The sequence below is a fragment of the Salmo trutta genome, chromosome 25, assembly GCF_901001165.1.
Source record: "Salmo trutta chromosome 25, fSalTru1.1, whole genome shotgun sequence".
Taxonomy (NCBI): Eukaryota; Metazoa; Chordata; class Actinopteri; order Salmoniformes; family Salmonidae; genus Salmo; species Salmo trutta.
Window position 1 is genome coordinate 17,659,239 of NC_042981.1, and position 72,089 is coordinate 17,731,327.

The 72,089-nt window shown below is 42.3% G+C and overlaps 1 protein-coding gene across 1 annotated transcript; it reads left to right on the plus strand.

The window, feature by feature from the left end:
- The first annotated feature begins 1,381 nt into the window (after positions 1-1,381).
- LOC115162099 (serine/threonine-protein kinase D1-like) lies at positions 1,382-57,065 on the plus strand. Its single transcript, XM_029713066.1, has 19 exons — positions 1,382-1,777; positions 23,323-23,461; positions 30,137-30,268; positions 34,767-34,930; positions 37,339-37,362; positions 37,612-37,816; positions 38,599-38,676; positions 39,106-39,298; positions 40,627-40,750; positions 41,520-41,597; positions 42,031-42,319; positions 42,771-42,823; positions 43,411-43,483; positions 43,769-43,875; positions 44,141-44,302; positions 45,018-45,116; positions 46,762-47,029; positions 48,807-48,892; positions 54,819-57,065. Exons 1-19 carry the CDS (start codon positions 1,571-1,573, stop codon positions 55,062-55,064), a joined length of 2,727 nt encoding a protein of 908 aa, XP_029568926.1. The 5' UTR covers positions 1,382-1,570; the 3' UTR covers positions 55,065-57,065.
- The last annotated feature ends 15,024 nt before the right edge of the window (positions 57,066-72,089 follow it).

Consider the following 72,089-nt stretch of genomic DNA (forward strand, 5'->3'; position numbering starts at 1 on the left):
AAAAGGGGGAGGCTTGCAAGCCGAAGAACACCATCCCAACTGTGAAGCACGGGGGTTGCAGCATCATGTTGTGGGGGTGCTTTGCTGCAGGAGGGACTGGTGCACTTCACAAAATAGATGGCATCACAAGGGAGGAAAATTATGTGGATATATTGAAGCAACATCTCAAGACATCAGTCAGGAAGTTAAAGCTAGGTCGCAAATGGGTCTTCCAAATGGACAGTGACCCCAACCATACTTCCAAAGTTGTGGCAAAATGGCTTAAGGACAACAAAGTCAAGGTATTGGAGTGGCCATCGCAAAGCCCTGACCTCAATCCTATAGAAAATTTGTGGGCAGAAATGAAAAAGCGTGTGCGAGCAAGGAGGCCTACAAACCAGACTCAGTTACACCAGCTCTGTCAGGAGGAATGGGCCAAAATTCAGGCAATGCTACCAAATACTAATTGAGCGTATGTAAACGTCTGACCCACTGGGAATGTGGTGAAAGAAATACAAACTGAAGTAAATTATTCTCTCTACTATTGTTCTGACATTTCAAATTCTTAAAATAAGGTGGTGATCCTAACTGACCTAAGACAGAGATTTTTTACTAGGATTAAATGTCAGGAATTGTGAAAAACTGAGTTTAAATGTATTTGGCTAAGCTGTATGTAAACTTTCGACTTCAACTGTATTATTTGACTGTTTTACTGCAATGCTGTTATGGACCACTAGGAAGTTATCCCTGGGAGCAGGTTTGAGATCAGTTCCCCCTCCAGAATCACTCATAAGGACCAGGTAATAATAACAATAATAATAATCATTTGGTGGGTGCCTATACCTGTCCTATTTCACACATGTACAAGTGTGTAATAATATGCATGTGTGAATTGGAAATGTTATTTTCAATTTTTTTTGCATATCCCAACTACAGGTGTTGAATAGCTCCTCTCATCACTTGTTTTGCCCCTGTACAATATATACTTTATTCAACTTTTAAAATTAGAATTAATTAGCCATAATTAGGCACGTTTTTTGTTGAATTTCTACATATGATTGTCCCATTGCCTTATCCATAAAATGTACTTCTAGATTTGGCTCTTGGCTGTAAGAGAATGGAAGTCTAGTCGGTGGTAATATTTCCATTGAGTCAGCATTTCGGATGTTTGAGAGGACAGCTCTTGTTCAGCCACATTGGTACCCAAACCTATAATTAAACTTTTAAAAAAGAGAGGGTGAGGGGTAGTCTCCCACCCATTTCGCTCCTCGTCACCGCTCAGCTCTTCTTTCCTCTCGCATCACCCTGTCTCACTGATGATGAGATCTATCATCAGTCAGGCAGGAGGCGGGCTCTGATCACATCCGAACATTCAAACATAACTGACATAGGCTATACTTCATCGTCTTTCACCTCTCAAATGATATAAGAGATTTTTCATAATCTCTCTGATTTCTATCATTCGTTTTATTATCCTTATCATCTCGTCATATTTTGCATTCATGACACGGTCGGAGATTTGACATTTTAGTTTGATATTCAAAACAGGCGGTTGTTTAGCGGTTAGACAAGTACGTAGATTTACTCATCTATGTCAAGTCGGTATTGTTTTGACTCCCGGGAGATTCATATGAGCGCTCCGCCAGTGATCCGACCGCCAAGTCCCCTGTCCCCGGGGTCCAATGGCATATCTTTCCAGATCCAGATCGGGCTGAGCCGCGAGCCTGTACTTTTGGACTCTGTCGACTTCAGCCTCGCTCAGGTCCGGGAGATGGCATGCTCCATCGTGGACCAGAAGGTAATATTCTATCACTTCTGCAGCGCCATTCTTATCATGGATTTAGTTGGAAACATGTAATGCACAGATATAGGCTAGGTATTAGTGATCTATTAACTTTTGCCTACATGTTTACATTCAGGTATACAGATTTCAGTCTATTATATGGCGTGACATAATCCATACCTCTGGGCACAGATTTAAATGCAACGTTTATTCCACGTTGGTTCAACATATATTTTATTGCAATTACGTAGAAACTAAGTTAATTCAACCAGTGAATGCCCAGTGGGATCTGACCCAGCCATACAGTAGGTCATGTTTGTCTAAACATGACATTTTTTGTGGTTCCTTTCTGATAGGATGCGATGGAACAACTCAGAAAAGTCCATGGTCATGCTTAGGCAAACAAACTATGAAGGAAATAAGTGGCTACAGTTTACACTTTTTTAGACCCCCCAGTTGAGCAAGAGTAGTGGCAGCAAGGGAAATAAATTGGTGACATGAAGTGGTTTCTGTTAGAATTACAGGGGGGTGGGCAGCATGGAAATATATACTTACAAAGAGGGTTTATCATTAAGAGAGAGGAAAAGTTCAACATAAGAAAGGAAACGTTAAACAAGCTAAGGACATTAAGAATCCAGATGTTTAATAAAGTTGTAATTGATCACTGATTAACAACATGGTAACTACAGGTGTAGAATCTTAAATTGAGCCTGTTTGCTTCAGCAGGAAACTAATCCTGCAGCAACAGGAAATGCCAATTATTATGTGGATTATAATTATTGGACATTTTTGTAAGAGGTTGATACATTTTTTGTAAGGGAAAATCAAGTCTGAAATGTCAAAGTGGAAATGACAAACTTCAGAAGCCTTTCAAAATCTCAAATACTCTACAAGTTTTACATTTCCTGCATTTCAGGAATGTTATCCTGTAACACAGTGATCAAATTAAGATCCCACATCTGTAAGTGTCTCTTAATAGCTGTATGTTCACACTTTATTAGAGACTATTTTACAGCTCTTTGCTGTACTGCTGGCATGCCAACACCACCCCAGTGCAGACTCTCAGTAGGCCTACACTACTGGCTCTGCTTGAGTCTAGTCTATAGTGTGCTCATTAATAATGACAGGCTCAGAGGGGGAGGATTTTAAGTTTTGACTGTGAAGGTTTATATTATAATGTTCTGTACTGTACTGTAGCCTATGGATGTGTCGCAAATGGCACCCTTTTCCCAATATAGTGTACTTCTTTTGACCTGGGCCCATAGGGAATAGGGTGCCATTTGGGATGCGAACTATGTGTGTTGTGAGCATGGTGAGGAGTTATAGTACATTCCATGCACAGAGATCATTGACATTGTAGAACAGTTTTGAATAACAAGATAATTATCTACCATTCGAGCATGTGGTGATCACCTCCTTCCTCCATAATCATCAGGCCTGTTGTAGCCTACATGGTGTATGTATGACCATCTATTACTCCAAGATCTGAGGTCGTATAAACCCCTTTCATATCTAGAAGAAAAACACCTAGTCTTTATCATAGCATCTTCTTTATAGGCTGCCGTATTTTGTTTATATCTGAAAAGGGTATGGGCTAAAAAACACAGTTTGTTAAAACCCACCTGAAAACTATCTCTCAAAGACAATTTTATGTAGGCCTACATATGTTGTAACTTGATAGTTTCATTTGGTGATGACGTCTTTACACACTGGGCACAGACGTCAATTCAACGTCTATTCTACCTTGGTTCAACGTCATTTAATTGAAATGACGTGGCAGCAACGTTGATTCATCTATTGTGTGCCCAGTGGGTATAGTCTCCCTTCATTAGTTTATTTCCATTCCAACATGATAACGTTTCCACAGGCCCAAGTTATTGTAATTGATCATATGAGAAGTTATCTGTAACATATATAAAGTTCCTGGGTTGCACCTCTGTCATCCTCTGAAGCATGGGTATTAAAATGTAGGCTTTTGTTGTTGTCTAAGGGTTACAGTGGTAATACTGACATGACACTAGAAAGCAGAAACACCTTCTGTCCCAGGGTTATTCGTGTGTGTGGGCAAATGACACTAAATTCTTAATGAAGTAAGGCACAAAATATATATGAACTACAGGAGGTTGTACCTCAACACCTTGTTGTAGACACATTGTATCACAGAGAGAGGTTCCCTCTCGTGTATAGATGCTCAGAAACACTTAACACTAATTTAAATACCGTAATTTCCGGACTATTAAGCGCACCTGAATATAAGCCGCACCCACTGAATGTAAAAAATATATATTATTTTGAACATAAATAAGCCGCACATGTCTATAAGCCGCAGGTGCCTACCGGTACATTGAAACATGTAACGATCGTCGTGCATGAAGGAAGAAGTGGACCAAGGCGCAGCTGGGAGCGAACACATGTTTATTCTTTTACACCGAAATAAACACGTACACAAAATCAAGAAAATACCGATACGTTAGCTGCTCAAAATCAAAGAGACAACAACCCACAAACATCGTGGGGGGAAAAGGAACTTAAATATGATTCCCCAATCAGAGGCAACTAGCGACAGCTGTCTCTGATTGGGAATCGACAGAACCCAACATAGAAATACGCACCAAAGCAAGGCTATACCAAAACATAGAAAATAAACTATAGAAATGCCACACCCTGACCAAAATAGAAGAGTTCACCTGGTCAGGGCGTGACAAAACAAATGAACTTTACACAGGCTTTAACGAAACACGGCTTGTAACAAAAATAAATAGGCATTTACGAAACACGGCTTGTAACAAAAATAAATAGGCTTTAACGAAACACGGCTTGTAACAAAAAAATAATAATTAGCAGTAAGCTTTAGTTGTCTTTTTGCACTGAGTCAATTCCTCACGCTGCTGTTTCCAACATCTTATCATCGACTCATTAAGACCAAGCTCCCGTGCAGCAGCTCTATTTCCTTTTCCAACAGCCAGATCAATCGCCTTCAACTTGAAAGCTGCATCATATGTATTTCTCCGTGTCTTTTCCATGATGAGGGTGACAAAATGACTACCGTAATCAGAATGATGGGAAGTTTGAGAGTGCTCGATTTAATCTAAACAGCAAACAAAAAAGTTGTTTGACCTTAACCCGTTCGGCAATTTCATTGGTCTAATGAAAGCTTCATGCCGCCCAAAAACTGAGCACGTCACAGAATGTTTTTTTTTTAGAAAAAAAAATGAAAGCGGGAAAAATCCATATATTAGCCGCGTCATTGTTTAAGCCGCGAGGTTCAAAGCCTGGGAAAAAAGTTGCGGCTTATAGTTCGGAATTTACGGTAGTACGAAGTGAGGTGAGATCTTAAATATGTGTGTGTGTGTGTGTGTGTCTGTGTGTGTGTGTGTGTGTGTGGTGTATAAAGGGACAAAGCTAACAGTATGCAACAGGGCCTAGACAGTGTGGATTATGAGAAAGTACATTTGATTTCACATTAGCATGTCTTGGGATGGATCAAGTTGACTTTATAGAAGTTAAGATTTGGCCCTAAATGCCTAGAATTAGTAATCTAATTGCAACTTTACTAAAAGCTAGTTTGGCACGATGATTGGTCTTTCCAGGATAAATGATCTCCTTGGGAATGGTTGCATCGAATGTTTGACAGCTTCAAGGTCCAATCAAAGTTTACAGCACTACTCTGGCAGCTCTCTGGGTCTTCTTTGCCAACTTAAAGAAGTCTGGTGTGCCGATTAGAATGTCTATTTATAGACCAAAGTATAGAGATAATCTTACTGTGGCAAAGAGAGAGTTAGATCATTTAAGGGCAATGATAACATTGATAGTCATGTCCAAAGAGAAGTTCCTTGAAAGGGTCTTGTTATAGCTTAGATGGACATGTCAATAACCTTCAATGACTGTCTGACTGTCTGATACTGATACTGAGTCACACACTGAGTGCAGTTACATGCACAGAATATTATGATTATTGTGTAGAGTCAGATTCATTTAATAGTTAATTAAAACGATTGCATGCTTTGCAAGAAGAACGATTTCCCTAATAATCCTGTTTACATGGACACATTGGAAAACAGGCTACCTGATGATACTGCCAATCAAAATAAACATTCTACCACAGTGATCATGTTATTTTTGTGAAGCATATTTGATTCTGAGTTCAGACATATAAAGTTTATATTTGATTCTGAGTTCAGACATATAAAGTTTATATTTGATTCTGAGTTCAGACATAAAGAGGGAGGCTCACTTGGCTGGTGCTAGCACATGTGCAGATCAAATACACCGCTGGAATGATGATTAAGGTGTTTACATGTCTTAATAATTGAAAAGATTGCTCAGAAAATTAGATGTTTTAATCGGCGTATGCTTACTTCGATTTTGACCTTATGCCAATTAAGATAAGCAGAGTAAGGTGTTTATAAGACTATTGTATAATCTGCCTACTGCCATAATGAGTTTAATTTTGAATTATTAGTGTGCATGTAAACATTCTCACTGTAAAGCTCTGCCTTTCAATTATGTTGTGTGTTTTTTTTGGAGGAATGGAACTGTACATGTGGAATGAAGATTTACAGTAGTAATCTGTAGTTAAACAAACAGAGATACAGATGTAGAATCTTAATTTGAGCCAGTTTCTTACAGCAGGAAAATAATCCCGCAGCAAAAGGAAATGTTCATTATTATTATAATTAATGGACATTTTTGTAGGGGTGATATATTTTTCCTAAGGGAAAATCAAGTCTGAAATTTCAAAGTGGAAATTACAAACTTCAGAAGCCTTTTTAACCAGGAAGGTTATCCTGCAACAGGTTGATCAAATTAAGATCTAGTATAGTATGCAGATGTAGGTGCCCATGATGAATATCGGATTGTCGTGTCATCCTCCACCTAACATGCAAGTCCTGATCCAAATAAGATCTTGCAACCATGAACCAGCATAACCATAACTATTGACATTACATGTATGAGTGTTGAACAGTCCTTTAATAAATTCACCTGCTGTTGGACAGAGAAACGAGGACGGGCAGTCACCTCCTGACCTCTTCATTACTTCTTCAACCAGGGTCCTGGTTCCCATCAAAAGGCTGTCTAATAGACCTAATAGACTGTTAACAGGCCATCCCATTGGATGTCCTTATTAATCAGTTGGCACCATGTTAGTTCCTGACAGGAAGTGCTAACTTCCTTGTTCAGTCTGTGTCAGTCCATAAGTAGAGCTGTGATGGGAGCAGTGATGACCACATAGACTAAGCATCCATCCCACAAGTCTGTCAACCAACCTCAACCTTCCATCACAATTCTTCTACTTCTTCTTCACACCAAGCTTTCTTTATTTCTTCACCCACTATAATAACCACTCATATTCAACACTGGGATGCTTTCATAAATTCATAATGCCGTAAATATGGTTTCAGAAACAGAAGTAATGTATGTTATGTATTTGGAGATAAAGATGGTGATTTTTATATCATGATGATAGCCAGTTCTATTTCCCTTTTTCACTACGACTGTATGATACACATCTGGTAGTTTTGAACTTTCATCCCTGGTATTATACAAATGAGAAACATTAAACAAACATTATCAAGTTATAGTTTACTGTACGTGTCCCCAAGATGAAATTAATTAGCAAAATTATTACATTCTGTGGTCAGCTCCCCAAGGTTTGTCTCCTAGTTAGAGAATGGTCCCCCAGTTGCTTGGCAACTGATTTTGATTGCCTGTGAAGTATCCATATGAGTGCCATTATCCTGATGAGAGCCATGTGCAGTAGGGTCACGTACTAGCAGACACATGCACACGCACACGCACACACGCACGCACGCACACACACACACACACACACACACACACACACACACACACACACACACACACACACACACACACACACACCTTGGGAAGAACAGAACCGAAGATGAAGGTTGTGCGATGTGCATAGGCCATTGTGGAGCAGCTGTTTTGGAAAGCATTCTAAGCACCATGCATCTTCATTAGCATAAAAGAGATGCTGTAGAGGGTCACCATTCCCTTTGAGGATCATGGCCCTTTTCTGCCCCAGCACTCTCACGAGTGCTCTCCCCTTAGAGTCGGCACCATAAAAGCCTTCTTTGGTCTCATCTGCTAATTAACTAGGATGTACAGTAAAAATCTGTAGTGTCGACTTTGTGTTATCTAGTGTGTTCTTACAGACTAATATTCATCCGCTCTGGTTGCACCCTTTAAAGCTGCAGTCCATAACTTAAACAACAACAAAACACTTGTAAACAACTGAGGGATGGGGCTGGAGGAATGGAACTGTACTAAAATTACATAGATGCTGCTATGGATGCAAGGACTGACCATCCATGAGATGCAATAACGTGTGTGTTTACACTTGCAAACAATGGAGTAAAATTATATTATCTTTTGGGTTCTGATGGGGTGTCATGACATATGAATAAGATTAATAGCTATATAACATACATTTAAAAGTAAAAATAAATAATTTATACCAATTCTGGATTGCCCCTTTAAAATATATATGCTAGTGATGCTAGAGACCCCCTCATTAACGAGCATTGTACTGATCCTCACCACTGAGAACAGGTAGAGAAAGCCAACAAAATGATATACCTCTGCCTGACTGATAATTACTTTAGTAATTAAGTAAACACTGCACTCTCAATAATAGAAATTACAAAAAATAAGCTGTGGTTTCTGTCAGTGTTGGGAAAAATAAAAATCGATACTACGACCTCATAGCACTCACATCTGTAGCCATGAAGTGCTTTGAAAGGTTGGTCATGGCTCACATTAACACCACCATCCCGGAAACACTAGACCCACTCCAATTCGCATACCACCCCAACAGATCCACAGATGACGCAATCTCAATTGCACTCCACACTACCCTTTACCACCTGGACAAAAGGAACGCCTATGTGAGAATGCTGTTCATTGACTACAGCTCAGCGTTTAACACCATAGTGCCCACAAAGCTCATCACTAAGCTAAGGACTCTGGGACTAAACACCTCCCTCTGCAACTGGATCCTGGACTTCCTGATGGTCCACCCCCAGGTGGTAAGGGTAGGCAACAACACATCTGCCATGCTGATCCTAAACAAACCCTCAGGGGTGTGTGCTTAGTCCCCTCCTCTACTCCCTGTTCACCCACGACTGCATCGCCAATCACGACTCCAACACCATCATTAAGTTTGCTGACGACACAACGGTGATCACCGACCATGATGAGACAGCCTATAGGGAGGAGGTCAGAGACCTGGCAGTGTGGTGCCAGGACAACAACCTCTTCCTCAATGTGAGCAAGACAAAGGAGCTGATCGTGGACTACCGGAGAAGGAGGGCTGACATGTCCCCATTCACATCGATGGGGATGTAGGAGAGCGGTTCGAGAGCTTCAAGTTCCTTGGTGTCCACATCACCAACAAATTATCATGGTCCAAACACACCAATACAGTTGTGAAGAGGGCACGACAACGCCTATTATCCCCGAAGAGACTGAAAAGATTTGCATGGGTCTCCAGATCCTCCAAAATTTCTACAGCTGCACCATCGAGAGCATCCTGACCGGTTGCATCACCGCCTGGTATGGCAACTGTTCGGCCTCCGACCGTAAGGTGCTACAGAGGGTAGTGGCCCAGTACATCACTGGGGCCAAGCTTCCTGACATCCAGGACCTCTATACCAGGCGGTGTCAGAGGAAGGCCCAAACATTTTTCAAAGACTCCAGCCACCCAAGTTATAGACTATTCTTTCTGCTACCACATGGCAAGCGGTACCGGAGCACCAAGTCTAGGTCCAAAAGGCTCCTTAACAGCTTCTACCCTGAAGCCATAAGATGGCTGTACCCCCCTCTGAGCCTGCCATTATTAATGAGTACACTATAGACTAGACTCTAGCAGAGCCAGTACAGTGGAGACCTACTAAGAGAATGCACTGGGGTGGTTTGGCATGCCAGCAGCGCAGCAGAGCTGTAAAATAGTCTCTAATAAAGTGTGAACATACAGCTTTTAAGGTCAGATACTTACAGATGTAGGATCTTAATTTGATCACCGTGGTGCAGTAGAACATTCCTGAAATGCAGAAATGTACAACTTTTTGGAGGTTTTAAAAGGCTTCTGAAGTTTGTAATTTCCACTTTGAAATTTCAGATGTGATTTTCCCTTTCGAAAAATGTGTTAACCTCTACAAAAATATCCATGAATTATCCACATAATAATTCACATTTTCTGTTGCTGCAGGCTTATTTTCCTGCTGTAGCAAACTGGATTAACGAATATTTTTAAAGCTGTACTTCTTGTTGACGTAATTCATGCTAATGTTGGGTTTTTGAGCTAATGCTCAATTGACTCCCATTCACTCCTTGCGGAGTGCACTCCTTGTCCCAGAATCAACCAGCATGCAACGCGCGGCCCGTTGATGACGTGTGGCCAACATACACAATGGCTGTTAATACGATTCCAATGGAGTTTCCCATCTCCTAAAAAGTATCTCTGTTATGGTGACAATGAGAAACCGTCTTAAAAGAGAACTATGATTAAATATGGTGTCAAATTATTAACCAAGAACGTATTCTCTTTGTCGACTATAGTTGTGTCTGGGAGAAAGAGAGTAAGAGATTAGTAGAGGGTACAGTACATTAGAATAGTCCATGTCAGATTCAGGTGTTACATATCTCAAGTGTTTGTTAATTAGTACAGCGCATACAGCATAAGATCAGTTTCATATGTATACAGCATACATACAATATACATACAGTGTACATACAGTATACATACTGTGTATATACAGTATGCGTACTTATTTAACTAAGTGAGTGAGCACTCCAGACCCTTGGTTATTCACTGTAAAATGAAAAGTACAGTATAATAACAAGTAGGAATTTCATTTACAGTGAGACACGTTAATTGATTTTGTTCCGGTAATTAGTCTTTATAATAAACAATGATTTTAGTTTTCTCTACTGGTTATTGACGCCCACCCATCATACCCCATGGTACCAGTTATTTCTCAGGTCTTTAGTAGCTATCTCTCTAGCTTTCATATCAGACATTCTCTCTTAATGCATGCGTTCAATACTAGGGTTATAAAATATTAACTTTGCCCAAATTAATACCGGTAAAAGGGTTCCAGATTTCCTGTTTATTCCCTTCTGATTCCGGGAATTTTCCAACCAATATTTCTAAAAAACCTAGGAATTTGGAGAGAGTTACAGGAATTTTGCAACTCTATTCAAATACACTAGTATCCTGGAAGAGTTACATAAACCACATTAAAAAAATAAAGAAACTGTGGCAGGGTTAGTCTAGACTAGAGAGTTTGCCTTCGAATTGCAGTTGTATGTGTTGTGAGCATTTATGTGTACTGTACCGCGTATCACTCTGAGGACTAAAATAATAGCAATAGCTGCAGCAACAGCTCTTCTATGGCCGCCAGTCATGGGGTGTGGTGTGGTGTGTGTGTGTGTGTGTGTGTGTGTGTGTGTGTGTGTGTGTGTGTGTGTGTGTGTGTGTGTGTGTGTGTGTGTGTGTGTGTGTGTGTGTGTGTGTGTGTGTGTGTGTGTGTGTGTGTGTGTGTGTGTGTACAGAGGGAGGCAGAGAAACAAAAGCCCAGAAGTGTAACAGTATTGACCAGTGGTTGTCACACCACAGCCAGCAGAACTCACAGTGAGAAACATGAGAAACCTCTGCTCATACCACACAGGGATAATAACCTGGCTGGACATGTTTACATTTTAGTAGACACTCTTATCCAGAGGGACTTACAGTAGTGAGTGCATACATTGTCATACTTTCCACCCCCATACTGGTCTCCCATGAGAATCAAACCCACAACCCCAGCATTGCAAGTGCCATGCTCTACCAACTGAGCCACACGGGACCAGGACAGAAATGAACAATGGTGGTTTTAACAAGAACACATTTATTGCATATGTTTTGGTTGAGTCTTTTCTCCTTTCTATTCAATGAGTATCAGTGAATGAATGTGAGAGAATATGAACATGTGAGGAACCTGGATGAAGTACAGTTTGAGATTCACTGATATTGCGTGAGTTACAGTACTTAACCTCAAATGCCTTTCATGTGTTTGTATATTGGAGCAAGCCTATGACTGTGAGGGTCAGATATGGGCCTAGAACAGAGGAGGTGTGGACATGGGCTGCATGGAGGTTGTCAGCTAATTCATTTTGTAACATTTGTTTTGAGTGTTCATGCCAAGTGGTGGCTAGGGGTTTGCTGTGACAACATGTGATGATGGCTGCACTGTAGAAGGGATGTAAGGATCAGCATGGTTTAGCTTTCAGTTTGTTCAAATATACATTTCAGCACACACAATTTGGTGTTAAAAGCATGAATAATCCAGATTAATAAAAGCAGAACTTGTGTATCTTCTTCTTCTCCTCCTCCTCCTTGTTCTTCTCAGCAGCTCCATAACAAAGTTTATTATGTATTTACTCATAGAGCATCATTTTTTTAAATCAAGATGAAGCTTGGATTTCCTCTACAAACTATTATTTTAATATCAATGTGACCTTATGCCAGGCACATTACACATCCCCTCACTATATTTCTGTACAGTGCTGTACTGGCCGCACATTTACTGAACCTGAACATCACTTCAAAGTTGACCTTTGAAAACATAACTAACGATTCAGTCTAATTGTTTTTTGTGTGGAAACGATGTTTCAGATTCTATGTGAAGAAGCACAATAACATTTTCCTGTGAATGCGTGGTTAGTCTTGGAAAGATGTGTCTAATACACTTAGAAAGAAATGTGTTAAGTAGAACCATATACTGTAGGGTTCCTTGGTTTGTCCCCATAGGGTAACCCTTTTTGGTATACAACCCTCTATGTAGGGTTCTTCATAGAACCCCCTGTAAATGGTTCAACCTAGAGCCCTCTATGAATGGTTCTGCCTTGCAACCTCTATAAAGGGTTCTACCAATAACATCTAAAGGTTCTTCCTAGAACCATCGATGAACAGTTCTACTAATAACCCTTTTATCTTTGAAGGGTTCTTCTAAGAACCCTATATGAATGGTTTCACCAACCTTATTTGCCTATAAAATAAAAAATGACAATACATGACATATTGTATACTGTATCATAAAAACTTTCTTTGAGGACCTAGTTATAACACCTAGTTATAAATTCCTGGTTTACAGGCCACATCAGCCCTGCAAGTCACTTTATGCTCGCTTGCAAAGTGATGTGTAATTCCTATTGGAATCCAGCCAGAGTGAGGATATCCAACAATTGGAACTTTTAATCAACATCAACCTGCATTCAGAATGACTGCCAGGGTAGAGCAGATTGATTAACCAAGTCATCTAAACTGGAACAACCATCTCAGTAACGGGTCCCAATATTCTACTACTTTCTGCTCAATAAAATCATCTAAGTGCTACATTGAAAGACAGAAATCATGCCAAAGATATCAACTACTGTACGTCAGTACTGTATATGTAAAAGGATGAAGGGAATAATATATACATGTACAAATATTCCCATGTAGGTACAGTTGAAAACATTCTCACACCTATTTTTAAATGTATCATATTACTCCAACTCCTGATGTTAAAGTTTAAACACTGAGGTAAACGCTAATGCTCTGGCACTATTTAAAAGAAAGAAAAAAAAATCCAATAAAAAAGCTTATTCAAATTCAGAAGGGTTAAAAATAATAATCAACGAACCCTTTCTTCCAAAACGGTTCTTAGGTTGTTTAAGGTAGAACCCTTTGACTTACAAATAGCCCTCGTCTTCTAAAAAGGGTTCTTCAGATGAAAACGGCATAACCCTATCCCTCTGCACAGAACCCTTTTGGAATCCTTTTGAAATGTAATGCTTTGTACAGTCGAGTTTGACAATATCTCACCTTCGGTGGTGACAAGAGCTTGGACAAGTCAGACAATCTTGAGGCGTCTCTAGCTGTATATGCTGTACTGTGTGTGCTATTTAGTATCACCCAAGCCACATCCACACCTCTGTCTCTTGATAGGGAGTTCCTTTCCATTTACACAACTCAGTCAGGACTCTGGACCAAAGACCACACTATGTCTGGGGTAAAGGTGTCAGTTAGTAAACACAAGGAAAGGTGTATAACTTTTTACGTAATGCACTGTATTTTGGGAGTACATGCCATTTCTCATGACAGGAAGGTGATCCTATAAGATTGTCAGGATTTGTAAGTTGCTATTCGATTGAAATGGTGTCCATTCTATGTGATGCAAGGCTTATATTTACAGTAACTCCATTATTAAAACGAGATAGTCAGCGATATACGCCCACAGTACAGTCGTGGGGTACAGGCACTGGAAACTGATCCATAACATGAAACAAAAATACATTAACAAAAAGAAGAGGCAATTGATATCAAAGCAATGAGGATGTTATGTGGGTCGTTCCACCAATTTGGTGCCTTTTGAGAAGTGTACTGTAACTTTGAGGGGAAAAAAACATTTGCTTTTACCTCATTTTAACATTCTGTCGTAAAGAGCACATGATCAACTTCATAAAAAACAAGTTTTTCCATATCAAGAGGTTAAATAAAAAAAATACTATATAGTATTATAGTATACCTATAAAGTTCCCAAAAAAGTTACAGGGTTGACCGTAACAGGGTTTACCATTTTTTATCTTAAATCAGCCATCCCCTTGTGACAGGGGGAATGGAAGCTTGTTGTGTGCAACCAGGAGGGGCAAAACATGTATTGTTAAAACATTTCTAGCCTGTCTATCTATGGGTAGCAGGGTTGACGTGTTACGCTCGACCCACTCAGTCTTCCACCACAAAACACCAAACAATGCCCAAAAAGAGTAGAACCAGCTTACCTGCTTTTACGCTATGATTTGACCATCAGATGATCAATGTTTCTTTTTTAAAAAAAAGGAATAGTTTCACAATATTAAAACGAGAGTTCAGATCACATGTAAGGGTTAACCTTAAAATGAGGGACAGTAAAAATGTTTTCCTTCAAATGAATCACTAATCACATTAAATAAATAATAATCTTCAGAAATAACTTTTTCAAAGCAACATAATAACTAGGGCTTGATGGTGAAAACTTGGAGACATTTTGGGGTTAAGTAGGTTAAACTCTTCTTGGAAGTCCACAGATGGTGCACAGAGGGACATGTGAAAATGTAGAATTTTTTGCACTTTATTCATATAAAAATTCTTATTGAATTGTGAATGTGATTGATTCTCCATGTGGTCTATATTTAATTATTATTATTATTATTATTTATGGTCACATATACTGGATAGATGCAAAAGGGCACTTTTTTATTAAAGGACACTTCGTTGAAAATGTAATGTTGGTGCACAACTTCAACTTAAAATATCAAAGGCACTCATTTCGTGGAACGACCCATGTTCATGTTGAGAGTGCTTGTGTTATTCTTAGTCTTTTTTTCCCACTCAATTCTGCTTGGTCACTCATTTCCACAAAACTGTGAAAATTGGATTTGTTTTGATTTGAAATAGGTTGTGTATTCATTGTGTACTTCCTTTGTCAGAGCAGTATAGCATTTGGTTTTGCTATTCTTGGGCGTTAATTTAGAAACGTTATGACCACGGTGCATTTAGACACTTCTATGCACTGAGATGTATACAGTACTGCTGCAACAGACTGCTCTCCCACCACTTAGACACGTTTTGTTCAATTGCAGCTGATGTGCATATTACATTTTTAAATCAGATCATTTCGCCATGATTATACTTGGACTTGGAACTCGACTTAAGCCTTGTTTATACCTGCCGCTAACATGCGTCCTTTGTCCTGATCATATCCGGATTTTGATTGTGCACACATTTTCAGAAATATGTCTACACAATGTATTAAAATGTGTCTCATATCTGTCCACCGTGCCCACATTGTGACCAGATTTCCTGGGCCTATTCTTTCAAAAAATAATATGTATTTATTTATTTTAAGACATAATGATTAAATGGTTTCACTGTCCATATCTGTCTACACTTGTAAGATATCCAGACACAACGCACGCCTGACTACCTCCAGAGCTGGTCATGAATATCTGATCACAATCAGATCAGAATGCATCTTTTAATCATCTACACCTGTCTGAAAATGTGGGCACAATCAGAATGAGGACAAGATCAAGACAAAGGATGCATGTTAGAACCAGGTATAAACGGGGCTTGAGACACTTATAGCACAGGTTCACTCAGTCATGAATCAATGACATTGTTGAGCTTCACAGTTTGTGTACTATATTGCATTTTTTCAAAGCTTTTTTGAATTCATCATGCATTCACCACTATATTTAGTTGATGTATTCATGAAAACAAAAAAAACACATCCCCACTAACAACAGACTATTCCTCTCTCAATCCACCTTTTGAAAGAATGATGTTGTTTGACTTTGAAAAGTGACCTTAGGCCCAAATATCTTGTTTGAAAACCTCAACAAGATTTAAACCTTTGCACAGTGGAGTTTGCTACCAAGGTGTAAGGTGAAAGAAAAGCATAGGTTGATGTTCTCGGAAGGAAGGGCAACTCAATAAGACTAGTCTATGGTGTAGGTGTGAGAGCAGAGCGGCAGTTAGAGCTGCATTGGTGATTCACACAGGCTGAATAGCTTTCAGAGGCTATTTTCCCCTCAGCCGACGGACTGAGCCACAGCTGCTTCTAACAGTGTTAAAAACAGAACTTCAGCTAGCTACGGCACTGACTGCGTCTATTGTTTGAGGGAGAAGACGGCCTCCAAATTGATGTTCTTTGTACATCACACTTATCCATAAAAAACATAAAGCAGGAAAATAACAGTGTTGAAAGGCCATCTTGGAAGTGCCACATCAGTCTCCCCAGAGAGGCAATATAGCTAGTACCTTTGCCTGTGAATTTCCTGTGCTTTTAAAAGAAGCATTTCTCCCTCATAGGGGGGTAAATGATAAGGTTCAGTCTCTCTCTGCTTTTCTTTTGATGGTTCAGACATTCAGCAGATATATGTGAATCCGTTGTGTCAAATAAATGAATATAATTTCAATCAGGAATCGAGCCTTGGGTTACGCTGCCATGACAACCCTACTGTTACAGTGGGGTTTCTCTCATGGTGACCTCAGTACCACGCTTACCTCTCTATATTTTTGTACAGACCTCATTAGAAGCTGACAGGAGAGATATCTACTGCCATTAACTAGGTAGAGAAAATTGAGATATAGCTTTGCATTTTCCACACTCATAGAAATAAGGTTATGGTTAGGGTACAGTACAAGTCTAAATAATAAAAAATAAAAAAACAATCACATAATGTATCTTCAAAGGTACAGATATAATCTTACATGGTAGGCCTACTGTTCGGTACCTTTTAGGGTACATGTGTGGACAATCTACTATAATGGTATATTTTTGTACCCAATATTTTGAATATAAAGGGACAATCATCACACACTCTCAAAAACCACGCCCATCATTATCATATTTCCCAGCATACTCTATTGCAGGTCGATTTTTGTTTGTTTGTTTCAATATGTGTTTTTGCATGCACATTGATTGATTGATCTTATGCTACACAAAGATAAATATCATACATTTTTCTAAACTAATCCAATCTGTTAGTATTTGGAATGATTGCACCCATTACTGAGATGGTTGTTCCCGTTTAGATGGTTTACGTAGTCTCATTTATAATTTTTCCCTACCTTGGCAGTCATTATAAATGCAGAATGCAGGTGATTAAAAGTTAACATTCATAGATATTCTAACTTTACCTGGATTCAAATAGGAAATACATATCACTTTGCAAGCCAGCATAATGTGACTTGCCTAATGTGGCCTGCAAATCAGGAGTGACCACTGTGTTGCGGTAAAACTAGGCTGTCAAATTATCGCCTTATGATATATGTAATGTATTGTCATAAAGAGTTTAATTTCAATGATAAAATGTTAATTTAGGCACTCTACAGGACTGAAAGCCATTGAATGCTACAACCATATCTCTATCACTAGCACACAGTCATATGGGTGGGACTGGTAACTCAAAAATGTGTGTGAAAGGCACCCTGGGAAATATGCAAATAAGGCTTTACACCCTACAGTGTTAAAGCAACACCCAAAAACCTTTTTCGAGGTAATTTTTTTGCTACTTAAAAGGAACACACATGTTCGTCACAGTGGTGGCACCCTAAAAAGTCAAATTTGTACCTTTTCTGAAGGTAAGCTTTTCTACCTGTACTATCTTGTCCCCTAATGTACACTATTGTCTCTATTAAGGTGCAAACTGCCAGGGTACAATTATGTACCTATAACTAAAGGTGCAAGGGACGTAACTTGCAGGGTACCACTACAGTGACAAGTGTTTGTGCCCCTTTAGGATCTAAACCTTTATTTCTGAGTGCAGGAGCTGTTTGAATTTCAACCAGACAAACAAGTTAGGGCTTTTTCACATATAGTCCTCCTTAAATGAAGCGATCTCAGTCCTCTTTAAAGTGAACTCTGGGGTAAAAAAAGAGTAATTCACACTGCCCTTGCCTTTGAGTGAGGACTCAACTCTTTTGCTAGTTCACCTCACCAATTTTGTGGTCTGAGTTATCTTTGCATTCACATTGCTATGAAAGGAATCAAGATATTTTACCAACATTCACTCAATGCACTCTGGGTTTTTACGAAGTGCAGGAAAAGACATTCCATCAGAATGTGTTATCAGACAGCTAGATATACCTACAGTTGAAGTCGGAAGTTTACATACACTTAGGTTGGAGTCATTTAAACTCGTTTTTCAACCACTCTACACATTTCTTTTTAACAAACTATAGTTTTGGCAAGTCGGTTAGGACATCTACTTTGTGCATGACACAAGTGAATTCTCCAACAATTGTTACAGACAGATTATTTCACTTATAATTCACTGTATCACAAATCCAGTGGGTCAGAAGTTTACATACACTAAGCTGACTGTGCCTTTAAACAGCTTCGAAAATTCCAGAAAATTATGCCATGGCTTTAGAAGCTTCTGATAGGCTAATTGACATCATTTGAGTCAATTGGAGGTGTACCTGTGGATGTATTTCAAGGCCTACCTTCAAACTCAGTGCCTCTTTGCTTGACATCATGGGAAAATCAAAAGAAATCAGCCAAGATCTCGGAAAGAAATGGTACACCTCCACAAGTCTGGTTCATCCTTTGGAGCAATTTCCAAATGCCTGAAGGTACCACGTTCATCTGTACAAACAATAGTACGCAAGTATAAACACCATGGGACCAGGCGGCCGTCATACTGCTCAGGAAGGAGACGCGTTCTGTCTGCTAGAGATGAACGTACTTTGGTGCGAAAAGTGCAAATCAATCCCAGAACAACAGCAAAGGACCTTGTGAAGATGCTGGAGGAAACAGTAACAAAAGTATCAGTATCCACAGTAAAACGAGTCCTATATCGACATAACCTGAAAGGCCGCTCAGCAAGGAAGAAGCCACTGCTCCAAAACTGCCATAAAAAATCCAGACTACGGTATGCAGCTGCACATGGGGACAAAGATCGCACTTTTTGGAGAAATGTCCTCTGGTCTGATGAAACAGAAATAGAACTGTTTGGCCATAATGACCATAGGTATGTTTGGAGGAAAGAGGGGGAGGCTTGCAAGCCGAAGAACACCATCCCAACCGTGAACCACAGGAGTGGCAGCAACATATTGTGGGGGTGCTTTGCTGCAGGAGGGACTGGTGCGCTTCACAAAATAGATGGCATCATGAGGAAGGGAAGTTATGTGGATATATTGAAGCAACATCTCAAGACATCAGTCAGGAAGTTAAAGCTTGGTCACAAATGGGTCTTCCAAATGTACAATGACTCCAAGCATACTTCCAAAGTTGTGGCAAAATGGCTTAAAGACAACAAAGTCAAGGTATTGGAGTGGCCATCACAAAGTCCTGACCTTAATCCTACAGAAAATTTGTGGGCAGAACTGAAAAAGAGTATGCGAGCAAGGAAGCCTACAAACCTGACTCAGTTACACCAGCTCTGTCAGGAGTAATGGGCCAAAATTCACCCAACTTATTGTGGGGAGCTTGTGGAAGGCTACCCGAAATATTTGACCGAAGTTAAACAATTTTAAGGCAATGCTACCAAATACTAATTGAGTGTATGTAAACTTCTGACCCACTGGGAATGTGATGAAAGAAAAGAAGCTGAAATAAATCATTCTCTCTACTATTATTCTGACATTTCACATTCTTGAAATAAAGTGGTGATTCTAACTGACCTAAGACGGGGAATTTTTACCAGGATTAAATGTCAGGAATTGTGATAACGAAGGTGTATGTAAATTTCCGACTTCAACTGTACTTACAATTTGGATGCTAATAGTGTCACGTCCTGACCAGTAAAAGGGGTTATTTGTTATTGTAGTTTGGTCAGGGCGTGGCAGGGGTGTTTGTTTTGTGTGTTTCGGTGTTTTTGGTTTATGTTCTATATTTTCTATTTCTGTGTATATCTAGTTTTCTATTTCTATGTTGGGTTTTTGGCAATGACCCTCAATTAGAGGCAGCTGGATGTCGTTGTCTCTAATTGGAGGCCATATTTAGTTTGGTTTGTTTTCACTTGTGTTTTGTGGGTGGTTGTTTCCAGTATAGTCTGTGCACCTTACTGGACTGTTTTCGTCGTCAGTTTATTTTGTTTAAGTGTTTTCTTTAATAAAGAAAGAAGATGAGCACTTTACCCGCTGCGTTTTGGTCCAATCCTTACGACGCTTATGACAAATAGATTGCATTTAGTTCAAAGACAATACATACGAATTATAATCAGAAGATAATTTGAACATGTACATATGCTTGGTAACAGAAAAATAAATAATAATTGCAGATTAAACAATGCTGTACTTGAACATTTTACACCCAATGTAGGCTACTGCCCCTTTAAGAGCTAGCGTTGATTTTGTACCCTATTTTGTGTTGATCACCAAATATTGTTGTCTTCTCACGCTATTCAAACCCCACAATCAAATAAACAGCATATAAAGTACTCTTAGCCTATAGATCACATATTGCAAACAAATAATCAGAAACATCTTGTCAGTACAAAACGCTACACATACGTTTTTTCCGCGAATCTGACTGATCATCTTCTCACTTTTGCAGAACCAATGTGAGGTGTTATGGCAGGGGAAACGGTGTTGCATAATGTCAAGCCAACCTGGAGAACTTTGTGTTCATATTACCTTAAAAAAGTGAGCCGGACCTTGGAATTAAAGCAAACCGAACTCAGACCACCTCTTGAGATGGTCTCAGTTCGGTTCGCTTCGGGGGCTCTTTTAAGTGGTCTGAGTTCCTTTTGGAGTGTTCACACTGCACAACAAATTTGGGTTTACAAAAAGTGTGAAAAAAAAAAAAAAAGTGTGAAAACACCCTAAAATGTGTGATATTGCTACTAAGATACATTATTCACAATAGGATTAGCTAACATATTAGACTCATAGTACAATTGTGAGATGGTTAACTTTCATGATAGAGATATGTTCATTTCCATGCCACTTGAAGTCTTCTTTCTTTTTGTCTTAGACAATATTTGCAATATATTATCATTGTTCGTTCACATTGATTTAAAAAGAAATCTACTTGGTCTCCTTCCCTCTAGCTGTTTCTGTTGCATCGTTATTCTCAGTTGCTCCCTTTGCAAAACGTATCATTTTCTCTCAGAGTTATTACAATAATAATATTGCAACAGTCCATTGTCGGTGTTACTAACAAGTTGTAATTGGATTAGTCTAAGGGTAACAGTTGATTAAATGACAGTGTGTGTGTGTGTGTGTGTGTGTGTGTGTGTGTGTGTGTGTGTGTGTGTGTGTGTGTGTGTGTGTGTGTGTGTGTGTGTGTGTGTGTGTGTGTGTGTGTGTGTGTGTGTGTGTGTGTGTGTGTGTGTGTGTGTGTGTGTCTGTGTGTGTGTGTGTGTGTGTGTGTATGTGTGTGTGTGTGATGTGAGCTTGGCTAGATGGTGAAATAGTGGAATTGGCTACATGCTGTAACCTAGCTCATCAGAGTAGATCAATAGCGGGTTATGCACAGCAGTGGTTCCCTCACCACACTACACAGGTCAGTCAATATGTTGCTCTTTTCTTTGACATTGGATTGATTGGCAGGCTGTTATTCCTAAAACTGTTTTGTAACTAACCACAGAAATAGTGTTTAAACACAGTGCAAGTAGTTTGACTTTGGATAGATTAGTGAAAACTGACCTTGAGAAATCCAGTGTTCTACTACAGAACATGGTGAAACAGACCAGTCTCCTTTTACTATGTTTCTAAATACCAAGGGTCGGTTCAGCTGGGTGCAACGTTACAGCATGTGCAGCTCTATCAAATGCGTTTCTCTCTGCAATATTCTGAACGTTTCACCTAATTGAATACACCCCAGGTTTGTTTAGTGTCCTTGCTGTGGGCTGTTTTCTAGTATCCTGGGTATTTATTTGTATTAAGCACAGGTAATTTTCTAACTCCATTAAAATATAGTAAGGCCTCGGTTAATTAATGTGGGCTCCTTGGCAACAGACTGTTTGGTTGAACACCTACCCTACATTTACCAAAGGAGGACAATTGCCATGTCTGTTTGTTGGCTATAGGCTTCTGCCACTTGGTAAAGACTGTATATAACATATTATAAGCTGCATAATAAGACATCATAAGGGCTCGTAACATGCTTATAACAGTCTGCATCATTATGGGGCTCCATAATCAGCAGAGTTAAACCAATTTGAAGAGGCATATTACTTAGCTGTGACTTGCATTACTACTGAATGGAGGCTGTGATGAACAGCTTTGTAAATATCCCTGAAGGACCATTGGAGCTACTCAGTAATGCGCTAGTATATTTATTACATCAATTGTCAGTTTGGTATCAGACAGTACAGTATCATCAATTGTGAAAATTTGAACTATGGGCTTTCTAAATTGAATTTAGAGACAACATCACTGGTCCTCTAAATGTTATAAGGTTAATCTAATCAAAATCAAATCAAAGTTTATTGGTCACGTACACAGATTTGCAGGTGTTGTAGCAGGTGCAGTGAAATGCTTATGTTACTAGTTCCAACAGTTCAGTCGAATGTCTAGCAAATACAATACTAATACACAAATAAAATAAAACAATGAATCAAGAAATGTCAGAACAAGTCCAATTAACACTCCATGTAGATATATTAGAGTGAGCAGTGTCAGAATCCAGAATATAAATATAAATACATGATGTGTATAGACAGTATATAACTTGGAAAGAAAATGGTATGTACAGTAGCATGTATATTAGGGTGAGCTATGTGGAGAATACCATACACTCTGTCCTAGTCTGCTGTGTGAGATGCCTCCAGAAGGGCCTCTATTGAGACTGGTGTCTTCTTGGGTTGCATACAAACAAAGCAGAAAAGGGCCTCTTTAATTTGACAATTTAACATAATGTTTTATAATAGTTTGAAAGGAAATGATTGTACATTTCACTCCACTAAGTCAACAAGCAATATAACAACAAATCGGGTTTGAACAGAACTCTAGTCAACCAAACAAGAAACCTATCAAATGTTAACCAATGCCAGCTACTCTTTTTGTCTCTCCCACACAGTTACCAGAGTGTGGCTTCTATGGGATGTATGACAAAATCCTGCTGTTCCGCCACGACCCAGGCTCAGAGAACATCCTCCAGCTGGTGAAATGTGCTACAGACATCACAGAGGGAGACCTGGTGGAGGTGGTCCTGTCAGGTAAGACCAGTGCTCACTACACAATACACACTACCTGGTTGAGGTGGTCCTGTCAGATAAGACTACAGTACACGCTAGAATAGGGCTGTGTCCGTTAGCCCAAAACGGAAGAAAATAAACTGAAAGAGGGAGGAACTACCCAAACTTGACCAATAGCAAACATTTGTTTTGGTTTTCTGATGCAAAATGTTTAAAAACATTTTGTTACGGTTTCCCTAATGAAAATGATCCCTCCTTAGAAGGTCACGCATGGCACAACCTTATCTTCATCATTTAAAGTGGAACTTCTCAACAAGCAGACAGTGTTCCTCTGGATTTGAGTATGCAGCATGCTTCTGTTTGAGGGTGAGTTCTGTTCACCTGTGTTGTTTTTGCATATAGGTTACATTCATTTAACCTTTGTCCACAGTATATTAACGCATATCATTAATGCAGATCATATCACCGCCACCTTACCGGCCACTCTAGATAAACTTCAGTTTTCATACCGCCCCAACAGGTCCACAGATGACGCAATCGCCATCACACTGCACACTGCCCTATCCCATCTGGACAAAAAGAATACATATGTAAGAATGCTGTTCATTGACTACAGCTCAGCACCATAGTACCCTCCAAGCTCATCATCAAGCTGGAGGCCCTGGGTCTCAACCCCTCCCTGTGCAACTGGGTCCTGGACTTTCTGACGGGCCGCACCCAGGTGGTGAAGGTAGGAAACAACATCTCCACTTTGCTGACCCTCAACACTGGGGCCCCACAAGGGTGTCTGCTCAGCCCTCTCCTGTACTTCCTGTTCACCCACGACTGGACGGCCATGCATGCCTTCAACTCAATCATCAACTTTTCAGACAACACAACAGTAGTGGTCTTGATCTCCAACAACGACGAGACAGCCTACAGGGAGGAGGTGAGGGCACTCGGAGTGTGGTGTCAGGAAAACAACCTCTCACTCAACGTCAACAAAACAAAGGAGATGATCGTGGACTTCAGGAAACTGCAGAGGGAGCACCCCCCTATCCACATTAATGGGACAGCAGTGGAGAAGGTAGAAAGTTTAAGTTCCTGGGTGTACACATCACAGACAAACTGAAATTGTCCACCCACACAGACAGTGTGGTGAAGAAGGCGCAACAGCGCCTCTTCAACCTCAGGAGGCTGAATAAATTTAGCTTGTCACCCAAAACCCTGACAAACTTTTACAGATGCACAATCGAGAGCATCCTGTCGGGCTGTATCACAGCCTGGTACGGCAACTGCACCGCCCTCCACTTCAAGGCTCTCCAGAGGGTGGTGCGTTCTGCACAACGCATCACCGGGGGCAAACTACCTGCCCTCCATGACACCTACAGCACCCGATGTCACAGGAAAGCCAAAAAGATAATCAAGGACAACAACAACCCGAGGCAGTGCCTATTCACACCGCTATCATCCAGAAGGCGAGGTCAGTACAGGTGCATCAATGCTGGGACCGAGAGATTGAGAAACAGCTTCTATCTCAAGGCCATCAGACTGTTAAACAGCCATCACTAACTCAGAGAGGCTGCTGCCTATGTTGAGACCCAATCACTGGACACTTTAATAAATTGATCACTAGTCACTTTAAACAATGCCACTTTCATAATGTTTACATATCTTACATTACTCATATCGTATGTATATACTCTATTTTATGCCATCTACCTCAACTTGCCTATGCCACTTGGCCATCGCTCATCCATATATTTATATGTACATATTCTCATTCACCCCTTTAGATTTGTGTGTAGTAGGTAGTTGTTGGGGAATTGTTAGATTACTTGTTAGATATTACTGCACTGTTGGAACTAGAAGCACAAGCATTTCACTACACTCACATTAACATCTAACCATGTGTATGTGACCAATAAAATTGGATTTGATCTGATTTGATTTGCAATTGAACATAGGCCTATTGCATTCACTGGTTCTATTCAGCTCTCTTTTCTGTCAGTTATGTAGCCTCTGGAATAGACCATTTGACATAGGGAAGAGAGGTGAACTCTCCTTTGAACCCTTGAGGTTGAATAACAGCAGAAATTGGTAGGTTCCTTTTGTTGTGTTCAAAATGCAGAACATGTTCAAGCTTCATACAGATTGTGAACAGAGTACAAAGCATCTCCATAATAGCAGCTTGAAAAGGAGGAGAGCGATACAATGTTACCCAGCGTAATGGACTAATCAGAAGACAGAATGATAATAGTGAGGACATAATGTTACAATGAAATGAATTTACATGACATAAGCTTGTGTGTATTCAGTGTGCTTGGCTAATAGCCAGGGTAGGGTTTGGCCAGGGTAGGTCGCCATTGTAAGTAAGAATTTGTTCTTAACTGACTTGCCTAGTTAAATAAATAATAATCAAAACCCTAGAAGGTTAGCTGCCAATCAGAACAAGTCAAGGTCTAGACATTTAGAGCTATCCCAATATGAAAATTTACCAAAGACAGTAAGCTCTATCTCAGATGCCCCTCTCTTTTGAAATAATAAAGCGTTTATGGAAATAACAAAACAGTAAGTTGTCACACAAATTGTTGCTCATCTATGTGTGTCCAGTGATGTCCCTCTCCAATGGGCACAGACATCTATTCCACGTTGGTTCAATTGAATTGAAATGACGTGGAAACAACATTGATTCAACCAGTGTGTGATCAGTGGGTTTGCTTTGTTTTGGCAGTGTTCTGCCCCTCTCCACCTGCTCCCCTTGTTGTGGAAAGTTTAAATGCCTCACCCGGTGAGAAATCAGGGGTGGGTTTATCTTAGCTCAGGAGTAGGAAGTGATCCAAGTATCAATCTTGACACTGGTAAAGTGTTTTTCTAAACACTTGGCAGGCTTTCTCTTCCCCCTCTGTGTGTTACAGTATGGCAGGTCATTTAGTTGTGTCTGTGGTACAGCGACAGGGGAGACATGGGGTAGAATGACACCTCTGTTACCCTGGCTACACCCCTCACTGGGAAGGAGACGGCTCAGGTGATTTACACGCCCAGATGCACAGATTCTCATAGACATGCTCCCCGACATCTGTCATGACACTTTTTAATGACACACTCAACAGCTGAGAGATCAGTGAGCACACGCGGTAAAAGAAACACAGGGAAAACCTTACAACTGTCAGAAAGAAGAAGTGAAGACGAGACAGTCTGTGGTTATTAATTGTGATCATTTCCACCAAGGTGGCTGATCTGAACAAAATGTGTCCTCTGTTGACTGGTGTGTTGACATGTGTTTCTGTGTCTGTTTCAGCATCAGCCAGGCAGCGCAAAGTGAATCACAACAGAGAACTGCATTGATTCTAATGTATAGCTATTGTGTTATGTTAGGATCACGTGTTGTAAAGGTTCCCATTGGTATGTCTTACTGCACAGGTATTTATTTTTGTACTACTGTCTTTATTCAGATAATGCTCGCACTCACATTTGAGATAAAAGATCAAAACAAGTTATAACCTTCTTATGTTCCTTAATCTTGATAAGTCTTAGAAGGTATATGAGGGAAGACAGTGTGAGTATGATCATGCTAAAATAGAGCAGCTGCTATAAACGCTTCCCAACTTGACAGAGCCAGTACACTTGAGCTCCATTGAACTCATCAATAATATCATTAATTCCCTTCACAGATGATCACTTGGGTTAAATCTCCTACGTACAAGGAGAAATACAAATGCTTATGGTTGGTAAATTAACATTACGGTATGTTACAGTGCATCCCAGAGAGTTGTTTTCACCAGTCAGTCTTACTGTCTGTAAGGGTGTTTAACTGGCGGCGTACAAGTCAGACGCAGGAGAAAAATAACTGTGTTTCCAACGGTGCAGTTTATTACATAAAAAAACCCACCGGAAAACATACGTACACATACACATACACTTACAATAAACAATCTCCGACAAAGACATGAGGGGAAACAGAGGGTTAAATACACAACATGTAATTGATGGGATTGGAACCAGGTGTGAAGGAAGACAGGACAAAACCAATGGAAAATGAAAAATGGATCAGTGATGGCTAGAAGGTCGGTGACGTCGACAGCCGAACACCGCCCGAACAAGGAGAGGGACCGACTTCGGCGGAAGGCATGGTGATCTCCCTAATCAACCCTGACCCTAATGGTCGACTATCTAAGGCGTGAACGGGGAAGGGAACATCCACGGGCACAATGGGGGTCCCTAAACTATGAGCTAACGCTCTATCAATGAAATTCCGAGCCGCGCCTGAATCTACGAGCGCCTTATGCTGGGAATGCGGGGAAAACTCAGGAAAAGTGACAGACACAAACATATGTGCAACAGAGGGCTCTGGGTGAGAATGGTGCCGGCTCACCTGGGGTGACGCCAGAGCAACCTGCCTGCTGCCTCGATCCCCAGAGGAACCAACCCGGCACCGACCGGCAGTGTGACCTCTGCGGCCACAGATGGTGCACGAGCGGGAACCCCCTCCGGTCTCCCTGCGCACTGCCCCTCCCAGATCCATGGGTATCGAAGAGGGGGTGCGGGAGGATGGAACCACCAGACCCCAATCTGGACGTCCGCAAGTAGCCAGCAGGTTGTCCAGCTGGATGGACAGGTCCACCAGCTGGTTGAACATGAGGGTGGTGTCTCTGCAGGCCAGCTCCCGACCGACGTCCTTGCGCAGACTGCAGTGGTAATGGTCGATCAGGGCCCTGTTGTTCCTTCCCGCGCCGGCAGCCAGGGTCCTAAACTCCAGGGCGAACTCCTGGATGCTCCTCGTCTCCTGCCTCAGATGGTAGAGGCGTTCACCCACCGCTCTGCCCTCGGGTGGGTGGTCGAAGACTGCCCGGAAACGGCGGGTGAACTCCTCAAACTGGTCCAACGCCGCATTGCCCTCTCTCCACACTGTGTTGGCCCACTCCAGGGCTTTCCCGTTGAGGCACGAGACGAGGGCGGACACCCTCTCACGACCCGATGGAGCTGGGTGGGCGGTGGCCAGGTAGAGGTCTAATTGTAACAGGAACCCCTGGCAGTTCGCAGCCCTCCCGCCGTACTCCTGGGGCAAGGAGAGATGAATCCCACTGGGTTCAGGCGGGAAAGGGGCGCTCAGGGGAGACCCCGGCTGTGCTGGTGGAGGTGCTGGAAGAACTCCTTGTCTCTCCCAGCGGTCCATTGTCTGGACAACGTGGTCCATGGTGGTGCCAAGATGGTGTAGTATTGCTGCATGCTCCTGGACGCACTCCTCCACTCCTATGACCGGGGCACCATTTCCTGCTGACTCCATAGTACGGTCGGAGATTCTGTAAGGGGTGTTTAACTGGCGGCAGAGAAGTCAGACGCAGGAGAGAAATAACTGTGTTTCCAACAGCGCAGTTTATTACAAAAAACCCCACTGGAAAACATAATAATAAAAATCAATGGGTGACATAACCCGACGCACACCAGTACAGACGTACACATACACTTACAATAAACAATCTCCGACAAGGACATGAGGGGAAACAGAGGGTTAAATACATAACATGTAATTGATGGGATTGGAACCAGGTGTGAAGGAAGACAAGACAAAACCAATGGAAAATGAAAAATGGATCAGTGATGGCTAGAAGGTCGGTGACGTCGACCGCCGAACACCGCCCGAACAAGGAGAGGGACCGACTTCGGCGGAAGTCGTGACACTGTCAAAGATCTGACAATTTGTGTTTCCTCATTTGATCTTTTCAACTTCTAGAGCAACTTAATTAGTGTGAAGGTGGATAGGATGCTAAAAACCCTTTTTGTGTCATCAGCATGAGGGTGTGAACAGAGTACATTTGTTACGTTGGCGCAGGATGCTACTGGATGCAAGCAGGGGTGTGTACACCATACTGTAAACATAAATATGGAAGAGAGGAAGAACTCAACTTGAACTCTGTCCTATGAAAATGCTTTCTGCCCTGTTTGTACATTGAAATGTGACACACTGTAACACTTTTTGCCATTGTGGAAGAGTCAAATGATCAATACTGTACCATACTGGAATGTAGATACACTGTGTATCATGTGAGCTGTCTTTACCACCGCAGTAAAGTTTGTTTTCTTGTAGTATGCTGTACTAAGCAAGCCACTAGAACTACTCATTTGACATAGGAACACATTTGAAAATGCAAATAAACATATTTAGATTAAGTCTACCTAGACTCCACATTCACATACACACAATTATTTTCTGAAGCATGTAATGACAGTTTACATGTTGTTAAACTTCGAAACATATATTGGCTTTTAAACAAAAGGCAAAACAATAATTTGAATAAATTGAAGCAGTTTACCCAGCAGAATGGCTAATCAGAATGTATTCTACTTGAGCGTGCTGAGACAAGCATGTTGGTGGGGAGATATGTGTGTTTGATGAGGCAATCTACTCTCATGCTGTGCTCTCCACTCTATCCCATTGGCCCAATGCAGCCTAACTGCACCAGCCAATCAGAAAATCACAACTCCATATGCAGCAAAAGGCCTTGGATACCTCAACATATACAAATACTGTACCAGGGAACGGCCATTCATTTTTAATTGTACATCCATTGAAAACACGGTCCCACTACACGACTACTATATCACTATTCACAGAATACAACTCAGTTCTTGAGTACTGTTTAAATCTAGGAGTGTTAGGAAAATGTTGGAATTGAACCATTGACTATTGTTGTTGTTGTCGTTGTCCTGTTCTAGCCTCTGCCACAGTGGAGGACTTCCAGATCCGTCCCCATGGCTTGTTTGTCCACTCCTACCGGTCCCCTACCTTCTGTGACCACTGTGGAGAGATGCTGTGGGGCCTGGTGAGACAGGGTCTCAAGTGTGAAGGTAGGTACTGTATAGAAGGAGCTCTGGACTGCGTCTCAAGTGGCACCCTATTCCCCATATAGTGCACTACTTTTGACCAGAGCTCTGGTCAGAAGTAGTGCACTTTGTAGGGAATAGGGTACAATTTTGGACACAACCTTGGGCCTATTTCAACAAATGTAATTAGGTTCCAGCCACTCTGACACCATTACGTAACTTTCTAAGAGAGGATATTATCAGGGTACATTGGATACAGGCCACTCAGGTGTACTCTAGTCTGAAGAGGTCTCTTCAGGGTCCACGATGAGCAGCAAAGTCCCTGCTTGAAGAGTGTTGGGAAGAAGAAAACAATTTGTCATCTGTCAGGCTGAAGAGGCAGTTGGAAAAGGGTTGGAAAGGTAGTGCATAGAGGGGATGAAGGTATACAGAATAGCCTAACATGTATAAAAGTATTACATCATGTGGTGTCTGACTGAAATGGTGGCAAGCTCATGAAGGAAAGTTTCCCAAAGACAAAGTTTCAACAATCCATGAATGACTTGTTCCATTAGATTATTCCTACTTATACTGAACAAAAATATATTACAGTTCATATAAGGAAATCAATCAATTGATATTGTCACGTTCGTCGTAATGATTGGACCAAGGCGCAGCGTGAGTAGCGTTCCACATCTTTATTATAACGTGAAACTTCAGCAAAATACAAAAACAATAAATGATCAAACGAAACGTGAAGACAGTGAAGTGCAAACAGGCACCTACACAAAAACAAGACCTCACAAAACACAGTGGGGAAATGGCTGCCTAAATATGATCCCCAATCAGAGACAATGCTAAACAGCTGCCTCTGATTGGGAACCATACCAAGCACACCAACATAGAAATAAACAACATAGAACACCCCCAGTCACGCCCTGACCTACTATACCATAGAGAACCAAGGGCTTTCTATGGTCAGGGCGTGACAGTACCCCCCCCCCCAAAGGTGCGGACTCCGGCCGCAAAACCTGAAACCAAATAGGGAGGGTGGGGGGGTGATTAGTGTCGGTGGCGGCTCTGGTGCGGGCCGAAGAAACCGCTCATCCCGCGGATCCAGCCATGGACCCAGGCTGAACACTGTGCCTGGACTGGATCTCGATGCTGAGGAAGGGACTGGACACCGGCCCTGGCGTGGACATCGGTGCAGTGGAAGACTCCTGCCATGGAGCGGGACTGGACGCCGTGTCTGGACATTGGCGCCGAGGAGGGCTCCTGCCATGGAGCTGGACGCCGTGTTTGGAAGCTCCGGACCGTTGACCCTCGCTGAGGGTTCCGGACCGTTGACCGTCGCTGCAGGTTCCGGGTTGTGGACCGTCTCAGGAGTTTCCGGGCTGCGGACCGTCTCAGGAGTTTCCGGGCTGTGGACCGTCTCAGGAGTTTCCGGGCTGTGGACCGTCTCAGGAGTTTCCGGGTTGTGGACCGTCTCAGGAGTTTCCGGGCTGTGGACCGTCTCAGGAGTTTCTGGGCTGTGGACCGTCTCAGGAGTTTCCGGGCTGTGGACCGTCTCAGGAGGTTCCGGGCTGTGGACCGTCTCAGGAGGTTCCGGACTGTGGACCGTCTTAGGAGGTTCCGGACTGGGAACCGTTGCCGGAAGCTCTGGACTGGAAACCGTTGCCGGAAGCTCTGGACTGGGGACCATTGCCGGAAGCTCTGGACTGGGGACGGTCACCGGAAGCTCTGGACTGGGGACCGTCGCCGGAAGCTCTGGACTGGGAAGGCGCGTTGGAGGCCTGATGCGTGGGGCCGGCACAGGATGTACCGGACTGGGGAGGCGCACTAGAGGCCTGGTGCGTGGAGCTGGCACAGGACGTACTGAGCTGTGGAGACGTACTGGAGACCTGGTGCGTAGAACCGGCATCAATGGTACCGGTTCGATGACACACGAGCTGGCACAGGACGTACTGGGCTGTGGAGGCGCACTGGAGACCTGGTGCGTAGAACCGGCCTCAATGGTACCGGTTCAATGACACACCTCGCATGGCAAGTGCGAGGGGCTGGCACAGGACGTACTGGGCTGTGGAGGCGCACTGGAGACCTGGTGCATAGAACCGGCACACATGGCACTGGACAAATGACACGCTCCTCAAGGCAAGTGTGGAGAGCTAGCACAGGACGTACAGGGAAGGCGTACTGGAGACCTGGTGCATGGAGCCGGCACAACTTTCACCAGACTGATAGCACACTCCTCAGGACGAGTACGGGGAGCTGACTCAGGTGGCATTAAACCGATAACACGCTCCTTAGGGCAAATGTCGTACATCCTCCACCAATTCAATAACTCTCTCATTTCTCTCTCCTCCAAATTCTCCCTCAACTCACTGACGGTCTCTGATTCTCTCCGTTCACTCTCCTACAGTTTCTCCCTCTTCTCCCAAACTGGCTCTGGTTCACTCCTCGGCTCTGCCAACCACCCCTTGTGCCCCCCCACCCCCCAAAAATATTTTGGGGCTGTTTTTTGTGCTTTCTATGTGGCCGCGAAACCCGGCGTCGTCGCTGTCCTCCCTTTGCTCCTTGCGTCTGCTTCCACGGCAGGCTTTCGTGTCTTGCCAAGATTTCCTCCCAAGTCCAGGATATTCTCTCCTCGATCTCCTCGTAAGTCCAGGATGCCATCTCCTCCTGGGCACGCTGCTTGGTCCTGTTGTGGTGGGATCTTCTGTCACGTTCGTCATAATGATTGGACCAAGGCGCAGCGTGAGTAGCGTTCCACATCTTTATTATAACGTGAAACTTCAGCAAAATACAAAAACAATAAATGATCAAACGAAAGGTAAAGACAGTGAAGTGCAAACAGGCACCTACACAAAAACAAGATCCCACAAAACACAGTGGGGAAATGGCTGCCTAAATATGATCCCCAATCAGAGACAACGCTAAACAGCTGCCTCTGATTGGGAACCATACCAAGCACACCAACGTAGAAATAGACAACATAGAACACCCCCAGTCACGCCTTGACCTACTATTCCATAGAGAACCAAGGGCTCTCTATGGTCAGGGCGTGACAGAAATAAATTCATTAAGCCCAAATCTATGGATTTCACTGTTGGTCACAGATACCTTAAAAAAAAGTAGTGGCATGGATCAGAAAACCAGTCAGTTTCTGGTGTGACCACCATTTGCCACATGCAGCGCGACACCTCTCTTCCACATAAAGTTGATCAGGCTGTTGATTGTGGCCTGAGGAATGTTGTTCCACTCATCTTCAATGGCTGTGCGAAGTTTCTGGATATTGGTGGGAACAAGCTGTCATACACGTCATTCCAGAGCATACCCAAACATGTTCAATGTGTGACATGTCTGGTGAGTATGCAGGCCGTGGAAGAACTGGGACATTTTCAGCTTACAGGAATTGTGTACAGATCCTTGTGACATGGGGCCATGCATTATCATGCTGAAACATGAGGTGTTGGTGGTGGATGAATGGCACGACAATGGGCCTCAGGATCTCGTCAGGGTATCTCTATGCATTCAAATTGCCATTGATAAAATGCATTGTGTTTGTTGTCTATAGTTTATGTTCGTTGTCCGTAGCATAACCCCACCGCCACCATGGGGCCCTCTGTTCACAACGTTGACATCAGCAAACCGCTCGCCCACATGACGCCATGTCTGCCATCTGCTCGGTACAGTTGAAACCGGGATTCATCCATGAAGAGCACACTTCTCCAGCGTACCAGTGGCCATTGAAGGTGAGCATTTGCCCACTGAAGTCGGTTATGACGTCAAACTGCAGTCAGGTCAAGACCCTAAGGACGACGAGAATGCAGATGAGATACCCTGAGACTGTTTCTGACAGTTTATGCAGAAATTCTTTGGTGGTGCAAACCCACAGATTCACCAGCTGTCTGGGTGGTTGGTCTCAGATGATCCCGCAGGTGAAGAAGCCGGATGTGTGGGTCCTGGGCTGGTGTGGTTACACGTGGTCTGCAGTTTTGAGGCCGGTTGAATGTACTGCCAAATTCTCTAAAACATTGTTGGAGCTGGCTAATAGAAGATAAATGAACATTCAATTCTCTGGCAACAGCTCTGGTGGGCATTCCAGCAGTCAGCATGCCAATTGCACTCTCCCTCAAAACCTGAGACATCTATGGCAATGTGTTTTGTGAGTGGCCTTTTATTGTCCCCAACACAAGGTGCACCTGTGTAATGATCATGCTGTTTAATCAGCTTCTTGATATGCCACACCTGTCAGATGGATGGATTACCTTGGCAAAGGAGAAATGCTCACTAACAGGAATGTAAACAAATTTGTGCACCACATTTTAGAGAAATAAGCTTTCTGTGTGTATGGAACATTTATGGGATCTTTTATTTCAGTTCATGAAACATGGGACCAACAGTTTACATGTTCCATTTATATTTTTCTTCAGTGTAGTTCCATAAAGACAGTCTCTCACCAGTTTGATGCAAGTATAGAAATGACCACGTTACACGTGAACTCACCTTTGCTCTGAAACCGTCTCTTTCTCTCCTCCTGAAGGTTGCGGTCTGAACTATCACAAGCGCTGTGCCTTTAAAATCCCAAATAACTGCAGTGGTATCCGCAAGCGGAGGTTGTCCAATGTCTCTCTGACCGGCTTGACCACACTGACCACCACACGGTCCAATGAGCCTTCGCCTTTCACCTCCGACGAGGCCTTACTGGTGAGTTTACCCTGGTTACTGGTGAGTTTACCCCTGGTTACTGGTGAGTTTACCCTGGTTACTGGTGAGTTTACCCCTGGTTACTGGTGAGTCTACCCAGGTTACTGGTGAGTTTACCCCTGGTTACTGGTGAGTTTACCCCTGGTTACTGGTGAGTTTACCCTGGTTACTGGTGAGTTTACCCCTGGTTACTGGTGAGTTTACCCTGGTTACTGGTGAGTTTACCCTGGTTACTGGTGAGTTTACCCCTGGTTACTGGTGAGTTTACCCCTGGTTACTGGTGAGTCTACCCAGGTTACTGGTGAGTTTACCCCTGGTTACTGGTGGGTTTACCCTGGTTACTGGTGAGTTTACCCCTAGTTACAGGTGAGTTTACCCTGGTTACTGGTGAGTCTACCCAGGTTACTGGTGAGTTTACCCCTGGTTACTGGTGAGTTTACCCCTGGTTACTGGTGAGTTTACCCTGGTTACTGGTGAGTTTACCCTGGTTACAGGTGAGTTTACCCCTGGTTACTGGTGAGTCTACCCAGGTTACTGGTGAGTTTACCCCTGGTTACTGGTGAGTTTACCCTGGTTACTGGTGAGTTTACCCCTGGTTACTGGTGAGTTTACCCCTGGTTACTGGTGAGTTTACCCCTGGTTACTGGTGAGTTTACCCTGGTTACTGGTGAGTTTACCCTGGTTACTGGTGAGTTTACCCCTTGTTACTGGTGAGTTTACCCCTGGTTACAGGTGAGTTTACCCCTGGTTACTGGTGAGTTTACCCTGGTTACAGGTGAGTTTACCCTGGTTACTGGTGAGTTTACCCCTGGTTACTGGTGAGTTTACCCCTGGTTACTGGTGAGTTTACCCTGGTTACTGGTGAGTTTACCCCTGGTTACTGGTGAGTTTACCCCTGGTTACAGGTGAGTTTACCCCTGGTTACAGGTGAGTTCACCCCTGGTTACTGGTGAGTTTACCCTGGTTACTGGTGAGTTTACCCCTGGTTACTGGTGAGTTTACCCTGGTTACTGGTGAGTTTACCCCTGGTTACTGGTGAGTTTACCCCTTGTTACTGGTAAGTTTACCCCTGGTTACTGGTGAGTTTACCCCTGGTTACTGGTGAGTTTACCCTGGTTACTGGTGAGTTTACCCCTGGTTACTGGTGAGTTTACCCCTGGTTACTGGTGAGTTTACCCCTGGTTACAGGTGAGTTTACCCTGGTTACTGGTGAGTTTACCCCTGGTTACTGGTGAGTTTACCCCTAGTTACTGGTGAGTTTACCCCTGGTTCATGGTGAGTTTACCCCTGGTTACAGGTGAGTTTACCCCTGGTTACAGGTGAGTTTACCCCTGGTTACTGGTGAGTTTACCCCTGGTTACTGGTGAGTTTACCCCTGGTTACTGGTGAGTTTACCCTGGTTACTGGTGAGTTTACCCCTGGTTACTGGTGAGTTTACCCCTGGTTACTGGTGAGTTTACCCTGGTTACTGGTGAGTTTACCCCTGGTTACTGGTGAGTTTACCCCTGGTTACTGGTGAGTTTACCCCTGGTTACTGGTGAGTTTACCCCTGGTTCATGGTGAGTTTACCCCTGGTTACAGGTGAGTTTACCCCTGGTTACTGGTGAGTTTACCCCTGGTTACTGGTGAGTTTACCCCTGGTTACTGGTGAGTTTACCCCAGGTTACAGGTGAGTTTACCCCTGGTTACTGGTGAGTTTACCCCTGGTTACTGGTGAGTTTACCCTGGTTACTGGTGAGTTTACCCCTGGTTACTGGTGAGTTTACCCTGGTTACAGGTGAGTTTACCCCTGGTTACAGGTGAGTTTACCCCTGGTTACTGGTGAGTTTACCCTGGTTACTGGTGAGTTTACCCCTGGTTACTGGTGAGTTTACCCCTGGTTACAGGTGAGTTTACCCTGGTTACTGGTGAGTTTACCCCTGGTTACTGGTGAGTTTACCCCTGGTTACAGGTGAGTTTACCCTGGTTACTGGTGAGTTTACCCCTGGTTACTGGTGAGTTTACCCCTGGTTACAGGTGAGTTTACCCTGGTTACTGTGGGTCATCATGAAGAGCTACACACACACATGTGCATGCTCACACAGGCATGGACGCACGCACGGACCCAGGCACACACACACGCACAGACACAGGCACACACACACACACACACATCATAGATTACTACAGTACATGCCCTACACATTCCCAACCTCTCTAATGACAAATTGTTGAATTATGATGAGAAGCATGTTCCTAATATAAACCAGCCTTTGTGGCTGGTTGTGTTCATGATGAATTCTGTTGGAGCAGGTCTTTACTCCAGCAGCAGTCAGTCATGTGTGTGAATATTGTTATGGTTTAACTCTGATCTCTCTCTTCACCTCCTCCCTGTGTGTGTCCCTGTTCTCTCCTCGCTGCATGCTCAGTCTCCTGTCAGTCCCGGCATGGAGGTAGGTACCCCAATACCCTGCCCTCACGTATTGCACTATCAATATGCTTATTATCACCAGAAGCACTCGCTCTTTCCCTGTTTCTTTGTGTCATATGCCAAAATAAGACAAATAAGAAAAAGAAAGGAGATGGAATAATATAATTTTAGCTTTGGTTGTTGTTGCTTGTCATCTGTTACCTACCATGTGCCTTACTCTGAGTGGGGTATCAGGGCAACACTGAGTAGTCTACCCTGCTACCCTCCACAGCAGAAGTCACAGACAGACTTCTTTTCTGGCAGAGAGAGAAGGTCCTCTTCCTACATCGGCCGGCCTATAGAGTTAGACAAAATCCTCCTGTCCAAAGTTAAGGTGCCTCACACCCTCGTCATCCACTCCTACACACGCCCCACCGTCTGCCAGCACTGCAAGAAGCTACTCAAGGGCCTGTTCCGTCAAGGCCTGCAATGCAAAGGTACCATAGGGGTTCAGAGGATCTTGAGATAATGAGGGAGGTTGCCAGTGGTTGGCGGAGGGGGTGGGGATGATAGTGAGTCACACAGTACATACTGCAATAATGTGTGACTCACCTGTGGGCTTTCGCCAGCTCAATATTTTCAGGTGGTATTATTTTTGGAAATCTCAAGACTTTGTTGTCACAGAGTTGGCAAAGCTAACAGATGGCAGTTGTTTCTACCTCAAGCTTTCTTTGTGACATCTTAAACAACTATTGTGGCCTGATTAATAGATAGCCCTGTAACTTTATAATTACATGGTTAATTGCAAATGCAGAAACAGTGTTGTGACTACCATAGACATCATATAATTCACAGATGTACTGTAACTCTATGGTTACTACAGTGTACACAAGAATATGTCAATCATTATTTGAATATGTTGGTAACCCATTGTATACAAGTGATAACGCCCTCAACGCTTGTGTTTGGAGGATACATTGGAACGGTTAACAACACCCGTTCCAATAGTATATCCTCCAAACACCGGCTTCTCGGGCATTATCACTTTAATAGAGTTGTACTTTATATATTCAGCAGAACAGAGTGTGATAGTATCGTGTGTGAGACAGTTCATTTCGTACTCTAGCAGACAGATAAGGGTCTGTTTGTAGTCACAGTGCTATTAGACAGGTTTCATATGGATAGGCCATCTTTCTCTCTCTCTCTATCTCCTTTCTCTATCTTTCTCCCTCCCATCTTACACACTCTCTCTCACTCTGTTTCTCTCTCACGGTTACAGATTGCAAATTCAACTGTCATAAACGATGTGCGCCCAAAGTGCCAAACAACTGCCTTGGAGAAGTGTCTAAAAATGAAGGCAAGTTTCACTTTAGATAGTCATTTGCTTTAAGTGTGGCAGATTTTTCCTAGTAAGTGGTGGTCCATCTCATATAGTTTCCAAGAAATGGATGGGATTGAGATATTTTTCTTTCAGTTCTGCAACATTTACTTCAGTTATGAGAGACTGTAGAACGAGAATCATATATAGGACACCAGCTGAATTCTTGGAAGTACCAGAATATTCCTTGAAATATAAACAGAATTATGAATGTGAAATGATGTCACTGTTTTATTTTAAAATCTCTCCCACACTACCGCTCTGATATTCTTTGTATTTTCCGCTTTTCGTTCCTTCTTTCTTCTTTAAAAAAACAGGGTTTCTCTGGCATACTTAATTTTCTACTATTCTCTTTGCCTACACCTTGTGTGTTTCCACCTGTTGCTCCTCCTCCTCCTCCTCCTCCAGATCTGCTGAGCTCAGGGGCGGAGTCTGATGTGGGGATGGGGGAGGGTTGTGACGACCACGACAGTGACATGAACAGTGGTCTGCGGGATGACATGGAGGAGGCCATAGTGCCTGACTCAGGCCTGCTGGAGGCTGGCCATGGGGAAATGGGAGACCTCCATGACCCAGAGGATGACTGCAACAGGGCTATAAGGTGATTGACTGGGCCTGGGACTAGGACAGGGGGACCCCCAATGGCTACGGCTGTGGATATGTACAGTAGTCATAGGTCCTGTTAAAATATCTATTCTAGCATACTGCTTAGAATGAAGCAATGTACCCTGGCTCAACCCTTTCCCTACCCATAACCCTAGCCCTAGCTTCATGTCCACATTCCAGTTCAACCCTTAGCCTTAACCACAACCCTAACCCTAGCTTCATGTCCACATTCCGGTTCAACCCTTAGCCTTAACCACAACCCTAACCCTAGCTTCATGTCCACATTCCAGTTCAACCCTAACCTTAGCCTCAACCACAACCCTAACCCTAGCTTCATGTCCACATTCCAGTTCAACCCTTAGCCTTAACCACAACCCTAACCCTAGCTTCATGTCCACATTCCAGTTCAACCCTTAGCCTCAACCACAACCCTAACCCTAGCTTCATGTCCACATTCCAGTTCAACCCTTAGCCTTAACCACAACCCTAACCCTAGCTTCATGTCCACATTCCAGTTCAACCCTTAGCCTCAACCACAACCCTAACCCTAGCTTCATGTCCACATTCCAGTTCAACCCTTAGCCTTAACCACAACCCTAACCCTAGCTTCATGTCCACATTCCAGTTCAACCCTTAGCCTCAACCACAACCCTAACCCTAGCTTCATGTCCACATTCCAGTTCAACCCTTAGCCTTAACCACAACCCTAACCCTAGCTTCATGTCCACATTCCAGTTCAACCCTTAGCCTCAACCACAACCCTAACCCTAGCTTCATGTCCACATTCCGGTTCAACCCTTAGCCTTAACCACAACCCTAACCCTAGCTTCATGTCCACATTCCGGTTCAACCCTTAGCCTTAACCACAACCCTAACCCTAGCTTCATGTCCACATTCCAGTTCAACCCTTAGCCTTAACCACAACCCTAACCCTAGCTTCATGTCCACATTCCGGTTCAACCCTTAGCCTCAACCACAACCCTAACCCTAGCTTCATGTCCACATTCCGGTTCAACCCTTAGCCTTAACCACAACCCTAACCCTAGCTTCATGTCCACATTCCAGTTCAACCCTAACCTTAGCCTCAACCCCGACCTTAGCTTCATGTCCACATTCCAGTTCAACCCTAACCTTAGCCTCAACCCCAACCCTAACCCTAATCATAGTTTCATATCCACATCCCCGTTCTAACCTAACCCTAACTTCATGTCCACACCTCAGCTCAACCCTGACCCAATCCATAACCCTAACTGAGTCCTGAAGTTGAGAAGAAAAGCATTCACACTGCCAGAGTTTTTATGTTTGACTCCCTTTATTCCAAAGCCCATCTACTAGCAACAACATCCCGCTGATGCGAGTGGTCCAGTCAGTCAAAAACACCAAGAGGAAAAGTAGCAATATCATGAAGGAAGGTTGGCTAGTGCACTTCAGCAGCAAAGACACTCTGGTAAGTCTGATTATATTAATGTATTTTTATCACACCAACTAATCAATCTGCTGTAGAATGGCAAAATTACATGATTTCTGGAAAACCTGCACATTTTGGAAAACGTACTGAAAATTTGCAACACTGATGTTCTGCCATTTTATAGACTTCATCATCTTTTCTGTGTTTTTTTGTAATGTTTTGTGTGTTTTGTGTAAGTTATTTTGTGAATGCATGTCTTTTAATGTTAAATGTTGTTTTTATTTAGTCAAATCTTGTAAGGGCTATCTGAAGAGAGAGTGGAGCGGAGTTAGTGTTCATCATTTAATAGAACAACGTGAACACTATACAAAAACAAGAAAAGAGAAAACCGACAGCCAACAGTCCTGTCAGGTGCAAACACTAACAGAAACAATTACCCACAAAACCCAAAGGAAAAACATGCTCCTTATGTGTGACTCCCAATCAGCAACAACGAGCTTCAGCTGTGCCTGATTGGGAGCCACACACACACACACACACACACGGCCCAAAACAAAAAAATACAAAAACATAGAAAAAGGAACATAGAACGCCTACCCAATGTAACACCCTGGCCTAACCAAAATAAAGAACAAAAAACCCCTCTCTATGGCCAGGGCGTTACAAATCTGCTATGGGCACTGACCTATGGCATAATAGATGCTTTATGAGTAGATGGAAACCCCCATTGCCAAGAGGTGGAACGCACCAGGAAAATATGTTATGTTGTCCCAGTGTGTGCAAGGCTCTCTATCTGTTTCCACTTCAGAGGAAAAGACACTACTGGAGGCTGGACAGTAAATGCATCACGCTTTTCCAGAATGACACAGGCAGCAAATACTACAAGGTAAGAAATCAATTGAGATGTTATATAGATTATTATGGGTGAGTGGTGAATGAAATCTAGGAACTGAAGTTAATGCAAACTAATTTACTGTAATTTAGAGTTTGAATAAGACGAGGTAAACATGCAGTTTTACACTGTACTCCGTATAGATAAGCAGGCTGCAATCACTTTTTCATATAAAGACTTAGTAAGATATCATGTAATTTGTAGCAAGAAATAAGCAGCCTGGACCAAGACATTGATCAGATTGAAATATCATGTTTATATTAAAATGCAAGTGCTCTAACCACTGTAAAACGACTGCTACTACAACAATCAATCAAATGTATTTCATAAAGCACTTTGTACAACAGCTGTTGTCACAAAGCACTTGACAGTAACCTGGCCTAGTCCCCAAACAGCAAAGAGTAATACTACTTCTGCTATGTGGCAGGAAATTCCATTGTCAGAGGTGTTGTCTCTGGACCCAGCCAAGACCTTCAACCTGCTGTCTGAGGGCTCCAACGCCCACTGCTTTGAGATCGCCACGGGCAGCTTGGTCTACTATGTTGGGGAGAACCTTGCGAGGCCGGAGGGCCCGGGGAGCATGTCGGCCCACAGCAGTATGCTGGTCAGCGGGGTCGGGCCAGATGTGGCCAGGATGTGGGAGATGGCCATCCAGCATGCCCTCATGCCCGCCATCTCTAAAGGACTGTCACACGGGTCACGTCACAGTGGCCACAGTAAGTATAGGCAGAGTTAATTGGATAGATGGTGGGATAGATTGACTCTTATAGAAATGAATGTAATTGAATTGAAGCAACCTTGTTTTACTCAGCACTAGGGTTGCAAAATTCTGGTAACGTTCCCAAAATTCCCAGGTTTTCCAGAAATCCTGCTTGGAAGATTCCTGGAATCAGGAGGGGAATAGGCAGGAAATCCTAAAGCCTCCAACCAGGATTTCTGGGAATTTGGGGAAAGTTACCAGAATTTTGTAACCCTACTCAGCACTAGGAAGGAACACTCTCAAGGTTATAGTATGGAAGACTATTAACTCTTATGGAATACTCTTAACTCTTATGGAATACTCTTAACTCTTATGGAATACTCTTAACTCTTATGGAATACTCTTAACTCTTATGGAATACTCTTAACTCTTATGGAATACTCTTAACATTTCCCTTACACCAACAGAGGATGTTTCCATCAGTATTTCAGTGTCCAACTGCCAGATTCAAGAGAACGTGGTAAGTAGGATTTGGTCTCACGTTATTTTAATGACTTTGGGTATATTTTTATTTTCAGATTTAGTGACTACAATATTGGTCATAATATATCTATATTATATATAATAATGCGGTAACAATATATTGCGGGTCATGTCTGCTCCTCTTGCATGGTTAGATTATTTTTTAGATTTTGTAGGATTTCAAAAAAATAATAGACAAAAGACAGTCGACAACTTAACATTCCACAGACATAGATCCACTAAACTAGACATGACAGTGGCTGGGACTGTCCAAACTTCAACATAAAGAAAAAAGCTGAATGCGTGGTTAGATTTCTGAGGTAACATCATCTTCTAAGTAGCTCAAATGGAGATTATTTTGATTACCCACTCAGCCGAGCAGTTGCCATAGCTACTCTCGATAATTAGTCACAGTACCACTGGTTATAATTATATTTCTGGGCAACTCTTCCAGTCGTGTTTGAGATTAGTGGGTATTAAGTTGTCATGTGAGAAGAGATAAAAATGGTTGTAGACAAATCAAAAACTAAATATTTGTGACAGTATACACATTTAAACCCATTGACTGGATTTTCACACCTACAGGATATCAGCTCAGTGTATCAGATATTCCCGGATGAAGTCCTTGGATCGGGCCAATTTGGGATTGTTTATGGAGGTGATGCATTTGTACCTCCTTGTCACACTGATAACCTGGCAAAAAAAGTGTTAACTTGATTGCACGAGGGACACAGCCTTTTATAATAATTCTCTCCTGATCTCATGCCAGGAGGTGTTTATTATATTGTGAAATAATGCAGTACATTGTTAAAAGGGGGTCATCAGATCAATTTTAATCTTTTGGAAAAGTATTTGAGATAATCATTAATTCTGAGAAGTAAAACCTGTATAAACCTGTAACCTGCCTTTAATTTCTCCATAATATAATGTCTCCATACTACAGGAAAGCACCGAAAAACTGGCCGGGATGTAGCAATTAAGATCATCGACAAGTTACGCTTCCCCACCAAGCAGGAGAGCCAGCTACGCAATGAGGTCGCCATCCTTCAGGTAAACACACCAGCATGCGTGGTCCTGTGTGCTCCTATGAAACACACACACTATTAGAACCTTTTTCTCAGATGTTGCCAGACGCACGTTATGATGAACACATGAGAGGAAAAACAACAGATGTAAAGACAAAAATAGAGATATTGTCTCGGTAGGTAAATAATGAAGTTATTATCATGACAACACAGTGGGTGTTTGGAGAGCCTGTCGAGCTCTCTGCCTGCTTCCTTTAAAAGGCTTCTGTGTTTCTGTTTTTACTTCCTAGAACCTGCACCACCCTGGGGTAGTGAACCTGGAGTGCATGTTTGAGACGCCGGAGCGCGTCTTCGTTGTCATGGAGAAGCTCCACGGAGACATGCTGGAGATGATCCTGTCCAGTGAGAAGGGGAGGCTGCCTGAACGCATCACCAAGTTCTTCGTCTCACAGGTAACCCTGGCTGACAAGCGTTGTCGCTCAAAGACAATGGATGGATGTGCTGTAGCAGTGCCACACACCTGCTTTTACTGTGACACTCACATACTGTATACTGTATAGAAACACAGTCAGTGAAGTAAGTGGCTTACAGGTATGTATTTTTTTAATGTATTTTTCTGATAATAATATCATAATATTAGTTTAATCATGTGTTGTTGCACTTTTCACTATGATATGCAATGTATTTATTTACTTCAAGTAGCTCTTTGCTGTAGTCAAATGACCTAGTGGTCTCATGGCTGGAATGTTATTCATGTCTTTCATCATTTCATAATTAATAAACATGATTTCTTTTTAAATGCAGAAAATCCGGTGTTTCTATGTCAAACAAACATTGTTGTTATATTTCAGTCTTCTGTGATGTATATAAAGTGTAATACTGGGATGCAAACTCTCAATGTAATACATTTCAACTCTATATCTGACATGATACAGGTGTCTTCCTTTTTTAAGACCATAACCATGTGTGTGAGGTGTATACTTTTGTTTCAAAGTAGATTTGTTTAAGACTACCAAGAAACAGTCAGTGTGAACCTGATTTAGCTCATTGCAGTAATGTTTGACAGTATATAAATGCAAATGACCAGATTATATTAAATGTTTTAGTCATTCCTAATTAAAGTAATCATTCACCGTGGACAAATCATTAATTTCACATATTTTTCAGATTCTTCAGGCTCTTCGTCATCTCCACTTCAAGAATATCGTCCACTGTGACCTCAAACCAGAGAACGTCTTACTGGCGTCTGCAGATGCTTTTCCACAAGTAAGCAAACATCCAGCTCAGCCTCCAAACAAGCCAAAACAGAAACATCAATTTCACAGACATAAACAGACATTCATCTATCAGTCTACTCTAAGATAATGTGGATGATTATGGAAACTGCATGCTCAGTGTCTCTACAATGTTCTATGTCTCTTGATTTTAATGATACACTCCCAATTATGCTGCCCTTCTCTCCATAGCCATAGCCCTGTACTGCTCTGTACTGTACTATGAGTCACTGTTTTAGGCATGGCCAGGCATCAGATGGGTGTTAAACAAATTGCATTTGTGTTATTTACAACAAATATTTTCTGAAAGGGAAGAAGGAGAGTCCGTTCTTATATATCTGTATTTCATTTCCCCAAATATGCTCTGGCAACATCACTGGCATCATTATAGTGCTGAGTACTGACATCCTCTGGCAACATCACTGGCATCATTATAGTGCTGAGTACTGACATCCTCTGGCAACATCACTGGCATCATTATAGTGCTGAGTACTGACATCCTCTGGCAACATCACTGGCATCATTATAGTGCTGAGTACTGACATCCTCTGGCAACATCACTGGCGTCATTATAGTGCTGAGTACTGACATCCTCTGGCAACATCACTGGCGTCATTATAGTGCTGAGTACTGACATCCTCTGGCAACATCACTGGCGTCATTATAGTGCTGAGTACTGACATCCTCTGGCAACATCACTGGCGTCATTATAGTGCTGAGTACTGACATCCTCTGGCAACATCACTGGCGTCATTATAGTGCTGAGAACTGACATCCTCTGGCAACATCACTGGCGTCATTATAGTGCTGAGAACTGACATCCTCTGGCAACATCACTGGCGTCATTATAGTGCTGAGAACTGACATCCTCTGGCAACATCACTGGCATCATTATAGTGCTGAGAACTGACATCCTCTGGCAACATGACTGGCGTCATTATAGTGCTGAGAACTGACATCCTCTGGCAACATCACTGGCATCATTATAGTGCTGAGAACTGACATCCTCTGGCAACATCACTGGCATCATTATAGTGCTGAGAACTGACCACTCTGCAGTCTTGCCAAAGTCTATTTTGGTAGAATTCTGTAGCTACAATAAATCGTCTGTAGACTATATCATGTCCATGTCGAACAGACAGTGTGATAACGTTAACTGGCCTTCTGGGTCATCCTTGCCAGCTGATTATTATTATGTCTGTGGAACCAACTGTTTGGATGGCGAACATACAGGATGTTATGTATTAGAGCGTTGGACTAGTAACCGAAAGGTTGCAAGTTCGAATGCCAGAGCTGACAAGGTACAAATCTGTCGTTCTGTCCCTGAACAGGCAGTTAACCCACTGTTCCTAGGCCGTCATTGAAAATAAGAATTTGTTCTTAACTGACTTGCCTAGTTAAATAAAGGTAAAATAAAAAAATAAAAATGAGCCTTCTCTAACAAGTCTTAGTCCAGTTACTCTAGTATGAAACCCTTGATTACCACCGCACTTTCTCATGTTCAAGTGAATACGAGACTTGGAACTGTGGCAGTGCAATATTCACTACCACACATGACCGTGTCTCAAACGTCACTGATATTCCCAACATACTGGGGAATCTAGTGTAATTTGAGACACACCCTATCTGTGTCTCAGGTGAAGCTGTGCGACTTTGGCTTTGCCCGCATCATTGGAGAGAAGTCTTTCCGTCGGTCAGTGGTGGGCACTCCGGCCTACCTGGCCCCTGAGGTCCTGAGGAATAAAGGCTACAACCGCTCCCTGGACATGTGGTCTGTAGGGGTCATCATCTACGTCAGCCTCAGCGGCACCTTCCCCTTCAACGAGGACGAGGACATTCATGACCAGATCCAGAATGCTGCCTTCATGTACCCACCCAACCCCTGGAAGAAGGTGTCCCAGGAAGGTGGGTGTCTGTCGAGCAGCAATGACTCATGCATTACTGTGATAACTGCATTACTGTAAAATAACATTTGATATAGTTGTGTTGGAATGATACATCATTACTCTGAAAATCAGACTAGAATAGCCTCTTCCTGAGTCTCTGTTCGATTTTGTAATCATATAGTGAATGTTTGCTACACGGTCAGAATGCCTTTTATGATCATCTGATTTAGTAGCGGTGTGTGGGTAAAATCACTGGAGAACCCAAGCCAGAAAGAAAAGCCATATTACAACCTATGTGTTGTCATAATTGCGTTGTTTGCTCTAGTTACCATTAGCCTTCAACATCTAGCTACATATTGAACTTCCGTCCTCTCAGTCCAGGGGCACAATGTATGAATTTATGTTTGGATTAGAATCGGCATTATAATCATTGGCCAGTACGGAGAATTAAGTAAAACCACAAGCCCAAATCCCTATCTCCATCCATGGCTAATTTAGGAAAGGGACAATTTTAGCTAGCTAGCTAGCCACCGGAGGACACCAACACAGCTAGATGCAACAATTTAAGTTGTTTCTGTCAATTACATATTTATTTTTATGCGATGTGATAGGAGTGAAGCAAAATCCAAACTGGCTTCCCTTGACACTTTATTTTGGTGTGCCAGGACCATTCACTATTGTGCTTGCTCAGTTTAGCTCAAAGCTGATTGGCTATTATTTTATACTTTTTTGTCAATGGAGGCCAAATGCTCGCTGGCTTCCCTTGCATTGAATGGTACGGGCGGCAACAATGTCATACTCTTTATAACCAGACAGAATCAGACAGATGTCATACACATACAGAAACAGAGGGGCGCTGTTTCGCTCACTCAGATGCTTTCTCCGGTGAGATACATTCAGCCTCTTGCAAATTGAAGAAAAATTATGAAACACAGAGACGAATGATAAATAAAAATAAAAAATTTTCCCATGAATACACGCCATACATTTACGAAGTCAGTGAGTCAGTTTTATGTTTATCTGAGGGAGTCTGCAGATTTTATATAATTGATTCGTCTTAGGGCCTGTCTAGCATAGGAACCTCTCTTATCACAATTGTTCTCACCTTTAGTGCTCCATGGCTCACAAAACGACTATGAAAGCCTACAACACAAATCCTGGCCCCAACAACTATGCTGCTATTGAATTGAGCGGATGGCATGCGTCATTGTCCGAGAGATGGAAAAGGAAGGAAAGAAAGTCTGTGTGTGTTTGTGTGTGTGTGAGAGAGAGAGAGAGAGAGAGAAAGGGAAGAGAAAGCAACAGAAGGAGTGTATGTGTGTGTGTGTGTGTGTGTGTGTGTGTGTGTGTGTGTGTGTGTGTGTGTGTGTGTGTGTGTGTGTGGTGTGTGTGTGTGTGTGTGTGTGTGTGTGTGTGTGTGTGTGTGTGCGTGTGCGTGTGTGTGCGAGAGAGAGACAGAGGGAAGAGAAAGCAACAGAGGGAGAGTGTGTGTGTGTGCTTGAGAGAGAGGGAGGAATAGACAGAGGGGGGGAGAGAGAGAGTGTGAGAGAGAGAGAACCAATTCTTGTTGCAGCCTATTCATGTGCATAATGCCAAGCGATCCCTGGTACTATAGAGGAGTGGCCTAAAGGTCAAGAATCCCAACTGGGACTCAGAGAACCATGACCCTTGAAATAATCTTAACATGATGTTGGCTTTGCTCATTAGCCCTTGCATGGCTCTGAAAGGGGCCAGCACCAAATCCTCTAGGTTTCCCACCATGAGTTATCCTCTGACGGCCTGCTTTGTTGTTCCAGCAATTGACCTCATTAATAACTTGCTGCAAGTCAAGATGAGGAAGCGCTACAGCGTGGACAAGTCGCTCAGCCATGCCTGGCTACAGGTAAGCCTTACTCTGGACTAAACTAGATATTTGACATAAATCATTACAGATATAGAAACAAGTCTCTCAGCCATCCTGGCTACAGATAAGCTCTCCCTACTGCATACTCTCCATACTGCATATATCACAAATTAGTTTAAAAAATAATGACATTTTCGGGCCGTCTTTCAGCCATCCCTGGCTACAGATAAGCTACCCTTCCATAGCTGCAGAAAGTATGGGTGCTGCAGCACCCCCTGAAAAATTACAATTTTAAAAATATTAATAAAAATATATATTTATATAAAAATGTAAAAAAGTCGTGCACTGGGCCTTTAGTAGTATTATCGGACTGATATAGACCACAGGAGGTTGGTGGACCTTAATTGGGGAGGACAGGATCGTGGCAATGGCTGAAGTGGAATGAGTGGAATGGTATCAAATACATCAAACTTATAGTTTCCATGTGTTTGATGCCATTCCATTTCCTCCGTTTCAGCCATTATTATGAGCCGTCCTCCCCTCAGCAGCCTCCCCTGATATAGACGTCTGTAGTGCGTGCAAAACAAAAAAATCTGCATCTCCACTTAGTTGTATAATTAAGAACAGTATCTTGCAGGATTCAATAGGTGATATTGTAAGAGTAGTTGCCATGCCCCTTTCTCTCCTATTGTCACTCTAATGGAATCCAGAAAGAACTAAACCCTTTCCTCAAAGATTTACATCAAAAGGTGCAAAGTTATGACAGAAAACATCCACATCAAATTAAATTGTTTTCTTGATCAAATAACATCACTTTTTGTGCAATATTAAATTACCATCCTTACAAACCACTTAATGTAAAGGTACGTTACTGTATTGTGCATAGGCTGGTTATCTAGGTTTGTACCTGCAGACTTTCTATCACCACGATGAAAAACAATGCACAATGCAGTAATTGAGGACATTGAGACATAAGTGATTTATGATGATGTAATGTGGGAATGTGGCTCAGTTGGTATGGTGTGCCACTTGCAATGCTAGGGTTGTGGGTTCGATACCCATGGGGGACCAGTATGAAAATGTATCCACTCACTACTGAAAAGGAATGAAAATAACTTTTCAGTTTTCACATAGAAAGAAGTTGCATTTGCGAAGTATTTCAAGAAACTGGATAACATGCAGTACCAGTCAAAAGTTTGGACACAACTACTCATTCAAGGGTTTTTCTTTATTTTTACTATTTTCTACGTTATAGAATAATAGTGAAGACATCAAAATTATGAAATAACACATATGGAATCATGTAGTAACCAAAAAAGTGTTTTACAAATAAAAATATATTGTATATTTGAGATTCTTCAAATAGCCACCCTTTGCCGTGATGACATCTTTGCACACTCTTGGCATTCTCTCAACCAGCCTCACCTGGAATGCTTTTAGAACTGTCTTGAAGGAGTTCCCACATTTGCTGAGCACTTGTTGGCTGCTTTTCCTTCAGTCTGTGGACCAACTCATCCCAAACCATCTCAATTAGGTTGAGATTGAGTGATTGTGGAGGCCAGGTCATCTGATGCAGCACTCCATCACTCTCCTTCTTGGTCAAATAGCCCTTACACAGCCAGAATGTTGTGGTAGCCATGCTAGTTAAGTATGCCTTGAATTCTAAATGAATCACTGACAGTGTCACCAGCAAAGCACCCCCAAACCATCACACCTCCTCCTCCATGCTTCATGGTGAAACCACACATGCGGAGATCATCTGTCTCACAAAGACATGACGGTTGGAACCAAAAATCTCAAATTTGGACTCATCAGACCAATGGACAGATTTCCACCGGTCTAATGTCCATTGCTCATGTTTCTTTGCCCAAACAAGTCTCTTCTTCTTATTGGTGTCCTTTAGTAGTGGTTTCTTTGCAGAAATTCAACCACGAAGGCTTTATTCACACATTCTCCTCTGAACAGTTGAAGTTGAGATGTGTCTGTTACTTGAACTCTGTGAAGCACTTATTTGGGCTGCAATCTGAGGTGCAGTTAACTCTAATGAACTTATCCTCTGCAGCAGAGGTAACTCTGGGTCTTCCTTTCCTGTGGCGGTCCTCATGAGAGCCAGTTTCATAATAGCGCTTGATGGTTTTTGTGACTGCACTGGAAAGAAACTTTCCAACTCAATTTTTCTCATTTACTGACTTTCATGTCTTAAAGTAATGATGGACTGTCATTTCTCTTTGCTTATTTGAGCTGTTCTTGCCATAATATAAACTTGGTCTTTTACCAAATAGGGCTATCGTCTGTATTCCAACCCTACCTTGTCACAACACAACTGACTGGCTCAAAGGCATTAAGAAGGAAAGAAATTCCACAAACTTTTAACTTTTAACAAGACACACCTGTTAATTGAAATGCATTCCAGGTGACAACCTCATGAAGCTGGTTGAGAGATTGCCAAGAGTGTCATCAAGCTGTCATCAAGGCAAAGGGTGGCTACTTTGAAGAATCTCAAATATTAAATATGTTTTCATTTGTTAAACACTTTTTTGGTTACTACATGATTCCGTATGGGTTATTTCATACTTTTGATGTATTCACTATTATTCTACAATGTAGAAAATAATACAAATAAAGGAAAATCCTTGAATGAGTAGGTGTGTCCAAACTTTTGACTGGTATTGAATATCAAGCAAGTATTTTTATATTCCACAAGTATTATCAGATTATCTGTTTTGTTCAGATAATCATCAGACTCAAGTTAGAAATGATGGTAAACAGTAATACATATAGTTTTTAAAAAATCACAAAAGCAGTGCACTGGGCCTTTAATAGTACAGTATGTCTACAACGTGGGGGGGGGGAAACTTCTTTAAATTAGAGATTTAACAGACAATGTAACAGATAAAAAGAGGTACTGTACATATCACAAAGGAGTAAGAAGACTTATTGTATTTGGATAAGTCTGTCAGCCATCCAGTAAGTATTTTATATTATTTTTTCATTTTTATTTTTTTATCCCGTTTTTCTCCTAAATTTCATGGGATCCAATTGGTAGTTACAGTCTTGTCTCCTCACTGCAATAAGCCGCACTGCTTCTTGACACAATGCCCACTTAACCCAGAACCACCAATGTGTCGGAGGAAACACCGTGCTCCTGGCGATCGTGTCAGCGTGCACTGCGCCCGGCCCGCTACAGGAGTCGCTAGTGTACGATGGGACGAGGACATCCCTGCCGGTCAAACCCTCCCCTAACCCGGATGACGCTGGGCCAATTGTGCGCCGTCCCATGGGTCTCCCGGTCGCGGCCGGCTACGACAAAGCCTGGACTCAAACCCAGAATCTCTAGTGGCACAGCTAGCACTGCGATGCAGTGCCTTAGACCACTGCGCCACTCGGGAGGCCGGCCACACTAAGTCTGTCAGACCCCCCTGGCTACACTAAGTCTGTCAGACCCCCCTGGCTACACTAAGTCTATCAGACCCCCATGGCTACACTAAGTCTGTCAGACCCCCATGGCTACACTAAGTCTATCAGACCCTCCTGGCTACACTAAGTCTATCAGACCCCCCTGGCTACACTAAGTCTGTCAGACCCCCCTGGCTACACTAAGTCTGTCAGACCCCCCTGGCTACACTAAGTCTATCAGACCCCCATGGCTACACTAAGTCTGTCAGACCCCCATGGCTACACTAAGTCTATCAGACCCTCCTGGCTACACTAAGTCTATCAGACCCCCCTGGCTACACTAAGTCTGTCAGACCCCCCTGGCTACACTAAGTCTGTCAGACCCCCCTGGCTACACTAAGTCTGTCAGACCCCCTGGCTACACTAAGTCTATCAGACCCCCATGGCTACACTAAGTCTGTCAGACCCCCATGGCTACACTAAGTCTGTCAGACCCCCCTGGCTACACTAAGTCTATCAGACCCCCATGGCTACACTAAGTCTATCAGACCCTCCTGGCTACACTAAGTCTGTCAGACCCCCATGGCTACACTAAGTCTGTCAGACACTCCTGGCTACACTAAGTCTATCAGACCCCCATGGCTACACTAAGTCTATCAGACCCTCCTGGCTACACTAAGTCTGTCAGACCCCCATGGCTACACTAAGTCTGTCAGACCCTCCTGGCTACACTAAGTCTCTCAGACACTCCTGGCTACACTAAGTCTATCAGACCCTCCTGGCTACACTAAGTCTATCAGACCCTCCTGGCTACACTAAGTCTCTCAGACACTCCTGGCTACACTAAGTCTCTCAGACACTCCTGGCTACACTAAGTCTATCAGACACTCCTGGCTACACTAAGTCTCTCAGACACTCCTGGCTACACTAAGTCTCTCAGACACTCCTGGCTACACTAAGTCTGTCAGACCCTCCTGGATACACTAAGTCTCTCAGACACTCCTGGCTACACTAAGTCTATCAGACACTCCTGGCTACACTAAGTCTATCAGACCCTCCTGGCTACACTAAGTCTATCAGACACTCCTGGCTACACTAAGTCTATCAGACACTCCTGGCTACACTAAGTCTATCAGACACTCCTGGCTACACTAAGTCTGTCAGACCCTCCTGGCTACACTAAGTCTGTCAGACACTCCTGGCTACACTAAGTCTGTCAGACCCCCCTGGCTACACTAAGTCTATCAGACACTCCTGGCTACACTAAGTCTCTCAGACACTCCTGGCTACACTAAGTCTGTCAGACCCTCCTGGCTACACTAAGTCTATCAGACACTCCTGGATACACTAAGTCTGTCAGACACTCCTGGATACACTAAGTCTGTCAGACACTCCTGGCTACACTAAGTCTGTCAGACCCCCTGGCTACACTAAGTCTCTCAGACACTCCTGGCTACACTAAGTCTATCAGACCCTCCTGGCTACACTAAGTCTCTCAGACACTCCTGGATACACTAAGTCTGTCAGACACTCCTGGATACACTAAGTCTGTCAGACACTCCTGGCTACACTAAGTCTGTCAGACACTCCTGGATACACTAAGTCTGTCAGACACTCCTGGCTACACTAAGTCTATCAGACACTCCTGGATACACTAAGTCTATCAGACACTCCTGGCTACACTAAGTCTCTCAGACACTCCTGGCTACACTAAGTCTATCAGACACTCCTGGCTACACTAAGTCTGTCAGACACTCCTGGCTACACTAAGTCTCTCAGACACTCCTGGCTACACTAAGTCTATCAGACACTCCTGGATACACTAAGTCTATCAGACACTCCTGGCTACACTAAGTCTGTCAGACACTCCTGGCTACACTAAGTCTGTCAGACCCCCCTGGCTACACTAAGTCTATCAGACCCTCCTGGCTACACTAAGTCTATCAGACACTCCTGGCTACACTAAGTCTGTCAGACACTCCTGGCTACACTAAGTCTCTCAGACACTCCTGGCTACACTAAGTCTGTCAGACACTCCTGGATACACTAAGTCTGTCAGACACTCCTGGCTACACTAAGTCTGTCAGACACTCCTGGATACACTAAGTCTATCAGACCCTCCTGGCTACACTAAGTCTGTCAGACACTCCTGGCTACACTAAGTCTATCAGACCCTCCTGGCTACACTAAGTCTGTCAGACACTCCTGGCTACACTAAGTCTCTCAGACACTCCTGGCTACACTAAGTCTGTCAGACCCTCCTGGCTACACTAAGTCTATCAGACACTCCTGGCTACACTAAGTCTATCAGACACTCCTGGCTACACTAAGTCTATCAGACCCTCCTGGCTACACTAAGTCTCTCAGACACTCCTGGATACACTAAGTCTCTCAGACACTCCTGGATACAGGTAAGCCCTACAGCAAGAGAGATGAGAGACATGAGTTTGTCATCCAACAGCCGCATAAAATCCTGCTAAATGATTTTTTGTGACACAATCAAAAGAAAACAATTGAAACTGTAGGCTAATGCTAACTACTGTGTCCCTGCTAATGATGTCCTTCTCAGGACTACCAAATGTGGCTGGACCTACGTGGCCTAGAATGGAAGATGCATGAGCGCTACGTCACGCATGAGAGCGATGACTCCCGCTGGGAACGCCACGCTGAGCAGCACGGCCTGACGTACCCCGCCCACCTGGTCAACCCACACGCCGATGTCAGCGAGGGGGTGGAGCCTGACCCCGAGTCGGAGGAGGTGGACACCATGGCGGCCACGATGGCGGCCCTCAGCGACAGAGTCAGCGTGATGTGAATACTGTAAATGCAGGGCTACTGCCCCCTTTAGAGTCAACGTGCTGTAGTACTGAACACTGCTGCCTCTGCCCCCTTTAGAGTCAACGTGCTGTAGTACTGAACACTGCTGCCTCTGCCCCCTTTAGAGTCAACGTGCTGTAGTACTGAACACTGCTGCCTCTGCCCCCTTTAGAGTCAACGTGCTGTAGTACTGAACACTGCTGCCTCTGCCCCCTTTAGAGTCAACGTGCTGTAGTACTGAACACTGCTGCCTCTGCCCCCTTTAGAGTCAACGTGCTGTAGTACTGAACACTGCTGCCTCTGCCCCCTTTAGAGTCAACGTGCTGTAGTACTGAACACTGCTGCCTCTGCCCCCTTAAGAGTCAACGTGCTGTAGTACTGAACACTGCTGCCTCTGCCCCCTTTAGAGTCAACGTGCTGTAGTACTGAACACTGCTGCCTCTGCCCCCTTTAGAGTCAACGTGCTGTAGTACTGAACACTGCTGCCTCTGCCCCCTTTAGAGTCAACGTGCTGTAGTACTGAACACTGCTGCCTCTGCCCCCTTAAGAGTCAACGTGCTGTAGTACTGAACACTGCTGCCTCTGCCCCCTTTAGAGTCAACGTGCTGTAGTACTGAACACTGCTGCCTCTGCCCCCTTTAGAGTCAACGTGCTGTAGTACTGAACACTGCTGCCTCTGCCCCCTTTAGAGTCAACGTGCTGTAGTACTGAACACTGCTGCCTCTGCCCCCTTTAGAGTCAACGTGCTGTAGTACTGAACACTGCTGCCTCTGCCCCCTTAAGAGTCAACGTGCTGTAGTACTGAACACTGCTGCCTCTGCCCCCTTTAGAGTCAACGTGCTGTAGTACTGAACACTGCTGCCTCTGCCCCCTTTAGAGTCAACGTGCTGTAGTACTGAACACTGCTGCCTCTGCCCCCTTTAGAGTCAACGTGCTGTAGTACTGAACACTGCTGCCTCTGCCCCCTTTAGAGTCAACGTGCTGTAGTACTGAACACTGCTGCCTCTGCCCCCTTTAGAGTCAACGTGCTGTAGTACTGAACACTGCTGCCTCTGCCCCCTTTAGAGTCAACGTGCTGTAGTACTGAACACTGCTGCCTCTGCCCCCTTTAGAGTCAACGTGCTGTAGTACTGAACACTGCTGCCTCTGCCCCCTTTAGAGTCAACGTGCTGTAGTACTGAACACTGCTGCCTCTGCCCCCTTTAGAGCCGTCTCACTCCCTCCACAACACAACACACCACAGCACAACTGACTCACTGACTGACTGAGCCCTCCACTCTCAGCCAGCAGCTAGGGGCTCGATATCCAAACCCTGCCTTTAAACTAACTGCCTAACTAACAATTAATCCCATTTCTAATTGTCTGTATATGAGTCAATCAGGTGTATTGCCTACCTGCCTAATGAAAGACAATCTAATTTCTTATACTGTAAAACTCTGGGTGTGAAGGATCATCCAAGTGTACTGTATGTTAAGTCAACAGCAGCAAACAATCCCCCCCAAAAAGCCAGCTAAACGATTTAGTCAAAACCAAAATGAGATGTGTTTCACTGTGATTGGGTGCAACCCAACGAGACAGCTCAGGACTAACCTTAGTGGTGTTAAGAGTGAGAAAGGATACTATTATTACTAACGTTTTATTTCACTCTTGAATGTACCTTTATATGATGACATGGTAAGAATTCACAAAAAAACAGTATAGCTAGAAATGATGGAAAGACAAAGACAGAGAGGGAGATAGAGAGCGGGCTCTGTAGGCTTCAAGAGTATGGAGACAAATCCTGAGGCCTGGATACAGAGAAACAGTGAATGTAGAATACCTGTAAGCATTTGTTCTCATCAAGAGCTAGCTGCTTTTCTAGTGTATAGTGTTGAAATGTGTTCATGATGGGACGCTGAATGTTGCGTATGTGGCTACTGTACAGTATGTTTGTGCTCTTTGCGCAATTGCAACCAGCCTTTAATGCATTTTTGCCTACAGGGAAAACATTATTTTCTCTGGCTACACATTTAAATAAATATATTTCAAAGCTGATATGTAAGCGTTTAATACCATGGATTTATTACATGATTTGTGAGTTTGCTTTACATATACACCCCAATGCCTCATATTTTGACCTACATTTGAGTACACTGCAACAGGAGTTATTGAGAACATATGTTTACAAATTGCCAGTTATTTTAAACATGGCACCCATACTCATGCTGCATCTTCATCCATAGCTTAGGGGGACTGCGTAAAGAATGACCATGGAGAATCAGGGAGAAAGATGAGGGCAAAAGAGCCATTCCTCTTACTGGGAGAAGAACGTCAAGCCAGAGGTGAGACAAAACCATATGCACATTAGCTGAATGATGAGAGAGAGGCACTATTATTCACATGGAGATTCATGTTGATATTACATGTATATGATCGAGAGCTGGTTGAATCGGATGGTTTATTATAGGTATGAAAGCCTAAGTACAGTAGGTTGGGTAATTCATTCGGGGGACTGATTCATAATCAATTTCCAGAGCAATACGGGTTTTAAAAATATATATATATTTTAGAGATAAGTTATCCGTTTTCATACTTTGGAGATATGAAGGCAAATAACTTATGCTGGTTTATACTGGCACATTGGAAAGTTACACGCACTGTTGAATGTACAACAATTACTATTCTACCATGAGATGGCGCTCAATACAAAATGTTTTCCGTGTTAGTCAATGGATCAGGGTCCACGCATACCTACTTTGTGTTTAGTTGGGCACCAGGGGCCACAAGAAAAACATACAAAATTAAGAAAGACGGTAAATGAAAACATGCATTCCATACAAGACAAAAACATGAATATATGAATTACCAGCTTTGTGACTCTTATCGGAAGCCCAAACAAATAAGAGCAGAAGTGATTGCTTCAGGTAAAATGATTTACAAACACTAAGACGTACGTTTCTATCGAACATTTAACTATTAGGAATAATAGTTATCCTTCCATCCTTCCATAAACACTACCCTGCTAAAACTACCATAAACTTAAATTACCAAATTAATGTCTTAAAATTATTTTATTGAGTGGATTAGAACCAGCGCAAATATGTTGATTTATCTCATAGTTTCTGTTGAATATAAAGGAATGCAGTATGCAATGGTGTGCACTTCTCGGCGTGATTGTCAAAATAGTGGACGAGGTTGTACACTTTTCCTTCTTTGAAAGCTTGGTCAAATCAAGATTACCTACCAGTATGTGGTATATCGAAAGAGAAAAATGCAGCAGAGAAGCCATCTTCTCTATAAGGATTGCTTTTTGAAAGCATGAATAATTAATAATTAGTATTATTGACTTATTGCAAACATTATTACAAACATATCACAAATTGCAAACTGTAGCCATATTCGATAAGAGTCAGCAATACATGTTTGGGAAGGCAGGATATCCACTTGTTATGGCTGGTTATAGGTATACTCTAATTTGGGTGTGTCTACACGATTGTTCAGGTATAACATTAATGCAACGAAAATGACACTTTCGTCTCCCGAGGATTTGATTAATTAAGCGACGAAATTCGAGACACTGGTTATTACCGATATTCTGATGCTTGAAATAAGCAACTAATTTAGCACAATTGTAATTATTATTGTTTTTATTAAATATTGTATTACCATTAGCATATTGTTATTATTACTTAGACATTTAACTGATTGTATTATTGATTATAATTTATAGTTAATTATTATTAGTCCTACATTATTATTAACAATGTTATTTTTGTTGTTGTTATTATAAGATCATTATTATTGTTATTTTAATAGGCTATCATAATCTTCATACCATTATTTTCAAAGAAGATTTACTAATACATAATAAATACATGAAACATTATAACATGATAATAATATTTATTTTGCGGGAGATATTCCGCAAATAAACGAGAATTAAAATCTTGTGTCTAGCCTTCCGACACAGTGTGTACGAACAATCAAAGAGAACCAAACAGATATCTCAATAATGATAATCAAATAAAACAGGAAAGTGTATGAAACACGATACAAAGGATGGAACCAATGTTTAGGCCCTACTGGTGAATGAAAATCTCACCTCGAATAGCCCTCATCGTCAGTGGCCCCCCATGTCTGCAAAATAAATGGGCCTAAATTAACCACATTCACATAATTTCATGAATTAACTTGCATATTCTACTTCTGTTTGTAGCATTTTATTAACAATAGAAGAGAGCTGTCGACAACGTTTAGGCTATTTAATAGCGGGTTTTGCAGTAGAAGATATGTAGACTAGTTTATATGCTAATGAGAAATCACAAGTTCTACTGATGATAAACCGTATGTTCTGTTTCCAGATAAAATGCGGAATGGGATTGTGGCATTAGTAGCCTAACTCGTTTATTCATTATATTCCAATTGTTGGCACAAGTAATAATTCCACCAGAAGGAAAACAAAAAAGCTAAATGATATGGTACTTCTGTTAGACAACAACAACGAAAAAAGTCCCTTTGCAAGTTGAGGAGGGTATGTCCATTTTGAGAACATAGCCTTTACCAAACGAGACTCCTTCATGTAGGCTACACTACACTAGTATGTGGTCTTTCTCTTCCTGCACCGTTTAGTGGTGGCTTGTATTCCTCCTCTGATATTGATTTTATGTCAGGACTGTTTTCCTTTCCAGGTTGCCCCCAAAGGATCATTTGAAAAGAGTTTCTCAACTTTGAATATAAAATGCTTGTTGCCAATTAATGCGTCAGTTGGTGTTTATTTGACACAACATCACAAGTACATTTATAGATCAGTGTTGGTTGCCCATGAGCCCGGTACTATAGCGGCGGAAGCGCACTGAGTCCATGTGAACAGAGACGACTCCATTAGCGCGCGGAAATAGCGTGGTGCTGAGTGAATGCCAGTTCGCTGTCTGAAGAATGTACACCTGCAGTTGTACTCCGCCATCCGTCACTCTGCAACTCCAAACACATTCTTCACAACAACCGTGGTCGCATCGGTCAGTGAGCGACGACAGCAGGAGACAACTTTTCAAGCATAACTTAAAAACAGGCCTTCAACATACACACTGCCTACACATAACACTGAGTTTTAAATTACACCCTCTTTAAATATCCCACAGAAAAAAATAGGCCTACATTTATTTTCGCATAATGAAAGTATTTTCATATTCTTTCTTTTCGTTTGTAATTCTGTCCACAACTTGCACTCTCTTTTGGTAATTATGAGACCTCATCCTTATATAACTTAATTTCCTGCACATGCCGATTTTGATAGGGTCTTCATAAATAATACACTCATTGCCAATATATTAGGAAGACAGAAGTGATTTTGCACATTTTAGTCTGTTTGAATTTGATCACAATATGACAACACCCATTCGTGCATGGAATATTCCTTTTTTTGTCTGCAGAAGAGGAAATAAATATTAATATTAGTTTCAAAAATGAAACTTACTTGTCCAATGAATAGGCTATATAGTGTTAGAGGTTGCTAGGTCGTGCACGAGGACAAGTGGAACGAATAAAAGACAGATCACATCTAAAGTATAAAAACATCGGGTTCCGACTGAAACCAGGAATAGCTCATCTAAAGAGCATGACATGCAGACAAATTGAATGAATAACTTTACAAATCACACACTCCACCAGTGGTGTTCTCAATCAAAATATATTTCATCAATTAAACATTCCGTTCATTCCAATTATTCAACAGTATCACCTAGATTAAATGACTCCACCAATGGACCTGAATACAACTACTCACTCACTGCTTGTGTAACTTATGCCCTAGCTCTGAAAAAAAGTGTCAAATAGATTTTAATCTAATAAAGACTAACATTTTTAAAGTACAATTAGTTGTTAGAATTATAATTATTCAAATTTAGTAGAATACACAGATGGAATACCTAATTCCATTAGTTGGAGGTTTGTTAAAAGGGGTTGGGTAAGGGGAGGGGCGGCACACAATCCACAAAAGCGTTTTTTTTTAGGCTGAACTTTGCACTATGCTTCACTCCCTCTGAGAAGCCCTTCCGATGTTGGTGTTGGAGTGCTGAAGCCTTCATTCCCCATCCAAGACAGCCTTCCATCCCCACAGCCAGGCCTCCAAATTAGTGTTGGAGTGCTCCACTATCTTTAATATTTCAGCAATATTGCCATCCCCTTAGTCAAAAGTTCAACTTTAAAACATATATTTTTCCTCTGGATGCCCCCACAGGGAACAGTTCAAGTTCTACAAATTGGGCTAGCTAAATATTATGATAACCTTTTCCCTTCTAATTTGTAGTGGAGTCTGAACACATGTTAGGCTCAACATCAATTACTGTGCAACATTTCAAGTGCATGGCTCATGGAAATGTCAGGGAGCTAGTGGTGGGGAATCAACCTCGCTGCACTGCACCGCACTGTGCCAGAGAGCATCATGGGAACTTATTTAGCCCAAACACAAATGTGCTGTTGTCTCTATCCAATGAGCCCTGTTGCCTCTAGTCGTAGAGAGAGAATCTGGAAAGTCATGAAGCAATTTGTCTGTCAATTAATCGAGAGACAGATTCAGGTTCACAGGCTCTCTCTCCCCTCTCCCTCAAAGTCTGTTTGCCTGGGATTATTTCACACCAGGTCTGTTTATGCTCATATACTTTTGTTTGTTATGGTAGTGCTAGCTGTTTGGGCAACAGAGTAGTTAAGAGGCTCAGAGAGAATTTCCGTGCTGATCGCTCAACGTTCACTCTGTTGCAAAATGTGTCCGACTAGAAAAGAGCGAGAGAGCGAAATAGCCCTGATTATTCCCCCATACTCTCCTAGTAGTGGTTAGATGAAGTTATTCTGGGTCACCACTTCTCTCTCTCTCCGGTAGCCAGAGCAGAGCCACCCGGCGAGCGAGAAGCCCCTCTGTGTCTGAAATTCAATAGTTGGCATCAATGAGCACACCCTGCCTCGCACGCAAGGGGCCAGGAGCGGAAGTGGTCGAGCAGGGTAACATTTCCCTTATTTGGCCCCACCACCACCGTCCACCACCAATACAACAAACTCTGTGCAGTTACACCACCAACACTGCAACCTCCCTGTGTGTTTGTGTTTAGCTGCCAGGGATGCCATACTAACCAAGCGAGTGGTTGCACTCTGCTGGGATTGAGGGAGGCAGGGATTGGATGACTAGCTGTATGGGGATTCTTTGAGTCTCTGTGTGTTCTTGGGCAATGCGGTGGAGATTAGTGGGATTACGGGTTTGGCAGAGGGAGGAGAGTTTAGGGATTAAACAAACCATAATTTCTGTCTCTGCACAGACACAGCATGCCAATGTTAGTGGTCCACTACTTCGCACGGGTCTGCCTGAATCTGCCCTCAGTGCTGTCTGTTGATCCTGCTTCTTCCCCAAAGCATGTACTTCTTCTCACCGGCAATTAAGAGGAACATAAATGTTGGTCCTCCCAACTCTAACTGGGCTGGGCCTGCTCATGTTAGCTTTCTTCGTGTCACTGACGTGCCGTTTATGTCTGTCAGTCACCCACTCTATCTCCCGCTCAGTCAGTCAGTGACTATGTCATGGAGCTGTTTTATTCAGATGAATTCTCAAGTCCGTGTGCCAGTTGGTGGGAATGTAGGTCAGATACAGACAGTAGAATGTTGATGAAAGCTGGACCTGGGTGATTCTGTCTGGAGGGAAAAAGCTGTAGAAATATACGGCTCATCAAATACAGTAGAACCTATATACACATTTCATACATCTCATCAAATACAGTAGTACAGTCTATATACACATTTCATACATGTCATCAAATACAGTAGTACAGTCTATATACACATTTCATACAGCTCTTCAAATACAGTAGTACAGTCTATATACACATGTCATACAGCTCATCAAATACAGTAGTACAGTCTATATACACATTTCATACATCTCATCAAATACAGTAGTACAGTCTATATACACATTTCATACATCTCATCAAATACAGTAGTACAGTCTATATACACATTTCATACATCTCATCAAATACAGTAGTACAGTCTATATACACATTTCATACATCTCATCAAATACAGTAGTAGAGTCTATATACACATTTCATACATCTCATCAAATACAGTAGTAGAGTCTATATACACATGTCATACAGCTCATCAAATAAAGTAGTAGAACTTATATACACATTTCACAGAACAGTAATATAACCTTAGAACAGGTCTGTCTTGTAAAATAGATTTGATCTCAATGAGAATAATCTGTATAAATCAAAGGTTAAATGAAAATAGCATTTGCAATATTCCATATAAGAATGCTGTGAAGTATAAAATAGCTGTTTTTCGTCTTAAGTGGTAGGGTAGTTTCCCCCTACCGCTGCATATTAGTTTGACAGGTGTTTGGCTGGCTTACGATGGAGGAACTCTGTTGAATCTCACACTTAAGATGGAGTGCAAATAGGTTCTTGACCCCCAAGGAACCCTGAATACTAGATAGTTGATTTGATTCAATAAATTGATTGTCATGAACTGTTGTTTATTTTACACTATACAGTGTTGACACAATAAAAGCAAGTATTGAAAAGATCATTTCATCTCTATTTTCTATCACTGTACATGAATCTTACAGTGAGCCTGTCAAGTACAGCATAGACTCAAAAATTAAGACTCACAATAGCAATTCCTAAAATGATGTAACATATTAAACCAGCTTCTTCCAAAGTCTTTCAACGGTATCATTTAGATGACAAGTAAAACACTGCCATCAAATTCGTTGTTTCTATATAAAAATCAATGTGGAAAAATGACTATAATGTAATGGACTCAGTTCCATCTCACTTTTAATGTCCTTTAAGAGAGAAAGAGAGAGCGAGAGAGAGAGTGAGAGAGAGAGAGAGAGCGAGAGAGAGAGAGAGAGAGAGCGAGCGAGAGAGAGCACAATGAGTGGCAGGGTCATAATGAAGGGTATGTTCAGCAGTTGATTTGACAAATTAGGAATTGCGCAAGCATCCCTCCAGTTCCCTGGATCTTTTAATGAGTAAATATTAACAGTAATGGCATGCAGTTTCCCCCGGTCAAATTCACCTTGCTATCTTTCTTGTTCACCTCGTTGACACCATCCGTGTTTGCTGAAGCTGTGTCTAACGTCACCTTGGTAACCATAAAAAAAGCCCCTACTGTAAGCGAGAAAGAGAACATTAGTCCGGAGCTTTAATAAGGGCCCCTATTACAAGCCAATGTTCTAAAGGCATGAAATGAGAGTTACTTTCATATGAGCATCATCATCTCAAAGTCCCTTGATTGGTTTCTCTCGTGTGTCCTTTGTATAAAGTTTCAGGGTAAAATCCCCTTCGGGCATGCAAGTCCTAAATTGAGTTCTAAATTGTTACCTAATTGTTCTCTATATGCTGTTTTTTAATGTTATTCTTTCTTTCTCACAGTAGGGCTGACTGAGAGAGTGCTACTTTGACTTCAATCAGAAAGAGAACATTCTCATGATGTTTTATACACCCTTAAAAAAGGTGCTGTCTACAATCTTAAACTGTGTAGAGGGTACTTTCTTGAGGTAAGACTAACTTACCTTCAACTTGAAGTTAACTTCAACATCAACTTAACTTCAACTTAACTTCAATTTCAACTTAACTTCAACTTACCTTCAACATCAACTTACCTTCAACATCAACTTAACTTCAACTTAACTTCAATTTCAACTTGCCTTCAACTTCAACTTACCTTCAACATCAACTTAACTTCAACTTAACTTCAATTTCAACTTACCTTCAACATCAACTTAACTTCAACTTAACTTCAATTTCAACTTACCTTCAACATCAACTTAACTTCAACTTAACTTCAATTTCAACTTACCTTCAATTTCAACTTAACTTCAATTTCAACTTACCTTCAATTTCAACTTAACTTCAATTTAAACTTACCTTCAACTTATCTTCCATTTCAACTTAACTTCAACTTACTTTTAACTTCAACTTACCTTCAGCTAAGGTCCTTACAGCATGGAGACTGTGTTGAGTGAAGAAGACTGTTAGAAATGCAATCCAATCTTTCCATATGTTGCCTGTGGTATACAGAAACCATGGTAACATGAACTTGTTTTTGTAGAAAAATATGAAAAGTGGACTTGTTTGCAAATTACTGACTACTATTGCGTTAAGCTTCATGCATTTGGCCGTACTGTGTTTTCTGAAAAGAGATTGGCACCTCAAAGAATAGGGTTGTTTTATCATCATGGTGTCCTGCTGAAAATCAATCCAGATTGGGCACCTCACAAAATCACCCTCAGTTTATTGGCTAACATTACATTACATTACTCTGGTGGGAGCTAAAGCTAGAGTTACAGTATGTACTTGTCATTCTATTCATGTTATGTACAGGATTACATTCTGTGTTTTATTTTCAGACAGGAGAATAGTTTAAAAAAAGAAAACGACTTGAAGGCAATGTAATTGGCCACAAAGTAATGGCCCTCTGATTATTTACATGAAACACATTCTTTTTCAACCAAGCGTCACAAATAGTTTCACTTTCTGACATTACTCCTGCCTAGAGGAATCGAATTAGACAGTCACATGAAGAAAGCCTCTGTGTTCTTCATTTTAAGTAGTGTCACATGGCTTAGAAAAAGCTGTTGGGTTCTGTGACTGAAGGGTTTTACCTGATGTTTCAACATATCAAACACCTTTTCAAACTACTGCTTTGACAACCTCCCTCTTGTAGTCTGGACAGTTTGATACGAAGTAACCCGGGTTTTGTACAGATGGGTTTGGGGTGGACGTTTATTAGTCTGTAAATATTTGTGTGATAGTTTCGTTCCGACATTCTCATTATGCCATGTTACGTTTTTCTTGTGGCAAGAGATGGTCTGTATGATTACTTTTATAACTTCAGACTTTCTGTGGGAACAACAGCACCATTAGTGTGATTTGTATTCTGTACTGATAATAGGAATGGTTCACCTGATTGCCGGTTTAGCCTCAGCATATTTGAATCCAAGTACTCTGTATTTGACCTCTTCGTGAACATTACCTAACATAAAATCTTTGCAGCTATTACAGGTTTTGCATCTGCATCATTAAATGATGAGTATATTTGACCTGAACATAACATAAAACAAATATTCTAGCTATTTTGTTTACCTTAGAGATATCGGCAGCCATATTCTCCCCAGCTGACTGAGCTAGAGGTGAACTGACACTGCTGCTGACAATGTCATCTATACGCCTGACTGTTTACAAATATTCCGATCCCAGGCATGTTGACTTGGTCATGGTTGTTTATAGCAGCAGTCCAACAGCATTAATCAACAGCCAGCAGAGGTATCTGAAGAGACTGGTTCCCTGGCTAGAGAAGATAAATAACACTCTGGTGGCTCACGATGAGTTCAGCCTGAGGAGAGAGGCTGGAGAGAGAGAGGTGAGAGAGAGAGGAGAGAAGAGTGAAAGAGAGAGAAGAGAGGGAAAGGAGAGAAAGGGGGGATGGGTAGAGAGAGAAAGAAAGAAGGGGCGGGTAGAGAGAGAGGAGAGAAAGAGGGGTAGAGAGAGAAAGGTGGGAGAGAGGGGTGGGGTAGAGAGAGAGATGGGAGAGAGAAGAGAAAGAGTGGGGGTAGCGAGAGAGAGGAGAGAAAGGGGTAGTAGAGAGAGAAAGAGAGCAATGAGAGCAAGATGGGAGAGAGGGGAAAGAGAGAGGGAGAGAAAGAGGGGGTTAGAGAGAGAGGAGGTGGGAGAGAGAAAGAGAGAGAGATGAAGAAAGAGAGAAAGTTATCTAGGAGCTGACTGATTCTCTGCCTTATAACCTCCTGATTATAATCTTGACCTTGGGGTTTGGCAAGTAATTCTGGGATACCACAACTCCTTGCCATGCAGTGGGATACTAGCCTAGGCCTACCCTACTCTATTTCGGCTTAGTAGCTGCTGTATTCAGATAATTATTATTGTGCCTAGGGCAGGCCAGCCTATTCCAGTTCAGCTATGCAAAAACACTGAGAGCAGAGCAGGTTGGAAGGATGTAGTGCAGAGTCTTGCAAGGTAGGTTTATTATTGTTTCTATTGTTGTGATCTTAACATGTGGTCCAAAGTTGCACTGTGAGAGGAGGGTGGTAACACAATCTCTCAGTCTTGTAAGGGGCTATTAAATGATTGGAGTATGTAGTCTGAACATCATAATATAAGACTGGCCCTTTGTCTGTGCTTTCTGTGCAAATCAATGCTAATCAAAGAGTCCATTTCCTACTTGAGGGAGATTGGTAAATTATTACATATTCACCAAATGAGTGTCACCACGAGCGACAAAACCACCATGCAATCACATTGCACAGTATCTGAAGTATGTAAAAACTACAATGGGGCTTTTAATGAATTTTCGAATAAAAGGTGGAATGGAATGATGCTGTGAGAATATTATATTTATGCATAAGATATCATACCTATACAGATTTAAAAAAGGGATACAGAAAGTTGCTACTGTGGATACTCATGGATTGCGCACACACATAAGTGCCTTTACTAAATCTGAGACATTTTCAAACTTCTAACAACTGAATATCTATCACTTAGATTTTTGTAGTGATATGCATCGCTCTCAACAATGCACAATACAAATAGATGTCTCAATGCTTTTCTCTGGATATTTGTAATTACCTGAAGATTTTGAAGGTTAATACAAGGTCATTGTAACCACAGATTAAAAATGATGTCGTACACAGCGTTGTTTATTTCCACTGCTTCCATAATGATATACAGAGGAGTGTAGAAATTCATTCACTTCTGTGTAAAGTTAATCATGTAATCTATCAAAGTACAAAGTGGACATAGTGGAGCACAATGGATTGTGAGAGAGCCCAATTCATGTCAAACATAATGACAATTAACAGCCAAACCGCTGTAGGAATAACTCTAATAGCAGAGTACAAAGGCCATAACTGGCACAACCGTTCTTCTTGATAAGACATGTCTCTGTTTACAAAATCCAAACCCTAAACATATTGTTCTAAGGGGCATATTGAGAGAGTTTATTTTGAATCCTACACATTCCTTTGTCTCTCAGGTCCTTTGCATTTTTTCTTACTGGCACCTTGTAGAGAAACTCAGAGGGAGAAGCTAGTGAGAAAAGAGTGATGAACACTACAGTGACACTGGCGTTGTTGCTAATACTTCAAGACACAAGGACGATGTCTTAACGGGTTGTTGACTTACTGCACTTGACTCTATCTCACCATCCATTTAAATAAACTTGATAGTGAATGCATGCAAGGTGAGGCCATTGTTCTGTCTCATGTGACAATCTAGCAGGTTGTGTTTGTGTTCCAAGGAATCTGTCGAATCCATTTTTGGGAGGCCAACAGGTATTTATGGTTTACCATCAAACTACATGGGCCCACTGAGTGGTGTTTTTTCTACTCTGGGAAAGGAACTTCTACCCCCAGGGCTGAACCAGGCCAATCTGGCTGTGTCCTTCCTAACCCTGGGAATCTACGCTGACATTGTGTACATGGTGAGAAAGCTAATCCGCACGGATGGTCTCTGTGAATCATGGACACATAGCCCTCTCATTATCGTCGACCACAGTCTCCCTGGAGGTGTGGGGAGTGGAGGGAGGTTGGGGCGTGGGGGGAGACGACGACGATCTGCGAGGCCTTAGCAAACCCCAGATACAACCAGGGCGCTCATTACCAATCTGTTAGAAGGGTCCCTGTGCAGCCCAAATGCCTCAGCTGGTCAGGTAAAGGGGGTCTGATCCTTTCTCCCCCTGAACACAATGTACTGCAGCAGGCTCCTCAGTGCACTGAAACAACATGGCTTTCAGACGAGCTGCAGGTGTCACAGCCCTCCAAGCCCCCCAACACCTCCCATCCCTCCTTCCATTTGCTGTCAAACAACAAGGGAATCACATAGTGGAAATGCGGAGGGAAAATGAAATAATGGTGAGGCAAAAGTTTGCTTGATCTCCCCCGACATATTCCCTCATGAACTGCAATTAGAGATGACTGATATTGGTGGGAGAGTCGGTGTACCAAACCACACTCTCCCAATTAGGATCCCACCCTTTTGCAGATGACTAGCAGTATTCAATGCAACAAAACAATCAGATTGAAAATACTATAATAGAATCAGATAAAAATAATATTGTATCAGATAAAATGCACATCTTGTATTACATGTGCATTTTTCGTGTGATGGTTGGAAATATTTCAAACTTACTGACCTGCTTCACCTGTTGGCTAATTTAGTTCCGTGCTCCTTGGAAGACAAGGGACCTGGTCAACAGTAGTGCACTAAATCAGGAATAGGGTGCCATTTGGGCCACAACTATTTGGGGAAAAATTAATTAAAAGAAGACAACAATGTGACATGATGGAACACATCATCGCTCTCGTCATATGATGGAACACCTTATCACTCTCCTCGTAGGATGGAACACATTATCACTCTCCTCATATGATGGAACACATTATCACTCTCCTCGTAGGACGGAACACATTATCACTCTCCTCATATGATGGAACACATTATCACTCTCCTCGTAGGATGGAACGCATTATCACTCTCCTCATATGATGGAACACATTATCACTCTCCTCATATGATGGAACACATTATCACTCTCCTCATATGATGGAATTTATTATCACACTCCTCGTATGTTGACGGTTTCAGTGTGACATGATGGAACACATCATCACTCTCCTCATATGATGGAACACATTATCACTCTCCTTGTATGATGGAACACATCATCACTCTCCTCATATGATGGAATACATTATCACTCTCCTCGTATGTTGGCGGTTTCAGTGTGACATGATGGAACACATTATCACTGTCCTCGTATGATGGAACACATCATCACTCTCCTCGTATGATGGAATACATTATCACTCTCCTCATATGTTGACGGTTTCAGTGTGACATGATGGAACACATTATCACTGTCCTCGTATGATGGAACACATCATCACTCTCCTCGTATGATGGAATACATTATCACTCTCCTCATATGATGACGGTTTCAGTGTGACATGATGGAACACATTATCACTGTCCTCGTATGATGGAACACATGATCACTCTCCTCGTATGATGGAATATATTATCACGCTCCTCGTATGATGGAACACATTATCACTCTCCTCGTATGATGGAACACATGATCACTCTCCTCATATGATGGAATACATTATCACTCTCCTCGTATGTTGACGGTTTCAGTGTGACATGATGGAACACATCATCAATCTCCTCGTATGATGGAACACATTATCACTCTCCTCGTATGATGGAATACATTATCACTCTCCTCGTATGATGGAATACATTATCACTCTCCTCGTATGTTGACGGTTTCAGTGTGACATGATGGAACACATCATCACTCTCCTCGTATGATGGAATACATTATCACTCTCCTCGTATGATGTAATACATTATCACTCTCCTCGTATGTTGACGGTTTCAGTGTGACATGATGGAACACATCATCACTCTTCTCATATATTGATGGTTTCAGTCATGAGCATGCAGTATTACCTGTTTCTTTTTAGTTTTTTATTTGCTTGTTTTGATTGTGTGTGTGCGTGCACGTGTGTGTGTGTGCATGTATGTGTATGTATATGTGTGTGTACGTGTGTGTGTGCACCGTCGAGCCGTGTTCTCTATGCTCTGATTACTGACTACATGGAAGGAAAACACATCTGCATGTTATTATCACACATCACAGTAATTCCCTCTCTGATTTCCAGACACAGCAAATGTTAATTCAGGCGATGGGTGCCGTCAATAATTACACAGGTGCCTGTTTTGATCACCTATTCGTATTGAGATGAGATCAGAAATAGTTCTTAATTGAGGAGCAATTGATAAAAACACACACACGTCAGCAAAGGAAGATGAATCATTTAATTATTTAAACTCTCAATCCAATGTGAGATGGAAGGTCTGGAAAATACTAAACAGTCACTATTCTATCATTCCTAGTCATGTATTACAGTATATCAGCCTGGTCACATAGACAAGACATAACATAGTAAACGTACAGTTGAAGTCGGAAGTTGACATACACTTAGGTTGGAGTCATTAAAACTAGTTTTTCAACCACTCCACAAATTTCTTGCTAACAAACTATAGTTTTGGCAAGTCGGTTAGGACATCTACTTTGTGCATGACTGTAATGCCCTGGCCATAGAGAGGGGTTTTTGTTCTTTATTTTGGTTAGGCCAGGGTGTTACATTGGGTGGGCGTTCTATGTTCCTTTTTCTATGTTTTTGTATTTCTTGGTTTTGGGCCGTGTGTGGCTCCCAATCAGGCACAGCTGAAGCTCGTTGTTGCTGATTGGGAGTCACACATAAGGAGGATGTTTTTCCTTTGGGTTTTGTGGGTAATTGTTTCTGTTAGTGTTTGCACCTGACAGGACTGTTTGGCTGTCAGTTTTCTTGTTTTGTTTGTATAGTGTTCTTTCTTTATTAAATATTCAATGATGAACACTAACTCCGCTGCACCTTGGTCTCTCTCTCACGACAGCCCTTACAATGACACAAGTACATTTTCCAACAATTGTTTACTGACAGATTATTTCACTTCTAATTCAATGTTTCACAATTCCAGTGGGTCAGAAGTTTACATACACTAAGTTGACTGTGCCTTTAAACGGCTTGGAAAATTCCAGAAAATGATGTCATGGCTTTAGATGCTTCTGATAGGCTAATTGACATAATTTGAGTCAATTGGATGTATTTCAAGGCCTACTTTCAAACTCAGTGCCTCTTTGCTTGACATCATGGGAAAATCAAAAGAAATCAGCCAAGACCTCAGGAAAACAATTGTAGACCTCCACAAGTCTGGTTCATCCTTGGGAGCAATTTCCAAACGCCTGAAGGTACCACGTTCGTCTGTACAAACAATAGTACGCAACTATGAACAACACGGGGCCACACAGCCGTCATACCGCTCAGGAAGGAGACGCATTCTGTCTCCTAGAGATGAGCGTACTTTGGTGCGAAAAGTGCAAATCAATCCCAGAACAACTGCAAAGGACCTTGTGAAGATGCTGG

What these genes read in the sequence shown, in the direction of transcription:
- LOC115162099 (XM_029713066.1), top strand. Translation starts at nt 1,571, where the DNA reads ATGTCAAGTCGGTATTGTTTTGACTCCCGGGAGATTCATATGAGCGCT. An exon ending in TCAAGGCCTGCAATGCAAAG is followed by an intron (nt 37,817 to 38,598) that starts GTACCATAGGGG and finishes TCACGGTTACAG; the next exon opens with ATTGCAAATTCAACTGTCAT. An exon ending in GACTGCAACAGGGCTATAAG is followed by an intron (nt 39,299 to 40,626) that starts GTGATTGACTGG and finishes TTTATTCCAAAG; the next exon opens with CCCATCTACTAGCAACAACA.